Below are 63,545 nucleotides of genomic sequence, written 5' to 3'. Positions count from 1 at the left end.
AATACTGCCCATGGTAAACCACGCGGTTTGTTTACATCTAACTCCCCCTGAATATGAAGACGTTTAAAATTTTTTTCCTGCTTTCTCGTCCCTGTATCAACTGTCCCTCCGATTCTGAGCGCTATTTCTATAATTTCGGTTCATTTACTTCTGATATTGAAGCCGCATAAATTTAAAATCCAGCCGTAAAGTGGTTAGATTCAAATAACGCGCCAGCGACTGGAGGGGAAAGGCGGCGAAAACGCTTCGCTTGCGCAGAAGCGTGCGCGTACGAAGTATACAAGTTTGAGCGTCGCAAGTATGGTAGTTCGCGCGTTCGAAGTATAAATGTTTGCGAGTGTCAAGTATGATAGTTCGCGCGTACGAAGTATAAACGTTTGCGAGTGTCAAGTATGATAGTTCGCGCGTACGAAGTATAAACGTTTGCGAGTGTCAAGTATGATAGTTCGCGCGTACGAAGTATAAACGTTTGCGAGTGTCAAGTATGATAGTTCGCGCGTTAGAAGTATAAACGTTTGCGAGTGTCAAGTATGATAGTTCGCGCGTACGAAGTATAAACGTTGGCGAGTGTCAAGTATGATAGTTCGCGCGTTAGAAGTATAAACGTTTGCGAGTGTCAAGTATGATAGTTCGCGCGTACGAAGTATAAAGGTTTGCGAGTGTCAAGTATGATAGTTCGCGCGTTAGAAGTATAAACGTTTGCGAGTGTCAAGTATGATAGTTCGCGCGTACGAAGTATAAACGTTTGCGAGTGTCAAGTATGATAGTTCGCGCGTTAGAAGTATAAACGTTTGCGAGTGTCAAGTATGATAGTTCGCGGGTACAAAGTATGCTCGTTTGCGTAAAGTATGCTAGGTTGTGAGACAAAAGTATGATATATAGTAGAAAAGTATACAATAGTGTGAAGTAAGAATTTTGTCCGGTTTGGCGTGCCATACACGACTGCGTAGCCGGTGGGGCCAACTACTAGCCAGTCCGGCCCTGGCTACTCACAGTACATAGGAATCGTTTTGTATAACTAAACTGTACCTATTATCTAGATACAGATATTTTTACCTTTAGATAAAATATCCGATACGCGAATATAACTCTCGAATACGTATGAGAAGATAAACAATATAGCACGTTTAGATAATTATAGCTGAACTAGATAAAAGTATCTTTCCACTAACAATCAACAGATACGCTAGATACTTTAACCTTAGGTACAAATATCTTTTACCTAGTATCTTTTATCTTTTACCTAGATACCAAATCGCCAAGTGAGGCGTTTTAGAACGTATGTCTACGAGCGAGTAAGTCAAAGAGAGATAATTGCGCCAGGCGATAGACCAAATACAGGCTAACGTTTCTTGTATTGTAGTCTAACTCTTGTATTGTAGTCTACTACACTATGGTGAGACTAGCTCTCAGTACAACTTACCCGGATAAGATTCGTTATTAACTTATAATACCTACATAGAGCCTTGTAGGAAAACGAAAATTTTAGGTAGGGCCAAGGGCTTTAATTTTTTTTATCGCGAATTTCTAGGTAGGGCCAAACCAATTCTAGGCAGGGCCGGGCCCTACCACCCCCCCCCCCTGGTGATGGCCCTGATGAACTTCTACGTATTTCGTGACGAATGAGCTACAGGAAAACAAGTTCAGCAATCGTAGCTTATTTTAAAGAAATGCCTATTTGTTGAGCAGCCGTTGAGAATCGTGATGTCAATAACCGGAGTACAAAAAGTCGTCCGACAAATTTCAACGGTTCAACGCCGACTCCTTTGACTCCGTATTTATAACCCTGACACCGTTGACCAGTTACTGAACGTACCCACTGTTAAGACGATTTTTAACGTCCCTCCCAATAACCCGCATGCTCGAGAAGTAACAACCTTCCCCTTAAAACAAATCAAATCAGATCGGCATCTCATTGGTTTCAGTAGGCCAAAACTATTCGCTCACTTTGGGACGAAAAGAGTACACCTTTTACCCCAAACTACCAACTTCTTCCATACAATAACACCCAAACTGTATTTTGAAGTTGCTCGCTGTTTCCTAAAAATTACTCCAAAACTAGCGAATAGTTTTCGCCTAGTGTGATTGAAGCGCACGCTGATGACGTATTTCCTTATCCAATTTGTTAATTTTGCTCTCTTTTAGTCACCTTAAAGGGGCTCCAAAGTTCGGTGGCAAAATGTGTAAAGTGCGAAATTTACGGTTGACTCTACCCGCCTCAGCCAAGGCCGAGTGAGGGGTTGGGGGGAAGGAAAAGCATGCTTAATTTTCTTTTTTTTTGCCATCGAACTTTGGAGCCCCTTTAAGGCAAAAAGCACACAACCTTCTGGCGCGCTTTTTGGATTTTGATAAAAAACTGCAACTTTCATCACTGTTATCATTAATTATCAAATTGTATCAGGAAACTATATAGGTAAACACTTGGAATGTCTAAGGAAGATTTTTACGGCCGTGATGAAGCTCTTAGAAATGGGCGTGTCTTAAAGCGGGAAAACTCACGAGAAAAACTCCGAAAAACTCTCGCGACTCGCTACCCTAATTCGATGAAAACTCGTCATTAAGCCTAGTCATGGTTATTATATTATTAGCTTACCTGATTATCTCTTTTATAACCATAAAAATACCTGAAATTAAAATTAAATATTAAGTATACGATAACAAATTGAGGTTTTCAAATCCGTAATTTTATAAGCCTTTTTTGCGCGGGAAGATCTCCTATTTGTTACCATGACGTCAAACCTCGAGCCAATGAATTAGAAATGTCGTGTTATGTCCACAGATATAGGAAATTAATATAAAGGTCTAGATAAAATATTTCAAAGGGAGTGAATACGGAGGTGACAGCTAGCAGAAACGCGTAATTTCTGCAGGCTATCCTTATAAGGCGCTATCTATCGGTAAGAAAGCTCGTGCTATCGTCACGAGAGCCATTGTCTCCTGCTTTAAAATTATACTAAAAGTCACCAACAGATGGTGTCTAAAGACTACGGCCTGCGGAAAGGTCAAGCACTTAGTACTAAAATGCTAAGAGAGCTCGCGCTCTTGGTCACGTGCCTTCCTCGGTGTCTGCTAGGTGTCAATTCCGTATTTTATGTTAGGCTTAGACGCCCAGAAAGTTATCTAGAGCTTTATATACATTTCTTATATCTATGGTTATGTCTTACACTTGACGTAGTTAAGCCCCGCCTTTTTCTCGACGCGCTTTCGTATCACCGTCCCAATGGACCCTTAGACATTCCAAGTGTATACTTCTATAGTTTCCTGATTGTATATAATTATTCTATTCGCGACTGAAACCAGTCTAGGTAGCGTAACGGCGCTAGCTTCACCGAGGTAGCACCCTATTATCTAGCGTCTGCTACCTAGGAGCAACAAACACCGCACACAAGGAGAACGCAACCCGTTAAAAGTCGTGGATTTTCTTGTGTACATTTTTCATTGGTTAGAGGCTATAGCGCCTGCTGCCGTCGGAAGGGGAAAATTCCACCCCGCCCGTAAAACGTTCTGTGGAAAGGTTCGTCCAATGAAATTTGTACACAACACTGCGTTAGCGTTTTTAAAGGCTAGCTGCGTTCTCCTTGTGTTTGTTGCTCCTATATAGCTGCTACAGACAAATTAAAAAGTCATAAGAACGTTTTTTCTTTAACAATCTTATCAAATTATAAGCAAACGATGCAAAAATTATATTATAATGCAAGTATCATTATTTATTCGAAAATTACCGTACGTTATTGTAAAATCAAACAGACGAATAATTATTCAATGCATAAGTCAAGCTGAATTATAGAAAATACTGTACAATATGTATTTATAATACAGAGAGCCAGGACATACTTGTAAAAGCGATATATTTCAAAGCGCGCGTAGCTTAATATTTTGATATAGAAAGGCTCGTTCAATATCGCACGCGCCTCCCGAAAGAAAAAATGCGCGCGCGCTATCAAATAAAATAACATAAACACTTGACTATTTTATTCAGTGACTCGCGCGCATGCGCATAGGGATGGGGAAGAAAAAGAGAGCGGCATTTATTGAAATGCCTATTCTACGCCGAAGCCCAAGGCGGCCGCGGGTTTCCATAATAACGATAGATAAACCTTTCAAGACTAAGTTTACTCGTCGGGACGTTATAATCTCCAATCTGAACTGGCTAACATGTAAAACCTGTCCCGTTATAATCTCCAATCTGAACTGGCTAACATGTAAAACCTGTAACCGTTGGGAACTTTTTGAAAATTCCCCTCTTTTGGAACAAAGCAATTTGAAGATGTCACTGATGCTGCCCCTTTCACCTGTAAATTCTGTGATTTTCTCGCTACTCAGGACAAACTCGCTGTTGATCTTACAGCCCTACGAAATGAAACATTATCGCTTCTTAAAACTGACTCTGAAATCGCTTGATACTCTTGAAGTTACACTTTCATCTAATGCAGCAAGTATCAAATGTGCTCTTGATTCCCAATTTAACATATTTGCGAATAAACTCTCTGCTGATACAATCAGTATCAAAGCTGATCTTGATTCACAATTAAATATCCTTGCTAAAAGCCTCAAATCTGACCTTGATTCTCAACTTCAAGCATTCTCTCAAAAACTCGACGATCAAGCTTCCACTATTGCGAAGACGGTTTTTGAAAATCTCGACCCTGTCCGTCAACCAAGATAACTGAACTATTTTAATAAGAAGAATCCTTTTGCTCCTCTGCTAAAGTTGAAGAACTTCTCTCTGCAACCAAATCTTCTATTACCGCCAATATTGAGACTGCCTGTGCAGAATCTCTCTCAACTATCTCTCGGCGTAAAAATGTACTATACAATTTGGACTTGAAGAATCTTCTACCAAGGATGACCATAAAGCTGTTTCATCACTTCTTTCTGCAAATAGCATTCTCAGCTTCGTTCGAATCTTTGGGCACAGTTTTACCTCCTGGTGGTGCTAGCCCACGTCCCATAAAAATCGTACTGGAATTTCCCCATCACAAATCAAAAAATTTCAACTTTATCCGGCAACAACGCCTCATAGATCACGACTTTCCCTACTCTGCACGTGATGACTTCACTACTCCACTATATGGTATGAATGAGGTTCCAATGCTCTTGAGATTATTACAGCTGGCAGCCACAAGCGGTGATCGTCCTGTAATATACAGCTTCGCCGGGAGAAAAGGTAGGAGGTATTGGGTAGTAAGTTTTTGATTGCGCCTGTGCCATCATGCTTTGGCGTTCTTGTAACGCGTCTTGAATATGACGGATCGGGTACTGAGGTTTAAAAGTTGCTCGGGAAGAATAGTATTTTGAGTTCGAAGGTGTCACCCCATGAGCATCTGTGCAGGAGTCGGAAGGTTCTCCGATTGGGGTGTTTCGGTACTCCATCAGAACGTAGTGGAGGCTTTTTCATTCTTGACGTGCTTTTACCAGTAGGTTATTTAGTGTCTGTATGAATCGTTCTGCCATTCCGTTCGACCTGGGATAGTGTGGGCTGCTTGTAATATGCGTGACGCACCATCTTCGAGGGTACTCTTTGAATCGGGTAGAGTTGAAGGGAGAGCCTTTGTCCGAAATAAGCCGTTGTGGAGCGCCGTACCGTGCAAATTGAGGCTCTAGATATCCTATAATTTCTTCAGTATCAGTGTTGCGAAGTTCTTTATCCACAATGAACTTCGAGAAGTAATCTACCAGGAGTACCAGTTTCTTGTTGTGCACCTGGAAAAGTCTCCCATGGTAGTTCCGGAACTTGGTACTAAACTTTCTCACAAATGATCTCATCATCCTGCCCCCATCCGCTCACGCCTTCTTCATATCGACCCTGTCCACCTTCGTCATCGCGTTCACAACCTCTGCTTACTCTATGATTTTTTCCACAACAATTTAACCTTTAACTTTTCAAATTTTTTCTCCACCAATAACTAATCTACTCGTGGTCACTCCCTAAAATTAGCTAAACCAAGGGTCTCCTCTGCCCAGCGCCAAAACCACTTTACTTTCGGGAGTCATTAACAACTGGAATTCTCTACCACAGGACATATTTCGCCGTCATGTATCGAATTATCTACGTAGCAAATGTCCCCCCAAATTTGCTTTTCACTTATTTTTTTCTCTCTTAGACCACTTCCCTTATGACTATAGTCATAAGATTTTTTTTCTCAAATTCTACTTAATCATAATACTCGAATTATATTCTTTATTCTCTCATTGTATTGAAAACATAACCAATCACCACACACCTCAGCGTCATGTCTTGAGAGGACCCCAGAGAGGGAAGATATTCGATATCGTGGATTAGTAGTGGATCTGTTGACAGTAGTAAATCCAGAGTGCTAACACCCGTCTTAGAGAGACGGGTTGGTTCGGAGACAAATTGGAGGAGCCCATGTGGGGAAAGTGAAGATAGAAAGTTGGTTTCTCCGTCCACCGTTGTTTGGGGATGGGAAAAGTATGTCCAGTTTATTGAGGGTAATTGAAATCTCCAACGAGGAGGGGGAAAAGATTTTTCACTGAGGCATAATGGTCAATGAGCCGAAGAATATGAAGGTGGTCAAGCTTGTTCTTATAAGAGCCCGAGCGATAAATGCACACGACCAAAAGAGGTATGTTATACAGCTCGATAGCAGTGTGGTCCAGGCCATTATAAGGCAATCGCAGTTCTGAAGTAGAAGAACGTCGGAGGCGGGGGTGAAGCGAAACTATTTATGAGTAGCAGCTAGTAGGGAAAGCTCGTCACGTCTTTCTTGAGAGTGGAGACTGCGGGAGTTCAGTAGTAGACAGTTTGTTGAGTTGAGCGATGGAGGGGGTGCATGTTGAACATTTAGTGTAGATTTACCAGGAAAGTAGGGAGCGGAAGTTGATTGTCGGGTTGGAAGGTCAGTAGCTGAAGGATGGCTGTCCTAGGGGTATGAGGGTAGGAGATGAATTCCAATAGTTTGTGTGGTGGGGAATGTACGATGCGGGGTAATGCATCACTGCTTGAGATGGGCGATGCGGGTTCCAGTGTTGTGTTTGAGGAAAATGATTTGCAAAGTACTGCTTGGCTAAAGTATTGTCTGCAGGACTGAGGTCGGCGGGTTGAGGGTAGTGAACGTAAATCTGCCATTGAGAGTGTGAGAGAACTGGTCAGCATTGTTTTTCCGGTGAGAGGGATGGGCCGCCCTATTTAGTTGCTGCAGGCCAGGCACGTTAGTTGACGGGAGAGATGGGTTACGAGTGGACGCAGAAAATATTTCGTAGTTTCTAATGACTAGTTTGGTTTCACCGTTCTGCATACGTCACAGCCGCTTGATATGGTTCTTGCTGTATTTTGGTCCTATCCGGCCTAGTTTGTAGCACAAAATCCCGATCTTGGCGGCGATATGAGATAAATGGGATAAATTTGGATTATTTGATCTTGTAAGGTCTTGTTGAAGACGCACTGTAGGCAGAGGAGGGAAGGTCACGGGGTAGCCTGAAAAATTTAATGTGAGGGTGTAAGTTACATGCACGAAGCAGTTCTGAGTTCGGGCTAAAACTCCATTCGAAGAATAAGGGTCTTCGGGAACGTTATGTAATGCGAAATATAGTAATTATTTAATTTCAACTGAACATTAAAACTTTAATAGTGGGCAATCTAACTTTATTCGAATTTAGCCAAAACTTAAAATTTAAACTTTAACAAATATAAAGCTTTTTCTTTAAAAATATTCGCAGAATGAATATTCTGTATATTAGGCATACAGTATTGTTAGTTTGGTTCCAGGAATTTCCCGGTGAGGGGAATGGCCCGTCCCTTCCTCGTGAGCTCCCGATCATTGGTACTCGTTTCCCGCGATGGGTTAGCCAGGTGTTACTCCAGCTATAGTCCACGCTTCCATCTTCCCTTATTCTTAAACAGGAAAGTATTCAGCCGAATAAGAGATTGCCAAGATATTTTGACAAATGGTTTATATTCCATTCTATAGTTTCTTGTTGCAGGAGCAAAGGTTTTAAGTTGAGCCAGGACATCAGAAGTGATGGTGTGTAACGGATTTGTAAGTCAAATAAATAAAAGTATTTTTTGGGAGAGCAAACGATATTTTTTATTATCAACTGAAACTCTGTTGCGGCTCTGCACTTTGTGGCCCTGCACTTTGCGGTAATTTTATCCAGAGCTGTCTTATGAGACTCACGACAGTAGGTGGTTGAAGCTTTCAGTTGAGTGAGTTCAGCGTGAAGAGTGTGATGCAGTGTGGTGATGTCACAGAGCCGGCAGATAAAAATCTGTGTTTTCGTCTATAGCTTCAAACGTTATCGAGCCATAGAGGGGTGTATTATCAAGTACAAGTATTTGCAAGTTCTCTCCCCACTGGTTTAAGGGGTTTTCCCCCGAATTCTTCGGTTTCCCCTTCCATAAAAACTAGTCGAGGTTAACGGTAATAGTTAGTGTAGGGAGCTGTTGGCTCGATCTCGTGGCATGAAGGGCTTGCCACCATGCACCCTCCTACGCATTGTAACCCGGCCACCTGAATTAATGGCTTCAAAAGTCGCTTGATGACTTAGGCCTAAGGTGGTGCCTTAGGTATTAGCCTAGCTGATTATGATTATGATTATAGTTACCATCGTTCACATGTTTTTCAGGCAACCCAATCGACATTTGAATCAATATTGTCAGGTCGGGAATGTTTACATTTAGAGTTTGAGTCACGATTTAGGTCGCCTGACTTCGCTTTTTTACAGTCTTTGGTCATTATAAGAGTGCACGTAGTACCTAGGCTTAGCACAGTACGGAACAAAAAGTTTAAAAATTTACCGTTAGCTTGACAAACCATGAAAGTTATTTAATGATTTCTTTGTTTACGCTCGTTGAATTTAAGTACTTAGGGCAAAGGGTCACAATACAGCACTGGGCAGGGCCCAAAGTGGGATTTGTGGAGCCCTTTGGGTAATCTCGTTTCAATCATATATAACATGTTGCTTCTTAACGCAAACCGTGTTTCTGGGAAGGCAACGATGGGTTGTTAATGGTCTCCTAGAAAGCTAAGTAAATATTATCCACACTGTTTATTAATTTGTAACATTAAAATTGCCACTTAAGCTAGAAAAAGCTTATTGTAACCTACAGATATTATGCAACGGAAATTAATGTAACAGGAAATATGTAAATTGGAAAAATGAACGGTAAAAGGAATAATGAGAAGGAAATAATATTAAATATTAAAAATTAAAAGTAGTACAAGTATAGAAATGGGGGAGGGTAAAGCCTAAGTGTTTAGACGTAGGTAGTCACGCACACATCGTCGGATCATACCACGAGTACTGTAATTAAATATCTCCTCCGGCAAAGAGTTCCAGTTATAGTGCGATAGGTGAAGTGCCACTGCCTGACCCTAGTTTTAACTCCATGCTCAAAAATCTTGGCACAATGACATCTTGCTTTCTGGAGTGCAGACGACAGAATGTTTCCGATCAGAAATTAAGTTAGTGAGCTAAGTAAGGGATTTATCCATAATGCCAGCCCTCTTGTACCGCAGTGAGCGTAAGCTGTGGGATAGTGCAAAACACCTTACTAAAGTTTAGATAGATAACGTCGACGGGCCTACCCTCGTCCAACCATATGTTGTCCAGTCATTCGTTGCCGCGAGTAGGTTGGTGGTACATGATCGTTTCTATCAACCCATGTTCTGAGAGGTGCAGAAATTTGGTTTTCATCTAAGAAGGTCCTTATAGGTGCGTCTGCTAGGTGCACCGCCACACGGGCAACATGGATAGTTTTAACTATAGGGCGCTAATGAGAAGGTTTGGAGCGTACCCCAGCTTTATGGATTGATGTGATAGTAACGTACTTCTAGGAATGTGGCACAGCTCCACTGGTAAAGCTCTTGTTAATAATAAGAGAAACAGGAAAAGCAAGGACTCGTGCTAGTATTTTCAACATTTAAGGGTGGAAACCATAAGGATTAGCGGACTGGTTTTGTTTGAGTGATAGCAACTGTTTAAAGACCAAGTCAGGAGTGCAGGAAAAGTCAGTGAGTTCCTGTTCCTGGTCCACCCTGCCACCGTAATGATAGATGGGTCCAATTCTTGGTGTAAAGTGTTGATTAAGGATGACGGCCATCTTTCTAGGGTCGGAGGTCAAGGCACCATTCGTAGCTTTCATTTCAGAGATAGTGAAGGATGTTTTACGTAAACGATTGACATAGCTGCAGAAGAATTTCGGGTTGGTAGCTATCTGGTAGGTTAGGTGATGTAGCCAGAATCAAAACTAATTTGTGAGTTAGTAATTTTTTAAGCAAGAGCGCGCGATTAGAAAGGAACCGAGTTTAATAGAGGAAAATAAAATAAGGAAGTATCTCAGATAGCTATGGACAAAGATGGGGTTCACTTATTTTTAGCCAATCGCAAATCATAACCTTAAAATGAAAATTTCGTAATTATATGCTTATTTATTTAAAGTTTAACTTCCGGGAAAACACTTGAGGCTTATTATCGGGTTCCAATACAAAAGAGATGTACTGGACCTTTAGCAATACACTCTTTTATACGAGCGTATCCCCCCCCCCCTTTACAATACAATCTCCCATGTGGAGGCCGCCACGGTCGTACTACCATGAGTGTATTATATTGTTACATAAGTGTGACACTTCCTATTCTTTACATGAAAAGGTTTTACACAAGACAGACTGCATTACGGGCTTCGTCGCCGTTTTGCGTCCGCTTGCTAACGCGTCACATGTAGCCTTTGATAGCGCCTCGCTAAGAGGAGATTTTCTTCTTGTGATGACGTCACTCCGTTACTAGCTCTCAGTAAAATATTCCCCAAAGTTAAAACTTATAGAATAATATTAAGACTTATGCCTCCACTCTTGAAATTTCTTTCCCCTAACGGATCCCCTCCCCAGGTAGTCCAGGTATGGATTCCCCCACGTACTTCCGAGTGCCAGGATTTGCAAGTTACTGTTTATTTGGTGCTTGTTGAAATAATGGAACCTTTTCCCCAGTACAGTATGCAACAATAGGGACTTGGCAGTGCTACGTCACAGTTTTTTTTCAATAGTTTTTATCCTGGGGAGAAAAAGTATACCAGAATGGGGGCCATGGCCAAAGGTACGGCGTGACGTCATGCTGCCAAGTCCTTATTAAGTGTTTCCTTTTAAACAGGTAGCTTTTTTTGACATATTAAGGCTTAGCAAAAACACGAAATTCTGTTCACAGGTGAAACGTTTCCATTATTTCCACAAGCAACAAATAAACAGTGACATGCAGGTCCTGGCTCTCAGATATATTACTTCTTGGCGATTTCTTTGAAGAAGTTTTATTGAAACGCCTATTTTTACAATGTATTCGCGACCGAAAACTATCATAACGCCCCCTTTGGTTCGCCACCGAAACCTAGATAGGTAGCATCTATAGCAGACGCTATTAGTTTTTCCTCTCGTCGATAAGGATAAGTTTGTTTATGAAAACACTTTCTAAAGACTTTTTTTTTGACATCCACACATCGGTGTCGACCCAAGGCCTTAGACACCAGCACACAATAACTGATTAATAACGGGGGATACGTGGGGACAGGGGTGGGGACACCCGTGGCGGAAGTATTCCGACCACCCGTTGGGGGATTGGTGGTCGTCCTCACACGGCCATCCACAAACTCTGCCTCCCGGACGCCTGGGATTACAGGAGTGAGCCACTACTCCCGGCCTCTTTCTTAAGACTTTTTAATTTGTCTGTAGCAGACGCTAGATCATAGGGTGCTACCTCGGTGAAGCTAGCGCCGTTACGCCACCTAGATAGGTTTCAGTCGCGAATACAATTTGATAATTAATTCTGATAACAGTGATGAAAGTTGCAGTTGTTTATCAAAATTCAAAAAGCGCGCCAAAAGGTTGTGTGCTTGTTGCCTTAAGGTGACGAAAAGAGAGCAAAATTAACAAATTTGAGCAAAAACCAATTTTTGGCTAAAATAGGAAATAGACCAAAATCCGTTGTTACGGATTTCGATTTCTGTGATTTTTTCCCGATCATTGTTGCTCATTTATTTGGTTTTTCTGTTCAACTTTTGGCTAAAAGAGTACGGCGGCCAGCACTGTAACCAAAAATTCCTCGTCGCGGCCATTTTCGGCTCATGGGAATTATCTTCACTTTTATGGTTCGTTTCTGTTAAAATAACTACCGTGTCATTTTACTGTAATAATATTAAAATTACGTACAGAATAATTTAAGATTAAATTATTAAAAAAAAGCTTAACTGAAACTAATTTTACTAAGACGGTGAAGCTTGCAGATATATTCGAATCTTTGTTTGGCCTTGGCTCTCACGTTTCGTTCAATCGTTTATAAACCACGCCTTTGTAAATATCGAAAATTGATGAAAATGCTTACTGATTACGGAAATACGACGTTGAATGTAAATAGCTATTAGCTGCGTTCTGTAAATACGAAAAGTTTGGAGCGATTTCAATGATGGATCCCCAGGATGAGGAAAGCAGCGCGTGTGATACTCTTCTCAATATGGGATTCTCCAATGTTTCAAAAATCAAAAGAGCCCTTCGTTCAAGCAGAAATGATATTAATGATGCAATTTCCATTTTAACAAGAGAGTCTCCCACCCATGATTATTTGGACGAAAAGAATTTAGATGTCAATATGACAATTGGTCCTAAGTTAAACAATTCTCCAATGTTGCCACCTCCGTCATATAAAAAAAATACAGAGGATGAGGGGATTGCTAATATAACTGATTCTAATCAAACATTAGAATTTCCAGCTGAGAATTTGTATGAGCTAGCAGCTAGAGTTTACCCCGATAATTGGTCCATTCCCTATAAGAAAGAAGAATCATTGGGAAAGTGCCTTATTTCAGCAACACTCTTGGCTAATGAAGGTACCAAGTGTGATTTTGATGAATTTTCTTTATTTCTTGCTTATTTTATGTTATGTTGAAAGGATTGTGTGAAGCTGATGAAAATTGTAAAAAGTTTATGGAGGGATGTATGCCGGAAGCATTTAAAAAAGTAAAATTATGCTTTTTTGTTAATTTTTGATTAATTAATATTATATTTAACACAGCTGTTAACAACTGGTGCTGTCAGGTCATGGGGCATGGATGTACAAGAAGGAGTGTACAACATGTTAAATCTGTTAATTGATTTAGTAGTTGCCAGATTGAAATATGAACCAGTTCCTGAGCATCTTCTGTCCAATGTTCTTTCCATGGTATTGCTACATAACTTTTAATAGAAAATATTTAGCTATAACATAATATTTAAATCCTTTAGGCTTTTGACCCAGAGACAGAGTTCCATATAAAAAATAAAATTAGGAGGCTTTCTACTTTACACATAATTGGGAATTTTGATCCCGACAAAGTGTACGCTGCTTGTTGCTCTACTTCTTCGACTGTAATTACTTACTACTTGTTTTACGAAGAGTTTCGCAAGTTAAGGTTTTTAAAATTTTTACAGGAATTACACGTGTGGCTCGTAAATTTGATTAACAAGGTATATTTTATAATTGTCTTTGGTCTTAACAATCTTACTACAACCATAATTATTTTGCTTGGTTAGTTTGGTTTTGCTGGTGGTTTTGATGAAGTTCACAAGCATTTTCTGAATGAGAGCTTAAGTGGGAGTGTATGTTTCAAGATTTTCAACATAATACCTGTTAAAATACATTTTGAATATTGTGTTATTTTTTAGGCGATGCTCGCATTATTATCTCCATTTAGTAAATGCGTGGATTTTTTAGTTCCGGAAACTGTGTCGCCCATTTTATCACCTTGTTTACATAGAGTTGTATTATATGGTAAAAGTTTAACTGATGAGGATTTAAAGAACAAGGTACTTGATTGAACTAAGCTTTTCCATTAGAGCTAGTCATTAATTTTTTTTTAATAAATTGCAGAATATAGTGACTGTAACGGAACTCTTAAAAGTTTTGAAGATTTTATCTTCACATTTGTGTCCGAGTGAAGAGCCAGGCATGAATTCATTAAGACTGGAAGTGATATTAAGAATGTTGAAGTGCGCTCATTTTAATTCGCGAATGAATGGATTGAAAGAAGTGGTACGGTTGATAGAAGATTGCAATAGCATACGGTCTTCCAGACTAGCGGTTGAGGGAGACAAACTTCTAGATTGGCTCTCGGATAATAAAGTTTTATCTATTGCTTTAGAAGGTAAAAATTTCAATATTTTAATGGGATAGTTACAAAGGTTTAAAAAAAATCTATCACCCTTCTGCAGGTAACATAGACCAAGTGCAGTATGCAGAAAAAATTAAAGGAATTATAGAATTTTTGGGACCAAAGCTTTCCATTGATGAGCTGACAAAAATATGGAGCATGCAAGATGATCAGAATTGTCAAATAATTGATAACATTCATTCGGTTATGGCTGCGGCTTCAGCAAAATTTAACAACCAACAATTTGATCATTTACTTTCCTTAATTCAGAAGGTAAATAAGTTGCATTTCCTTTACAAACTTTTTCGTAGCTAAATTCTTTCTTGCTTCTAGAGTTGGGAAGAAGGCAACGAACAGACTTGGAGGAGGCTTCTAACATTCACTGGGAGAATTGGAAAGGAAACTACTCAGGGAAAGACAACGACCAAAGTTCTTGATCTCTTATGGGAGATGGCCCATTTGCAGTATTTATCACCACCATTAGTTGAGCATGCTGTAGAGGAACTACTTTGTATTTTGGCTGAGGTTTCTCACAAAGATCAAACCAAGAAAAATTTTCTTCTGAAAAGTGTTGAAGATATAAAAAAGGTAACGCTATTCCAATTTGGCAAATTGAACTTTATATTTATATTAATTTTGACTCCAGGAAACTTGGGTTTTACCTTCTTTAAAATTTCTCCATAACCTTGGCTCGCAACTAGTAAAGTCTGGTTTATACAAACAAGACAAAGCCGCTATTCATGATCTGAATAAAGCACATGATATAGTGAAATTGGTAATCATTAGTATCATGAAATACCACAAATACGCCTTATCTACAGTAGCTGCGGAAAATAAGCCTCTTTTACCTGGAACTGTGATTGATTTTCGTTATTGCCACGAAGAGGTATCAGTTTGATTTTATTAAATTAGTCATTGCAACAATCTGGTTATTAACGTTCTAATTTTTTATATCAACAGTACGTAGTTGCTCATCTTGAATTTCTACAATTCTTGTTGCAAGAAGGCTCGCAATATTTACCATGGAGCCGTACTAAAGAGCTGTGGGATACGTTAGTCGCGAATCCCGACTCTTGTGAATGTGATCGTGAAGTAATTATTAATAATTTTTCCGATAAATGGATATTCCATTAAAGCTCGTGTTTGTTTAGTATTGCTTTGAATGGTTTAAAAGATGTATGGTTGATTTGGAAATGGAAACTCAAATGCAGTTGTTTCAACATAAGCTTTTAAAATTGGACCCAGCAACTATATCGTACAATGGTATGAAATTTTATTGTTACACATAATAAGGCTATTCTCAAATTATGTAAAGTGATAAATGGGTTTATATTTGTTACATAAGTTAGGGGATGAGTTCTATTTTCAATTGTTACTCTGTTATGAGAGGGATGTCTAAAATAAGTTTTTTTTTGCATTACGTAATTTATTAATGGCCTTTATAAGTGAAAATTTGTCAATGACATTTGCCCAATTTCTAGGATTTGAGTGTTTCCAACAATATTTTGATAGTATTAATGCTCATGAAAATAAACTAAGGAGGTCAGGTCAATACACAGTGAGTTTTAAGATCTTTTAAGAATTTAAAGAAGTTTTAGACAATTAGAATCTATATCCCAACTTTTTAGACAATAGAAAAGCTTGATCTAACTGGAGTAGATTTTATTTGGATGGTAGCCTTGTCTTCCCAACAAGAAGATATTGCAAATTCTGCAACAGACATTATTTTGAGGATATCTTACCACGGGCTTTCTAGTAAATTAAAAGCAGATCCAATATCTTTACATAACAGATTTATAGCAGAGTGTTATAAAAGGCTTGAGGTATTAAATATTTATTTTAAGTTAATTGTGTTAAATAATTTTGACACATAGTTCTTGTAATTTAAGTTTTTTGTTGTGGGACTTGGAGTCTCAGATGTATCCACTGCTGTGTCTAATGCCACTAAAACATTAACTGCCATAACAGTAGCAGAAGTGGCTGCTATTCATCCTCCAAATAGGTAAAGTTAGGTTAAGTGCATATTATCTGGTTTTTTTTTAAATGCATTGTATTTTGCACATAAAGGGCAGCTCAGCTCTTAAGTGTACGGAGAATATTATTGATAGCTGAGAGGTACATTTCGACCATAGAAGAGCTTCACACTGCGCCTCGAACTATTTTACCACACGGAGCTTCGTATTTGGGTACACCCATCGAATTGAGGATATTTTACGAGACCATAAATAGTAGAGAAGAAATGTTTATTATGGTAAAGTTCTTTTACGCATCACCAAAAATGTTTTCATCTAATTTGTTGTAATTACTTTTCAACCACAGAGTCACAGTAATGAGTGCTTAAGGACAGTCAGGCAAAGGATAGCTCATTACTTTTTAGTTTCCATTGATCAGCTTCAACTTTGTCTTAATGACTCTGTAGTAATACACTTATTTATTTTTTCACAAAGTTATATTTTTAAAATATTCCTTTTTTTCTGTTTAGCTTTTAATTTCCAAGGATCAAAAACTCATTAAAGACTCTGATCTTCCTAATAATAATCAAATTAATTTGAAGATATTGCCGCGGTCCTTACCAGTTGTCATTAGTAGTCAGAATGATTCATCACCTGGAGATTCTTCAAGCTCAAGTTCTAGTTCTCTTCAACATCTTCCAGCTTCTAGTCATCAGTCTTTTTTGTTGGAACAAGAGAAACTTCTTCCTGGTGTTGTTATGTCTAATGGAGAAAACGTTTTTGATATGCTTTACAAATTAACGGTTTATGACGACCCCCGGTATTCACTTCTAGTAATAATGACTATTTTGTGTATGGTTATATTATATCATCCTTTAAATAATTTATAGAATTACTTCTCGTGTCAGATGTTTATTACAATTGATTCCAACTGACCCTTCAGTTCTTAATGCTTTAGAATCTGTCGCTTTAAAAGTAAGATTAGACAAATAGGTACCTGAATAGTTAAAATTTAATCTTTACTTTCTGCTTCAGACTCCTCAGGAAAGTCAGGCAGCTCAAGAAACGCAACCTAAAACTTCTAGGAACAGCCCAAAAAGGAGCGTTTTCTTTGTGCCAAGAGATAAACCAGATGGCCCTAAGGAAGTTCTGAAAAAACTATTTGACGTTACTCTCCCAGACAAACCAACACCCTTTAGGCTTCTCTACAATTTAGAAGTATTAAGCGGCAAACTTATACCCACTATGCAAGATGCCGCTACAATTCAGAGTACTCAAGCTTTTTGCGAAGATTTTTTGTCTTGCGGAGGTCTCAAACTTATTCTGGGTATCCTACAAAGAGATTCTCTTCCACAAGATACAGAGTATAGGATACGGCATGGTTGCTATTATGTCGCTATGCAAATTGCCAGGTTTGGAATATTGTTACCTGTTTTTGAATATAAAAAACATTTTAGTAATCCATTATTTATAGTTACCTTCTGAGTGGTCTTCCAGTCACATCTTATTTCAAGCCCCATATGTTTCATACTTCATTTAGAGCTAAAGAAATACCAATGTTGTCTGAATTTGTTAGAAAACCAGCAATTAAGGTATTTTGTAGTGGAGTATTGAGAGGTGATTTTTTTTATGTCTGATATCAATTGCCTTGTTCATTAGTTGATGACTAGTGGAGAGGTTATGGATGTTGTGCAAAGTTTGGTTAGGGTCACTTGGGCAGCAGCGGCCGGTCATTTGCAACTGGCCAACTCTAGCTTGCCTTCCAAAGAGAGTTTAGCTTCTGGTCATATATCCTTAACCGGCAGGCGAAGTCGCCAAAGTAGTACAGGTGAAATTATACAAGCATCATTAGTATGTATTTAATCTATAGTTCTTATTCAATTATAGGAAGTACAGCCAGTAGCAGTAGTGATGGTGAAAATCAAGGTCTTCATAGTGGTGTGTGTGGCCAACAGGATTATGTCAGTGTCTTGGATTGCCAGTTAGCTCAGGAAATGCTTGTTTTCCTTACCACCTGTGTCGAACTTCGAGAAGATACTTTTGGTCTATTTACAACTATTCCATGCATTGGAGATTTTATAATTGAAGTTTTAGTTGGATCAAGTAGCGAATATATTCGCCAAACTGCTTTGACCCAGTTCATTAGGTTGAGCAATGTCAGTGTCCATAGTAGACTGTCAAACAGTCAACCACTCTTGATTCCGCGCCATTTTTTACTACAATCTCTTCTGAGAGCTCCTTTACCCTTGTGGGTAACATCAAGTTCCACCAGAGGTGGAAATCAGAGACTATTGAGTCAATGCAAAGAGTACTTTGAACTGGTCTGCCATTTATTGAATGAACTAACAACTGAGGAACAGGAACTTCTTCGAATTAATCCGAGGGTTATGATTGAAGATGAGATGGCTTGGATACAGGGTTTTTCTCCTTCAAATAGTCTTGTTTTGCAACCTGCGGATAATGCCCTTTTGACTGGTCACTTTAGTTTAATTAAAACTCTACTTACTTGTGAAGGAGTTGAGAAAATACATGTTGGTAAGTTATTTTAAAATGGAATTAGACTTAAGTACAAAATGTTTACCATCACATTTTTTTTAATTGCAGGGAACACTTTAATTCCTTTTGTGTTGACTCAGTTTTTATTTCCTGCTTCCCACTTGATAAATGAAGGAATTGGCCACAAAACGGACGCTATTATGCAACGTTTATCTAATCGTAATGTAGGACAAGAATCATTTATCGCAGCTTTCCAAGTTTTAGTAGAATTGGCCACAAACAGCATTGAAAATATGGAAATCATTGTAAATAAGTTAATCAGTATGCATCATTCGCCAAAAGCTTTCTTGGCAAAAGAATATGAATATGAGCCTTTGGTAGCAGAAAGAGCTCCCTGTGGTTTTGTTGGGCTAAAAAATGCTGGAGCTACATGCTACATGAATTCTGTAATTCAACAACTCTATCATCAACCGGGAATCAGGGAAGCTATATTGGCTATCGATGAGAATGATCTGGATGAAGAAAGTCTCTTCTATCAATTTCAACTTACATTCGGTCACTTGTTTGAGTCACATCTTCAATATCACATCCCTGAAAAGTTTTGGAAGTGTTTTCGTCTTTGGGGTCAACCAATCAATGTCAGAGAGCAGCAAGATGCATTTGAGTTCTTCACTCACTTGGTTGATCAAATTGACGAGTATTTGAAGTCAATAAACCGTGAACCCCTGTTTCAGTACAAGTATGGAGGTGTATTTTCGGATCAGAAGCTCTGTAATGGATGCCAACATAGGTCTAATGAATTTTTCAGTTCTTGTAGGCAAAATTAATATCTATATTATAATCCCATGCGGAGAATTAAGTGTATAGAGTTAAAAATTGTGGAGATTGGCAATGCCATGAGAGTCGGTGTCGTTCTCTACCCGCGAGTCGGTGTCGTTCTCTACCCGCGAGTCGGTGTCGTTCTCTACCTGCGAGTCGGTGTCGTTCTCTACCCGCGAGTCGGTGTCGTTCTCTACCCGCGAGTCGGTGTCGTTCTCTACCCGCGAGTCGGTGTCGTTCTCTACCCGCGAGTCGGTGTCGTTCTCTACCCGCGAGTCGGTGTCGTTCTCTACCCGCGAGTCGGTGTCGTTCTCTACCCGCGAGTCGGTGTCGTTCTCTACCCGCGAGTCGGTGTCGTTCTCTACCCGCGAGTCGGTGTCGTTCTCTACCCGCGAGTCGGTGTCGTTCTCTACCCGCGAGTCGGTGTCGTTCTCTACCCGCGAGTCGGTGTCGTTCTCTACCCGCGAGTCGGTGTCGTTCTCTACCCGCGAGTCGGTGTCGTTCTCTACCCGCGAGTCGGTGTCGCGCTCTACCCGCGAGTCGGTGTCGCGCTCTACCCGCGAGTCGGTGTCGCGCTCTACCCGCGAGTCGGTGTCGCGCTCTACCCGCGAGTCGGTGTCGCGCTCTACCCGCGAGTCGGTGTCGCGCTCTACCCCCCAGTCGGTTTTAATTTTGTATCATTTGGCATGCCATAATTATATGTAGTTTGTTTAATTAATTTTTCAGTTCTTGTATTCATAATTAATATCTATATTATAGTCCCATGCGGAGAATTAAGTATGTAGAGTTCAAAATTGTGGAGATTGGCAATGCCATGCGAGTCTGTTTCGTTCTCCATATGAGACAGTTCATTAATTTTGTATCATTTGGCATGCCATAATTATATGTAGTTTGTTTACATTTACCTTCACCTGTCCAGATATGAAAGGGAGGAGCTTTTTATTGCACTCAATTTGCCAGTGAAGTCTCATGATTTGAAGGAGAGCCTGAAACAATTTGTTCAGGGTGAACTTTTGGAGAATGATAATGCTTATTTTTGCGAAAAGTGTGGAATTAAAGTATAGTTTTGTATAACTTTTCCTAATCTTTCTGCATACAATAAATTATGTTTTTTTTTAGAGGAATACGGTAAAAAGAACTTGCATTAAAACTTTACCACCAGTTTTGGTAATGCAGCTGAAACGATTTGATTATGATTGGGAAGCCAATAGAGCTTTGAAGTTTGATGATTATTTTAAAGTTAGTTTTTTTCCTTCCCCCCTTATCTCAATGTATTTTTAAAATAAATTATGCGTAATTTCTTGATCAGTTCCCGTGGGTTTTGGACATGAGCCCTTATACATCTGAAGGCTGTCAAGAAAGTGAATTAAGGAATTCTAATGGAGCTGGTGAAAGTTCAAGCTCTCCTTGTCAAAATACAAACAAATCTGCCCAGTATGAACTTGTTGGTATGGTGGTTCACAGTGGACAAGCTAGTGCAGGCCACTATTACTCATACATTAAAGAAAGAAGAGTAGAACCCGAAGGAAATAAAGGAAAATGGTTCAAATTCAATGACACAACTGTTGAAGAAGTTGAAATGTCTGAAGGGATGCTTGAGGCAGAATGTTTTGGTGGAACATACAAAGCAAAATCAGATTCGAATAGTTCCTACCCTGAAATGAGGCAAAGGTATTGGAATGCCTATATGCTATTTTATGAAAGTTTGGAAGAGCCAAAGACACCTAGAACACCCAGAAAAACACCTAACAAACTTAATTTTAGAAGAACAGAGAGTGGAAGGTACCTTGTCATTTATTATCAATTTTAGCCTAAACTATTAAAATGTTTCTTTATCCTTTGCGTTAGAACTCCAAAGAAAAGTGTTAGTGGTGGAACTAGTAAACAGAGGGACAGTTTGAGTCAGTTAACACAGTTGGTTGATAGGGGAGAAAAGCACGGTCTTTTTGTTGATAAAATGCCTAGTCGAATACAACGTTCGGTACAAGAGGAAAACCTCAGATTTATGAATAATAGAGATGTTTATAATGATAATTATTTTGCGTTCATACATAATTTGGTGGCATCCAATACTGTAAGTGTTGCTCATTGAATTATGGTATTTGCGAAGTAGACTTTTTAACCATTTTAATGCTTCTCTTTTTCAAGGACAAGCAAAATTGTAGAGATTACCCAAAGCTGTTGGTTGAAAGTCTAAAGCTCAGTGTAAATTTTCTTTTTAACACCTATTTAAGGTACAAAAGGAAGTCCAGGTATATAAAAAGTGCCTTTTATTATTAAATAACTATACCATTCTTGTAACCAATATTATAATTTCAGTACCACTTTGGTAGAATGGGTAGATACCATTGAATCTATCCTTAGCAACTGTAAAGAAGCAGCCCTTTGGCTCATGAATTATTTATCTAGTGAAGAAGGACTTCTGCTTCTCAAGTAGGTTATTTTTATATTTTTTTTAAATAAAAATGTCTAATAATTTTGTTTTACAGACCATTTCTACTTGAATGCCCAAATCAAGAAGTCCGAAAAATGTTTGCTTCTATTCTTGAAAAAACTATTATAAATTTCTTTTACCACGGAGGAAATCCTGTATGTTTCTCAATTACGTATTCATTATTTAAACCCATATTTTAATGTTCCTTTGTATTTAGTCTTCTGGTAGTTGTGATCTTATAATAGATCGATTGATAGACATGTTAGATTCTGAAGTTGCCAATCACTGCCGAAGTTGTGGCCAATATTTTGAACTCTTAAGTGCCTATTCTCAAGTGGTAAATATTTTTGAACACGCAGTTGAGGCTGATTCAGTTTTTAAGTAATTTTTTTCTTTCTATTTTAGAGCATCAACACCTGCGAACATCTCATTAACAAATGTACCTTCACCAAACTTTTAGTCTACTTGCTAGGTTCAGCAGCTGCTGATATGAACTCCAATGTGTGTAGAATGTTCAAATAATCTCCGGTGTTTTAAATAAAAATCACCAATTTTTCTTTCATTGAATAACAGGAAGTTTTCCCTTGTCGTTGGAGGCCTGGGCAAAGCCGCGATATGGTTCATGTTCACAAAACAATGGCAATGCTCATACTTTGCTGTGATATGGAGCCTCACAGGACTTGTGGTAGGGAACTCAACAGGAATACAACCATATATATACTAATGTATTTACCACATGCCATTCTAAATTTAGATCCTGAAGGTTATGATGTCAGAATTTCAAAGTGGGCTCCAGGGTCTGAATTCATTTCAATGCCCGAAGAAATTAGGGCCGCCTTGTATGGCTTAGGTTCATTTAGGTACATTCAGGAAGTAGTCAACGCTTGCAGAGAAGCTCTGGCCCCTGGTTCTATATTTGTCGATATGCTAATTCAGTGTAGTTTTTGTAACGAGCATTTTTCATCCATATTGATAAAGCAAGTTATGGTAAGTGGGCCAAAATACAATAATTTTTTGTAGAGGGTGTCTACTAAAAACCACGCGTAACAAATTTTTTTTCTAAGAGTTTAAAATTTTTAGTTATTGTAGGTCGTGCTGGGTTCATAAGATAACCCTAAAGTTATTGCTTAAGTTGAGGGAGATGGTTCTATTTAGAAAAGTTATGATCTTTACATATTTTAAATATACTCACCTAATTTAAGCAATTAAGAGAATTGCCTAGAAACCATTAGTTAATTGAAAGTGGCTTGCCCTCATATTTCAAAGGAAAATTTCCAAAAGTTACGTTAGAAATGCTATCAAAAATAAATAAACAACCAAGACCTTGGTAACCATACACCGGACCTCATTTGTGCCTAGTGTCAAATAAGGCATGAAAGGTTTTTAGTACTAATGATAGAGACAAATGAATGAATTAACATTATAGATATTATTTTTACTGCCTTTCTAACAATTTTTTGTCATGGAGCAATCAACCAGTTGATCTGAATTTAATATAAATTCTACTAAAATGTCTATGCAAAACAAATTTCAATTGGAACCAAAAAATTTAAAATTTTTAGCAGAAACATTTCAAAATATTAGCCCTCAATTGGTTTTAGTTAAAACAATTTATAGTTCTCCAATAAGTACCTCATTTTGGCACTTTTTAGCTTCAATACTCTTCAGTGCCTTCAAATGAACTTAAAAATCTCTCTCATTTGCTACTGGAGTTGTTGGTGTGTATATTAATTAGTACCCGAATTTTTTTTTTTAATATTTAGAAATAACACTTCATATTCTTGTAGTTCTTGAAAGATCCATTGCAAGAAATGAGATTGAAATATGTAATTATGGGCTTTTCCGATGAAAATGAAACACCAATTGAAGGACTCTTCAGTAATATTTATTGGCAATTAATTGTACTATGTTCATTCTGCTTACTTATGTTTGATTACCATTAAAAGCATGCATCAATGAAAATCAACATAATGATAGTAGGAGATCTTATCAAGGAGTAAAATTTTTAGTAACATTGTCACATAAATGCAATTTGGCTAAAGAAATTTTAATGCAACAAACTGCAAGTTGGCAATGGGCTGTGGACTGGTTAAAAAAAGAAATGTCACCTACATTTTATATGAGTAACCCAGCCGCGTCAATGTCCAATGAAGATAGCAACACCAAAACGTTCCAAAGGACTGTTAGTGCGCAGGTATGCCTACCTTGGACTAGTAATCTGTTTACAAATATTTTTATTTACATTTTTTTTATTCATGCAGGAAACACTAACAGAAGCTACTGCGTTGTTGACAGAGCTGGAATCTCCCGAAGCTGTAGAGGCCATGGAGATGGATCCGGATGAATCTACAAAAGAAATGGAGGAACAGAATCCTTCAATGGCAGATGAATAAGGGTGAGACTATCAATTATGAAAATTTTTTGGGTAATAACTGCTGACTATGTCCAGTTCAGCATTCTAGTTCCTATGTGCGATGGTTTCAAAGTTCTTTGTTTGGTGCGCGATTTGAGACAATGTGACATACACAACTTTGTAAATACTTCATAGATTTATTTGCGCTGTTTTCCTTGATCGCAGAGTTTATATTTTGACTGTTTAGTATTGAAAGGGTTTTGTTTTTAGGACTATTTTCCTTTTTCTATAAAAGTATTTTTTTTTTTACATTGGAAGCGGAAGAGTGAAAGCTTTAATTTATAAAGGAAATGTTATTTTTTTGTGAAATAGCATTTTGTAAGCTACATATATAATTTTTATATGAACTAGCGATTTAAGTTTACTTTTAATCAGATACATGAAAACAAAGGTAATATTGCCAATGTTTAGGCTTCACAAACTCGTGGTTTCTTATTAAAATAAAAAACCTTCCACCTCAATCTGACTATGTTTGAAAAGTCATTACTGTACTTACATAAGAGACTTTCTTAGGCCAGTAAAATAGAAATCTATCCATTCATTATTTTGTACGTGTGTTTTGGAAGACTAGAATTAAAAAAAAATTCTTTAGGAGTTTAAAAAAGTAATTAAATACTGGCAGTTGTTAGAAATGGTGGGAGTTTTACTCTTCAGATATATAGAAAGTCATGTACCCTACAATGCTCGTGTTTTAAAATATTAGGGTATACTTTTGATATGAATTTTTTTATTAAATTAAGGTAATTAATTGTTAATTCTAATTAAATTTTATACAATTTTGGTCATGTTTCTATCTGGAATGCCAGGTTAAACAGTTCTATCAAAGGTCTATGCTTCTAATCTCGCTTGTATAAAATTATGAAGGCTACTCGTAATTTGCCCGGAAGATTATGAATGTCAAAAAAAGTTTTAAACAGGTGCCTTAAAACTATTCAAAAGTAATTTTGATTCATTTAGTATAGAGTTAATAATGTGGAACATTTTAAAATGGCTTATAAAAAGTATGCCAAAGTGATGAAATTTATGCATTAAAAAAATTCTCGACAGTTCTATTTTGATATGATACTCAGATTGCTTCAACATGCGTAGATAAAGCTCAATGGTTTTACATTTCATTTCTGTAATTAACTTTTAAAAATGAAATTATGCTGTGTAAATGAGTTGGATGGTTAAACAAAGAATAAATTGTTAATGTAATCTAGTCAATCTAGAGAAGAAATCTATTAAATTGAACTTGGATAGAACCTGATAGAACTCGAGTCTCCCTACCATATTAATATATCTCACTTAAATCAATGACAGTTTCTCAGGGAATTAATTTTAAAAAAAAAACAAAATTTGAAAAATTTGCTTTTGCTTGTTCCAAGCAATAACATAGCTATTGTAGTTTGTTAATTTTTTGAGAAATACTGGCCTGGTTTTAGTTTTGATCTTGCCATAATACTGTAAATATAGTTTTGATTTTTTATTATTGTTGAAAGAAAGTATGCCAACCTTTTTTGGCTTGTACATTGTTGTAAAAATTAAAATATGCAAAGTGACGTCAACCTGTTTTTTACTTACACATGCTTTGAAGTATTTTTAGATTTATTAAAAATTTTTTGTAGTATCATGTCACGTGATATATAGGAACTTCCGCCAAACTCCCTCACCAAATAATCCTGCTCGCACTTTCTATGCGATCCGGAAAAATGAGCTGACAGAAGCTATTGGCAATGACATTTAATTGGTCAACGCGATAAGCAACTGACAAGTGCGATATCTTGAAAACCACCTTGTCCGCGACCGTTTATAGTCTCACGCTGAGGCGTACTCTTTCTTCACGTTTATAGAATCCTTGGTTTTAGCATCCCGTGGACCACCCCTTTTGGTTTAACGAAATATTTGTCCCAGACATAGCAAACTCTACTCAAACCGAGCTAATGCTGCCGAGTGTCATTGACTAATTCGATCATCGGACTGGTCGTACGTGTTACTTTGAAGCTGCAGTAGCCAACTTCAAACACAATAAGCGAACCTTCTATCAAATGCAAAACCAAGAACTCTTAAGTTACTGATCTTTGAAAGGACTCGCTGGTCAACTTTTCGTCAGCAAACTAGGCTAATCAACCAAGCCTGCTTGGAGATAATACTCCCATGGGTTTATCTGTCCTTGGAGGACATCACCTCTGGAGTTTTACAGGGGCAGTCATTGAAAAAAAGTAAAAAGATTTGCAAGTACGACTATTTGTTTAGGGTGAGGGGGCATGTGTCCAATGGCGGACTGGGTCTAATATTTTGGGCTGCCAGAAGACAAAGGGCCCCAGCTTTAACAACTATAACGCTATCATGTTTGAGGGGCCCACTTCATGAACGGTCCGTGGGGCCCTCCAGGGGTCTATCCTTTAGAGTGTACGTCAGTTACATTGGCAATGGAGTGGTATCACGGCTTTCTATTTATGCTGACGACGTCGCTCTGTCTCGGGAAATATGCTTTTCGAGTGATCATGTCAGATGATGTCACTCTCCAGGCTGATTTGGATCACATTACATATGGGGGCTCTCGCTGAAATCTTCAACCAAACTCGAAGAAATGTAAAGTCCTCTGCTTGTCCCGTCCGGGTACCGTACCCTCGACTGCAGGAGCTGACCCTGAACACAAAACTGATTTCCTGTATCTTGGGGTTACTCTCACTGCTTTCCTGTCCTGGGACGTAGATTGTTTCTCAAGCCCCCAGAGCATTAAGATAAATACGTCGGCGTCTTCACGGCTGTTCTTTCGCAAAGTCATCGGCCATTAAACCTGGGATTTAATCAATCCAGGAGTATTACTCCTCGGTCTGGTCTTCGCGCACGGAAGTAGACAAGCACAAACTGGAAATGGTTCAGAGGAAAGCCGTCCGCTTCGCTATCTCTATTAAATGTTCGTGGCCCTTCGTGGGACTTGAATATCACGCGAGTTCTCAAAAATGTCATCTGTCAATTTCGTCTTAGATGAGATATTCCCGTTAGAAACGAGGTGCTTCTATCGTCCATCAGTTGATGAAGACCAACTTAGAGCAAAAGGTATTTGTCCCCTCAGTCCGCGACGGGAATCCACTACCAGATCATCTCCCGAACCGCGAAAAATTAACAGGAATTAATCAACATCTCGGCCAGCTCTAATATAGCTACATCATAGAGGAATTTAGCCCTGGAGTGGTATTGATAGTTCTGATTGGGCTAAGCACTGACATTCCTCTTCAGAAATCGCGTAAAGGGGGATGTAGAAACGGGGGGGTATGTCGAGGTAGGCTTTTACCTATTCATACATTCCAACAAAGGTAGCGCGATCTACTGGTTAGGGTTTTAATTCTTTAAAAAGTCTAACTCCACTTCCCCCCCCTTTTCCCCCCACCTCAAACTGGCACTACGCTGTCGGATTTAGCGCCTTCTTTCCTTTCCCCTCCTCTACTATTCCTCCATGGCTACATGTAGTCCCAAACTTTTCGTCACGCACAAGGACCATAAAGAGTAGCTTGCACTTCCAGGCTCTATGTATTATTATTTCCTTACGAATCGCTGAATGGATTTTATTGAAGGGTCTACTGATCTAACTCCTATCGAGTATCGAGAAAGAAATGGAACATGTTTCGAAGAGTTTTATTCATCTGCCGAAAAGAACAAGGAGAAAAAATGCGTATATACCATAGACCATCATATTTCCACGTTTAAATATTCTCTTCAACAATGTACATCGAATTATATAATAATAATAATCAGCTTGGCTAATACCCAAGGCAGCACCCTAGGCCTAAGTCATCAAGCGACTTTTAAAGCCATTAATTCAGGTGACCTGGTTACAATGGGTAGGAGGGTGGTGGAAGCCCCTACACTAACTATTACCGTTAACCCCAACAAGTTTTTATGAAGGGGAAACCGAATACCCTTTAAGCCAGTGGTGAGAGATTGTTGTTGATTGTTCCGAGTTTTCACACAGTGCCACAAGCTAGGATCGAACCCGGCTCATCTTGCTGCGAGGTGAAAGCACTAACCACTCCGCCACCCCTTTCTACCATCTGCAGATAGGATGGGTGGTGCTTTTCTGCGTCTTACCAAAGATAATCTAGAGCCTTCGAGGTAGACCGGCCAGTCGTTTTTAGGACGGGCGAATAGAGACTTGCCACTCCGTAGCTTTGGCCATGGCCGCCATTGTGGTCATATTTTTCTCCCCACGATAAAACTATTGAAGAAAAAAAACTGTGACGTAGCACTGCCAAGTCCCTATAGTAAAAACTGTCGCACTTTGTTTTTAAACAAATGTTTCTTGTCGAGTAGCGGGCCGGTTTTATTATATTTGCACATTGGTACATTGGTGCATTGGTTGGTGCTGACTTGCTTGAGTTCAAGGAGTGTAGGAGTAGCTTTTTCTTTTTCAATATTAAAGTGTGGGCGCTGACTGAACCTTCCACTCAGTGGTGGCCAAGCTTTGCTAGTTCACCACATTATATGCCTTTACACGTTTACCGTCCGGTGGTGTAGCCTTGGTGGCCTTCCACAGTGTGTTTTGGTATCGGCAACTCGTTACAGTTAACTGCCGAGACCGCCCGGGGGTGCAGCCTTCACAGCTCACAGTCCTGTTCCAAACAGTTGTTTTGGGACCGACGTGTTAACCCTACTCAAGCATACCAAACATCTAAAAAGGTCAATCGGAATATCGCCTAATGTCAGGCGTTAGCGCTATATCTTATTATTTTAATCAATTTGCATTTTAATAATATAATCGCTTTGTCTTTTTTTTTATTTTATTTTATTATGCTTGGAAGATAGTTTTTTTAGAATACAGTGATACATAAAAATATTGCACAACAGAACCTCCCCCTACCTAAGCCATATACTGACTATTTTTAATTGGGTTAATAATGTAAATTATTAATCCAAGATTTTTACGATACTTGTACCTAAGCAGTGCCTTGTATTCAGGGAGGTGTTTTAAGATTCTTTAGTCAGTTGCGCGATTTATAAATTCAATTACTTATGTTACAAAGAAATTGTTGAAGAGATTAACAAATCAGGGGAATCAAGAAACAAAAAGTGTTGAGTTATTTTTTACCAGTGTTTTTAGCTGAATTTTAAAGGGATCCATCACTCACAACAGGGGTAACATAAAATCCAGACTTGCAGTGTGCTTCAAAACCAGCTTTTTTGTGACCCCTATGCCTGCTCCTGTTGTGAGTGAGGGATCCCTTTAAATCATTGAAACGATTTTTCAGTTTTCAATTCTAAAGGTAGGAAATTGAACCATTTTGGTCCGAGATATAGTAGACTTCTCCGAGTAATTGTAAAGTTTGCACATTATGGTTATCGAGAAACCGGGTTAAATAATTTTCTTTATTAGATTCAGTAATATTGCGGTATACAAACTATGCAGACACTACTTTGATAGTAAAATTTTGGTACTTGTATGTTTCAACAGGTTTAATTTAATGTTTCAACTAGCACCTATCGAAAAAATAAAAAAATGAAAACCGTGAAAACCTATCCGATTTTTCTGAAATTTACAAAATAACGCCTTCTCTCCGTAAAAAGTAAATCCTGGAAATTTCAGTTTTCTATAGTAAATGGGTTTTGAGAAAAATGCCCGAATCGCGCAACCCTGAATATATCTCTTACGAGATAAGTTTCCACCTGCCTATAGTGCAAATGTTATTATCTTGAAACATGTGCCTTCGAAGGCTCCCATTGATTTTTCTGGGTCCTAAAAAGTGCTCCTTCTCAGTTCCAAAATGTCGTCCACCTGGAAAGGACTGATTGCTAACAATTATCCAAATGGGATTTAAATTCGTGCTTACAAAATAAGCGTTGAAACCCAGATGGATTTATTTATTTATACACAAACAAAGACAACTAAGCCACAAGCAGCTTATATGTATTCCGAAAAGGGGGGTCAAATAACGAACAGATAAATATATATAAAACACAAACCAAAACATAGTATAAAACAAACATCTAAGCAGATAAACAACATATAATTTTGAGAGTAATTAAGTTGAACGGAATTATTGTGATCAATTTTGAAAATACATTTTGTATAAATTGCTTTTCTAAAGGCCGTTTTAGAAAGCGCCAGCTGTACAGCATTCCAATCGTTAATCACTCTACGTGCTAAATGTTGTTGATGAACTGAGCTTTTAATTAGAGGTTTAGCAGGGTGACGCCTAGTATAGGTATTGGATGACAATACGAATATTTCACGAAAAGGATCAAGGGATGCGAATATAAATCGAACACGTAGACCAGATCATTCATGCGATGTCGAGTTCTCGGCTCAACAATTCTAAGGGCATTATTTGGTTTTACGTAATTTGTTGACGTGACTATAGAAAGCCTTTCGATTAGAAGAAATTTGTTCCACGAGTCCGTTCTCTATTTTCATTTTCATTTTACTCGAAGCATTTGTAAGCGAATTCCGAGCTTGTTTGTATTTCTCATACGCTGCATCAACGACAATGGGGCTAGCGCGACATCTTTAAAAACGCGCCAAACTCTTCCATTGTTTACATTTATAAGCACTTGATCCGGAAAGACAGGAGTCGACGCTCTGGGTAAAGGAATATGGAAGTTGGCGAAATGGAACGAATAGTGAAATTCCCATGTTTAAAATATCTATAAAATCAGTGCGCATGGTATCAATGTCGGTTGCTTTTAGGATTTGGCAACATTGAATAACATTTAAGTATATATTTAAGTTTCAACATGATTATTGAAAGTGGGTGAGCGATAAATAACGCAGATAAGTATGGATTGTGTTGAATTAGAACAAAGCGTTATAAGGTACTCCAATCCGAGAGTTGAAGACCACAAATTAGAGATAATGTCGGGAATGAGAGATAGTACACTAGATTGAAGAAGGTTCGAAACGTAGAGAGCAACGCCACCTCGGCCCAAAGGGGGACAACGACCACGTCGATAAATGGTTAAATGATTTAATGATAATTCACTATCTAAAATATCACATTGAAGTCATGATTCGGTTAGTAGGCCAGGCGATATGTATTTTTAAGCTGAAAAAAATGTTGGAGAATATTTTTTTTTCAAAAACTTTATTAGGTTTGACTTAGTAGAAATCCAAGTTTGCCCTCTCCCCCGACGCGAGCTTCGCCCCCCACGAGGACACAATGGGGCCACAAACGGGTTTTTGGCTCATCCTACAGAAAAACATTCAATACACATATTAACGCTAGGAGTATTCTCTACAACATTGGTCTGATACATGTTTGGCTTCAGACTAATACTTCGCCCTCTATCGGCCATTTAAATTAATTATTTTTTGTAAAAAAACCGTAAAATGCCCGATAGAGGGTTAAATGTTAGTTTTAGGTACAGTAAGTACTAGAGTATTCGTGTGGCAAATTTAATTATCTTTTAATTTTTATATTAAATGTTTCTTTAGCATAAAGGTAAAACGAAGTATGTGCAGATAATCGTTTTCTGCAAAATTCCGGCTTCGGTTTGTTATTTTTCCCTCCGAGAGAGGGTGACGTTGTCTCGGACTGCGCATGCGTGTCGATCCCACGTGACGGCTGCGAGCTGGTGTTTCTACAGAAACTAAAACAAAAACAAAGTTTACGATCGCACGGTTCGCGTTGGAGTGTGACTCATATTCAGTAGCGCCGCCAGGATTTTTTCCCCAGTAGGCACCGATGAATTTAGAGGCTCCCCCTCTACGCAATAGTTTCAATCGAAAATTTCACGTTTTTTTCTTTTAACTAAAGTCTCCGCTTTGAAAGCGTTCACCGTGTTTATTATTGCAAAATTATGTGAAGCTAAAATAAAATTATTTTTTTCACTTGTCCCCCAGTTTAACCAACATTTAGATATAATATCCCCAATTCCAATAATCCCTTATTTTAAATATTAAAGTCGTTTTACTCAATGAATGACACTCTGCGATTAGAGCTCTTCCCAAATTCATCAACCACTAACATCGGATGTTCTTTTAAATGATTCGATAAATCTCGATTAATGGATAATGTGGCCAGGTTGGAAAGTCTATCCTCTCGCATTGTTGTCCGTAGACGCGTTTCAATTCTATTCAGGAACTGAAACTCCTTTCAGAAATAGTATTGGCCACGGGAATACACGGAACAACTTTATAGTACTGAACTAAGTCGGGAAAGCCACCTTCCATCGTCATTAGATAGTGATAAGTCGGTTACGCTTGTCAAATTTTTGATTTTATTAAATTTCTGGCTATTTAAATTTGACCTTTTAATGAATCTAGGTCGAAATTAAAGCGAGTGTATATTTGGCAGTGTCCTAGGACGTCATTTTCTACGAGAAAGTTTTCCGAGTCGGGGTCAGACGCAGTTATTCCTTTAATTAGGCTATTATTTTCTAAAAATCGGTTTTTCATTTCTGAAATAAATTTTATCGATTATTTGGTAGTAAGTTGATCTCAACTGTTCATTTAAGGTCTTTGCTTCAGTGTCTCGGTTTCATGTTGTACACGTTACCACGTACACTACGCTTTAGTCTTTGATTAGGGATTATTTTTCATTTTCTTAAAGCTAAAGGTGCAGTGTCGCGATCGGGAACCGTGATAAAAACGGATTCTGCTAACTTAGAAGCTTCGTCCCAAATTAAGTCGAATTTTTCGGGGTTCCTTACTTCCTCTAAGGTAGTTATGGTAGCTTTGCAAATAGCGATAGCTTCAGTTAGAACGACTCTCTAACTTTGTAAATATTCCGACAAGGAGTTGGTAATACCTAATATTTCATCTAAAGCCGTTAGTGAAGTTTTGTAATTGCAATATGTACCCTCGACACTCGGCAGCTTCTTCGGGCTTACCATTTTCTACCAAGTTCTTCAATGCTAATAGAACAGAATCAAATCTACTTCTGAAGTAATAAAGACATTTTTTTTGCTCCACCACCTAGTGTCGCAGCTTTACGGCATTTTAAGAGCTATTTCGTAGCCCAGCTCTTTTTGAGAATTATTAAAACATTCACTCCTAATAACTGAATTGCTTTGGAATCGCTTGAACTAGTCCGAGTAATTCCCTAACCGCGACTATATTGGAGCAGCATTCAACCAAAACTAAATTTAAACGATGGGCATAGAAATGGACGTACGGACAATTTCCACCTACTGCCTTCTCTATTTGAACCCTCACCCCTTTTACGTGCCCACTCATTACACTGGCCCCATCATAAGTCTGAGCAACGCAATTTTCAATTTTCAGTCCATTCTCCGTCAAAAGGGTAATTATAGCCAAGCTGATGCTTTCAGAGTCGAACTTATGCAAATCTATGTATGCTAAAAATCGCTCTACTACGATAATTTCCTTTCTAGTATACCTAATGCAAACACTCAGCTGTTCTACTCGCGCATTATCTCTAGTCTCATCGGCAATTACGGAAAAGAAACCACCTGATTCATTAACCTCCTTTACCATCATTCGCCTAACAAAATTTCCACTAAGGTTAATCAGCTCATTTTGGACAGTGCTATGTATGTATTTAGCATTATTTGGCTTTTAAGTCGGGTCAATTTCTCTTTAATAAATCTAAAATTTCTACGAAATTGCCCCTGTTCCCATTTTCATCGTCCGACCTATGCCCCCGAAGACCGAGATCTTGTTGGGCGCGCAGTACTATTATCTGCACGTGAGCAGCTAAGACATCTCTATTTTTAGCAACGTCTGTTTTATGATGCTGATAAACCTGACATACTATTGAGCCTCGAGATTTCGATTCCAAATAATCTGAATATTTTTTATAAGACTGTTGGTGTAAAGATTTAGTCGAAGTAAAGTGTTCTTCGAACTTTTTGGCCATATTTTTCCAGTCCGAAAACCCCTCAATAAATCCCGTATTTCTGCCACCTAAAAAATGCCGACAACAAAAACCACAAACTTTATCATTTGCTACAGAATATTCGAGCATTTGGTATTTGGTGTACCAAGAAGAATTGAAGCCTCGGTTTTTACCACCCTTTAGGGTTTCGGGAAAAGACGCGAGGTTAGGTTGAACGGGCAGACAATCCTTATCTAAACTAATATCTAAAGCAATTAATCGTCTTACGTTTGATTTGTCTATCTTTACACTCGAGGCTCTATTAGAGGATTCAACCAAAATTTCCGATAACTCAGAATTTAGAACTACCTCCTTAGCCGGACTGACATCGACTTTGGGTAAAACGTCAACAAATTTTTTTTTTACGGTTTTCAGTCTCTGTAAAGGCTAGTTCCCACTTGGCGAATTTTGGAGACGAATAAAATTTTCGCGCAACGAAAAAAGACGCGTTTTTTCGGTCGCTGGAGAAGCGGTTCTCACTTCAGCGCGAAAATTTAAAAACGCTGAAAACAACTTGTGCGGGTTTTTAGTAATGTTTTAGGCCTAACATAAATCATCAGTTCAAAATGAACCAAATGGATGTTCCTGTTGATAAACGATTCTATTCGTGAGATAATTACCTTTACTTCAGTATCTTGGTCAAGTTGGCTGGTACGCAGTCGAATAACCGTTTTAGCAGTTTAAAGGTTGGCAAAACCACCGTGTGACGATAAGCGTTAACGGCTAAATTTGCGATTACGTTGCGTTTGGTTGCATTTGTTTTTCGTTAATTCTCATTCACCGGATGGACACAAAGCTGTTGCTTGGCTCCCACATTCATCCTTCTCTTTCACCCGCTCCTTTCCCCCATTGCTTTCCTCCCTTCTTAATCACCAGATTCTCTCTCGTTCACCAGATGATTTCCCCCGTTGTTACCCTGATTCACTGGTCCCATTCACCGGAAGTACATAAAACTCTTTTCCCCCATTCACTGGTTCCGTCCACCCTCCTTTCACTGGCTCCTTTCCCCCTTCCAAAGTTCCAACCCTCCCCATTCTCCAAAATTAGTTTTGCTCGTGCAGATATCTGGAGATTAGATTTTTACCCGTTTGCTTATCGCTTCCGAACCCTTTTAATTTCTAGGATATAAGCAATAATAATAACAAGTTATTTTCAATTTAATTAATTTTTTATTTTATTTTAGAACTTTGTTTACATGTTAGTAGGTACTATCAGATATTCCATTAGATGGTTATCTTGTACATTACACAATGAAAACAAATTAAAGTAGCTAAGTTTACAGGTTAATTGATAATCTACGAGTAAATTAGTAAAATCTTGTAGTACTTCCGAGGGTGATTTAAAACAGCCAAAATAAGATTTTACTTGATGGTACGAATTAAATTGATCTGGGTACAAAAATAAACCCTCGAAAGGTTTACCATATAATAATTCGTGAATTTTTTTAAGGTTTTTAACAACAGCTAAGTACATGCATTCGATAACATTTTTATGTTCGTTTAAAAGATTTATTTGAAACCGAATAAAATCAATTTTATTTTGGAACTCACCGATTTCACGAGCTCCCAGATCCAGAACATGACCGTAGGCTGAGTTCAATTTGATGTTGTTGGTCGTGGCGACGACGGATACGTTGTTGCCGTGATAGTCGATGATGTTGTGGGTTAGAGACGATGCTCCGGTTTGCGTAGCGGCGAAAAGCTCCCCCCAAAGAGAGAGTAGATTGGTGAAAGCTTCGGAGGTCAGGAACAGAATATTTTCGTTCGATTTTTTGAAGAAGAGAACTTGTAATTTTGATCCGTCGAAACCAAAAGAAATGTAGACTGATCCTCCTAACGTGATTTTTATGTTGATACGTCTTTCTTGGGTCCTGCGTTTGGATACGGTATGCGTCTCGGCTATAGAAAATGAAAATGTTAAGCCTTTGTCTATTGAAATAGTAATAGTATTAATAAAGTAATGCTTACCAATAGATCGTTTTTCCATGTTTACGGTAGATGACGGGAGCAAAGCGGATGCACTTCTTTTCAGTTCAGCGTCTCGAAGAGAAATGACGCGTGGGAGATTAATCAGTTCCTATCTTGTTGAGATTAATTCATCACGTGGTCTAAACTTCAAATAACCCTCAAATTCTATCGGCTGTCTCTCTGAGATAACAGTTCTAGACACTCGAAATTAAACCGTCTCGTGCTCGAAACTGCATCTAATTATTCCCATTGACGTCACATATTAATCCACTTGAAAAAAAAACCCCATTGTAGTTTCTCTCGAGAGCTTGCGATGCAATCATATCCTAGAAAACAATACAATTAATAGAAATTAACATAAAATTAGTATACTTTTAATACCATTTTGTGAACTACAGTGAAAAAAGTTACAATTTTACGGTAGAAACGTTTTCAAAATACCACAAAATGAACTCAAATAAGAAAATTGTAATTAAAATAATCACTACGGCTATAATTTTAGAAGGTTGTTTCAGGACGGCGTTTATGGCTGATGTTTGTACTTCAGTGTCCATATCGGAAATGAAGTTAAATGGAATATTTTGCGTAAATAAGTATAAATTTTAGCATAACCCTAATATATTATCGAGAACTGAACAAGTTCTTTTGGGAATAAGAGATAAGCTTACTATCTTCCCCCCGGTCCTATATAAGGGGGGTGCCTGAACCGGGGGAACGTCACTCTGTTGTTGTTCTTTGTGCGTCTAGTACCAGGATTTTTGAAGCGCGCTCTCTCTCTACGTAAGTTTATTTTGATTTTTTTTATCGTAATTTTTGGAATTAGGTTTCATTTTCAAAGTAAATTGGCATTAAAATGAAAGGTGTACAATACCCAGAAATTAATTTAGTTGATACCCCGGAAATGATTATAATCGACTCCCCTGAATTGATTGATATAACTGATACGCAAAATAAGATTGGTGAAAAAAAAAACATTGCCTTAGATTATTTAACTGAAATTTAGTTAGCTTTGGGCCTTGTAATGATAAAAAAGATTGAAATTTGACTCAGCCATTTTATTTAATAATATAAACTCATGTACGCGAAAAAACAATTTTAAACAATTTTTCCTATATAACTTTTTTCACTCTTAATAAATACTTTAAAATGTAACAAAAAAGACTTTATTGAAAATCACTTACCCCTTTTTTCCAGAATTTCGTTAAGTCAACCAGTCCTCTGCAAGAACGTACTACAATGCGGACTCTTATCTGTAAATTTGTTAGACTTAGCACGAACCTAAACCATCTTCTCGTGACGTACGCTAAGAGGAAGATGGTGGAAATCCCCAGTCTCGCGAAATTAATTATCTACGAACACTATTTAACCCATGGAAAAATTTACCGACTTTACCCACACTCTCTAACTTAGATTTCATCAAGGGAAAGAAGTAGATAGGCTATAGGGGCTAGGAATTGGTGGGGAGGGAGAAAGGTATAAAAACGGGTGGTAAAAAATTAGAACAAATTATTCTGACCTTTTTTCGAACCGGATCAGCACCAATTAAAAGAAAACAAGATGCGGTAAATATTATTTTAACATTTAAATAACTTTTGGGACAAAAAAATTTAAGATTTGAATTTTCTTCGTGTAGAATTGAAGAGATAAATAGGGTTTTATGGGCAATTAGGGATGATGATTCTATAAAATTTGAGCTTAGAATAAGGTAATAAATTAAATTTCACGAATTATTTATGCTGTACTAAAGTTAAAATTTTATGTATTGTTCTGTTAGCATTGAGGAGAGAGAGGACGCCGCTGGAAATCGGATGTTCCTACAATTTGTAGAACACCAGTTATACTGGGACGATAGGACCTCGATCCGTGCATAGTAGTAGGATTCTACTCTCCATCCCAATTATTATGGAATAAAAAAATTAACTTTTATCACGATTCTTTTATTTTCCTATCCTACAATAATCATTTCAGTATATATCAACCATTACAACAACCAGGATTATATGCAATTGCTAAAATAGTGTATTCTGCCTAGTTAATAGTCTCTAAGATTTCCTCCAGCGGGAGCCCCGAAACAGGATTAATTTTTATCAAAGTTGTATCAGAAGTAAATTAGAGGCGAAGTAAGCGCAATGTATTTTCAGCTATTCTAATTTGCCTAATTTAACACGTGACGAATTTTTTATTGCCAACCAATGAGCAGTAACCTCTATTTTTGGTTATATTTTACAATCTCCCGTTTCAGCCAATGATAAATCAGGATTTACTTGTAGTTTCGAGTGTTATTTGATCTCTAGATATACGACTCAGCGTTCTTTTAGTTCCTGGACCTCCTCGAGAAGAGACACGTAGATTTTTGCGCTCCGTACGCCGACCTCTCGACTCTATTTACAGGCAGAGGCTTAAGGATTTCCGTAAAAGTAAGTGACTTTATTATTTTACTGTAGAGGGAAATTAGGCCTTGTTTAAATTTAAGTAAATAGACTTAGATTCTAACCAAATAGTCTTAGAGTCTAACCAAAATAAATAGAAAAACATTTATTGAAATTTAGGCTTAACCAATTAGGCTTAAGAATGTTGACAATAGATTATAGAAACTATCAGTTTACAGTATGGACATCGAAGCGTATCGACTTGAAACTTATCGTCACTGGAGAAATCCACACGTCACTAAGGAACAACTAGCGAAGGCTGGATTCTACTATATTCAGCGGGGCGATGAAGTACGATGTTACAAGTGCCATGGAATCTTAGAACACTGGGAATCAGGAGACGTACCAGAATGGGAACATGCTAGATTCTTTCCACACTGTCCGTCGAGGGATAATTCACCATCGGAAAAAAAGTACCTTTCGCAAGAATGGGAGATCCCGGCACCACCAAGGTCAGCGGCACTGGAGGATGACGATTTCATATCTATTCCGGTCAGACGTGGTGAGGTAGAACTTTTAATAAAATTATTTATACAAACTGCACTTGCAGAAGGTAGTTCGTTTCAACCCATTAAATGAAATTGTACATATTCCTTACGAAGATCGAGTTAATTTTTTTTAAATTGATAAAATACGATTTAAACGCGTTATTTATATTGTCGGTCTAATATTAGAACCTGTTTTACGCAATCATGTAATTAAAAGTAAAATAAAATTGGAAATGTATATTTCTTGTTTTTATTGCCTAGAGATTAGAAATTAAGGGGTTCGGAAGCGATAGTGGAAATTATGGTTAACGAGGGAGGGGTAAAATCCATCCTTCAGAAAATCTGCACGAGCAAAACAAATTCTGGAGAATGGGGATGGGGGAAAGCAACTGGTGAACGAGAGAGATAAAGTATTTAGCGAATGGGGATGGGGGAAAGCAGCTGGTGAACGAGAGAGAATCTGGTGATTAGAAATTCTGGTGATTAAGAAGGGAGGAAAGCAATAGGGGAAAGGAGCGGGTGAACGAGAGAGAGAGAATCTGGTGATTAGAAATTCTGGTGATTAAGAAGGGAGGAAAGCAATGGGGGAAAGGAGCGGGTGAACGAGAAGGATGAATGTGGGAGCCAAGCAACAGCTTTGTGTCCATCCGGTGAATGAGAAATTCTCATTCACCGGATAGTCACCCCCTTTCTCTTACTGCAAATAAGACACTTATCGTAACCATAATAGTTAATAAAGTCTTGAATTTTTTTACGAATTAAATTTTGAAGGCCTAATCTTTTTTTTTAAAGATTTTTTCTTCTATTATTTGACGTTTTATTTTTGCTTTTGTATATTTGTTTTATCTTTTATTCTTTTAAAATTATTTACTTCCGCGAAATGGTTCATTTTTTGGAGGAACCTTTTCGTCACTTATTTTTGGTCTATTAATGTTTTGAGAACATTTACGTTTTCGGAAGGGATCATTTTTGATGGAACCTTCAAAGTGTATACGTCGTATTTTCAAGCCCCGCGGTTTGATTATAACTGGGTCGAAAGTTCGTAATTTATTAATGCGTATTATTATCGACTTAAAATTTTGCGGTGGTGTTGGTTTGGCGTTTAATATTTAAAATTCAGTTAAGTGCCTTTTCGGTTCTTTGTCAAAGGTAAGGTGTTTGGCTTTTTGCTATTAATTTTTCTATTGGTGTTGGTGTTTGGATTGATTCTCTGAAGCCCGATCTATAGGGACTTGGCAGTGCTACTGCACAGTTTTTTTTCAATAGTTTTTATCGTGGGGAGAAAAATATGACCACAATGGCGGCCATGGCCAAAGCTACGGAGTGCCAAGTCTCTATTGGATTATTATTATTATTTTTCTATTTGTTATTCTGGTTCTGAAGCCTGATCGATTGGGTTATTATTATATATTTTTCCATTTGTTATTTTGGCTCTGAAGCCTGATTGATTGGGTTTATTATATATTTTTATTTTGCCTTTTTTGGCTGTGAAGCCTGAACGATTGTGTTATTATTAAATATTTTTCTATTGCATATTTAGGTTCTGAAGTCTGATTGATTGGCTTATTATTATTTATTTTTCTATTGCATATTTTGGTTTTGAAGTCTGATCGATTGGCTTGTTATTATTTATTTTTCTATTGCATATTTTGGTTTTAAAGTCTGATCTATTGGCTTATTATTTATTTTTCTATTGCATATTTTGGTTTTGAAGCCTGATCGATTGGGTTATAACTATATATGTTTCTATTCGTTATTTTGCCCCTGGAGCTTGATCGATTGGGTTATAACTATATATTTCTCTATTCGATATTTTGCCTCTGGAGCTTGATCGATTGGGTTTTTATTATATTTCTCTCTTCGATATTTTGCCTCTGGAGCTTGATCGATTGGGTTTTTATTATACTTCTCTCTTCGATATTTTGACTCTGGAGCTTGATCGATTGGGTTTTTATTATATATTTCTCTATTCGATATTTTGCCTCTGGAGCTTGATCGATTGGGTTTTTATTATATTTCTCTATTCGATATTTTGCCTCTGGAGCTTGATCGATTGGGTTTTTATTATATTTCTCTATTCGATATTTTGCCTCTGGAGCTTGATCGATTGGGTTTTTATTATATTTCTCTATTCGATATTTTGCCTCTGGAGCTTGATCGATTGGGTTTTTATTATATTTCTCTATTCGATATTTTGCCTCTGGAGCTTGATCGATTGGGTTTTTATTATATTTCTCTATTCGATATTTTGTCTCTGAAGCTTGATCGATTGGGTTTTTATTATATTTTTCTATTCGATTGGGTTTTTATTATATATTTTTCTATTCGTTCTTTTGCCTTTAACGCCTGATCGATTGGGTTATTTTATATTTTTCTATTCGTTATTTTGCCTCTGAAGCCTAATCGATTAGGTTATTATTATATTTTTTAACTCTCCGAGGGGTTATACAATCACCGTGTCTGTCTGTCTGTGTGCAAAGGTTAATCATTGCGTTCGCAGTTTCTCGAAGGGTTGGCAAAACCACCGTATGACGGATTGATTTGCGGTTGGGTTTGGTTTGGATTGTCTTTTTTTCGTCAACGCTCACCGTCGCGACAGTTTGCATTCAGTTTGATTGCAAATTTGGTTATTGTAATGTTTATGTGTAGGTTGAGTTCGTGTTGTGAATGTTGTGGGTGTGGAGTTGGTTGTGTTTGTGTTATGGTGGTTGAGTCTGTTGTGTTTGTATGGGCGTTTGGTCTCCAACTTCTTCTTAATGACTTTGGGACGGACTGAGTACTGAGTGTTATGCAACCTCTCAACGTCCAATGGCAGTGTTTCCACCAATTGTACACGGTATTCGTCTTAGTATCAATTTGCGATTTTTTGGTGTAGGCCGGGAATCGAACCCGGGTCTGCCTCGTGCAAGAGATGTACTCTAAGCACTCAGCCACCAACGCTTGCTAATATACGGTGTTTTTCTAAAAAACAGCTTTGGCGAATGTCCTTTACAAAGTTATAACGTTAGTTACTATAATTTATTCTTTATCATTTTAAATATTTATAAACTAAATTAATCTTATATTTAATTAAATATTTATAGATTATATTAATCTTATATTTAATTAAATATTTATAGATTATATTAATCTTATATTTAATTAAATATTTAGAGATTATATTAATCTTATATTTAATTAAATATTTAGAGATTATATTAATCTTATATTTAATTAAATATTTAGAGATTATATTAATCTTATATTTAATTAAATATTTTAGTATTTTAATGTAAAATTTGATCGTGGTCAGGAATTGAACTCGGGTCGCATTGTAACAATGGGGATAGTTCACCGCCGAGCCTTGACTTTAGTCAAATCTCGACGGGCCAAAAAACACCAAATAGAGGTATATAAGGCCGTTGCCATCAATTTAGAAGATTTAGTCTTTCTTAGTTCTTGGCTGTCAGACGAACTACTACAGGACGGGGTCCTGGTGACGGTCAAAAGTTATGAGGTAACTTTGCGGTTTTAATTAGGATGTTCGGTCTTCGGTCAAGAAAAGAGTTAAATTGTGTTTCGCGTTTGGTACATGAGTGAATGGACTTATGTGTATGAACAGTGCGTGTTTAAGACTGAAAGTGTTAAAGTAATTGTGAACTAACTCAATGCAGCTGTAAGATAAAATTGATTGTTATTATTTTTTGAATTGGAATAACCAAATTATACCCTTGAAATTATCAACTCAACCTGTGAGGCTAATTAAGTAGATTGGAAGTAATTAGTAGCGAACAGCTCTCAGCTGTTAATTAAGACAGAGTTTATAGTTAGTTTGAATTGAGTTAAAATTACTCAGTATAATATATGATATTTACTTAAGTGTAAGTGTGTTTTGGTTTATTTTTCAATCACCATGAACTAAGACAAATATAGTCTTAGACACTTGAGTACCAGTTCTGTACAATTATTATTATTATTATTGATGAAAGTTAAATAGAGAACGTTCCATAGACTGTTCTGAATAAAAATAAACATTTATAATTTTGCATAATTCTGGTTGCCATTTTATTTTCTAATCACTCGCCCACAACATTACAGTTCTGGCAATCCCGAATCAAATAAATTTTCGATATAACGGCGACGGGAAATTATTATTATTATCGCGCGGCCTTAGGGAATATTCTTTTAACAAAATTTCGATAAACTATCGTTTAATTAAAATCGACCCGATTCCGTTAAAATTATAAACCAAAACGCGAATGGTCGTTATAATCCCCTTGTAGATATTTCTTTCATTAAAATTTGCTTTGTACTATATTCAACTGATAAACTTGTACTGTAAAAAGGGTTTAATTCAATTGTGCATTGTTATAGTACGTCTAACTCAATGTTGTAACTACTTAACTTATGATATTCTGAATAAATTAAAATTGGTCGTTTCGTCTCAATTATTATAATTAAAATTTTGTACCGGGCGGGATAGAACTGGGATAACATTTTTAGAAAATAACTCTGAATTGCGGAGATATATCTTTAAGCGTTATCTCGAAAAATTAATACCACTAGGGACAATTCTTCCGAGGAGAGGTATATTTTGGCTTGCCAACTTGTTAGGCTTTACGATAACGTGTGCGGCTTATGGAATCAGCTGTTTTTTCCCCGAATTACAATGATCCCCCTTTACAAATAAACTCGGAATGTTAACACCGCTTAACCCATGCTTAACCTACCCTTTTTAGGCTGCAGGGGGCCCCTGAGGGGGCTTGTTTTCTAAAGTGGAAAGTAAAGATTACCGGCCGTTCAGGAATAAAAAAAACTGGTAGTCAACTAGTCATCTTTTCAATGAATTTTAGGCCCCAAGAAGGCACCTTTTTCGTAAATTGGAGGCCTAAAGTAGGCACCTTTTCTTAAATTGGAGGCCCCAACTAGGCCTATAGTTCTTAAAATGGAGGCCCCCTAAGTAGGCCCAAAATTGTTCAACGTAGGCACGTGCCTACTTGTGCCTACCGCTGGCGGCGCTACTGCTCATAGGCCTACCGCTTGGATATTAGCAGAAGAAAATAGGGGAAGTACGTATCTGTAGCTTTGAGCCGTAGAAGTCGTCGTGTGACCCACGAAAACGCCTTTTTACGCATAATAAATTGATTCAACACGGCTATAAACGACGAAAGCAAATACGCCTTAGCTCAATTAGCAGAGAATGAGAACGACAATATGTTACAATTGTTCAATTTAAGAAAAATTGATTTTTTAAACGATGTATTCATCCGCGATTACCCGCCAAACCGTTTTGGCGCAAAAATTTGTGAAAAGTGACGCCTTTCCAAAGCTGACTAGAAGCGTACTTCCCCCTATTTTCTTCTGATATTAGGTGAAAAAAAGCTAGTTTTTCGATGTAAAATGGCAGAAACAAATGTATGTTTTATTTGCAATGAAACGTTAAGTGACGGTGAAATTCGGGAAATAAAAGAGAGAAGGTTGTAAATTCTCAGAGAGTCTAGTATTCGAAGGAAAGAAAGACAATAAAGTAGAAGCTTTCGAGGATGTTAATTCTGTGACCACGCATATGTTAAGTTCTATAAAGACTACATTAAAGAAAGGTGTATCGTGGCTGCAGCTAAAGAAGAAACAGGTAAGTATTTTTAAATTTGAAAATTATTATTAAGTAAACAGAACGAATGTGTACTTTAGGTGAATTAAGTCAAGGATATGGATGCCGTTGCGGTTGAAGGTGCATAATGTTATACATGTTTACTGCATATTGTTGAAAATAACCTTTATTATTGTAGTAAGCTTTAATCTAACTATGTTGATACTATTTTTTTAGCAAGATATCATGACTTGTGCTTGAAAAAATTATTTTCTTCAATACTAATTTGTTTTTATTCTATTTTGGACAAAATATAAGATTTGAAAACACTTAATTTTATAATCTTAATTATACGAGCTCGTCAATATCTTCAGTCGCAGGGTGTTCTAAAACCAGATCAATTTGGTCATCGTAATCTATGGTGTCTCCGTGAATGTCCACATTTGAGCAAGATTGGCCGAAGCAGTTTCCACATATTGGCGAACAATGAAGTCCAGCCGAAAGCGGCTTTACAGCCCTTTGTTCATTTGCAAGAGATCGTCTTTAAAAGATCTCGCGGAGCAGCCTCTTTCAAAGTAGTAATTGGTGTCAATCCATTTGGTACAGTCTTCCAACCCCAGTTTAATGGGTTCTTGCTGTTCCCGTACCATAGTTGGATTTGGTGATAGCTTCTCAAGGAATGCTGTCGGGCAGCTGCTTCCGTTGGTGGCAATGATGCCAGGTTGCACGCGCTTTTAGCAACTAATTTTGAGAAATGTTTAAATCACCCGTGATTTAACGACATTTTTTTCCAGTCACTCCGTAAAGAGCTTTTGATGACCGATATCCCGGCACTCTCAATTAAATCTGCGGTCGAATCAGCATCTTTAAAGATTTCCACTGTGTTTCGTAAATCTTGATTTTTCTGTAATAATTTAATGAGCTTTTGTTTCCCTTGCCGAAAAAACCCCGATGTTGTATCATATCCACTAAAAGCGTGAAGAAACAGTACGTGATCCGCAACTTCTGCGTATTTAAAGCTGTTGGCTGCATAAATTCTTTGTAGGATTTTGGCTTTACTGGGTTTCATGAAATATACATTTTTCGAAGAACGATTTAAGGCTGTTAATAATATTAAGAGGTCAATATCTACAACGACCACAGAGTCATATCCAAGTGATAAATCAAGTGCAGTGTTGATAATAAGAGTGTCGGCGTCTTCAGCGGCTTGCTTTACAAAAAACCCCGCTTTTTCAAGTTTTACGTCGAGCATGTAGATCAGACGACTCTTGTTTTTAGTCGTTGGTGATAAATTTTTCTTGTGACATGGTTGCTGGCATTGACTCATCAAAAATTACACTAGCTGCACGTTGCCTTCGCATTCTACGGAGACGTTACGCGCATTTGGTGCTTTTATTTTGGATTTCTTCTGGATAGCCGTCAAACACTATCACAGTATTTCCATTACAATGATAGTATTTTTGAACGTATTCTTAATACTTTAGCAGGATATTGGTGAATGTCTCGTGTTGCCGCCAAACATTACACACTCAAAACTTACCGTTGAAAAAACAGCAAATACGGTTTATAATTTACAGCAAGGTGCAGTTGAAGTGGGTTAACAGCAGTTTGTCGTAAAATTTACAGCTTTCTGCTGTATTTGGAAGAAAACAGTAGCGACTGTAAAAATTCATATTCGTATTGTTTTTAAAATGACAGTTATATTAAAATAAACAATATGAAACCGTGGTTGACGTTTTACTTCAAAAATGCGTAAAATTTACCACACGTTGCTGTTTTTTCTGTTATAAACGGCAAGCGCTAGTATATAAAACAACTAATTATTATTTAGTTGTCAAAACATTTTTTAAAATCGCACAAGTTTTAAATATAATAATATCTGATAAAAATATTTTTATATATTCTTTTGTATAAGTAGCATCCCACGCAAAATGCTATATTAATTACAACCCTTGTTCATCGCGTGCTTAATAATTTGAAACAAAGTTAATAGTTTACTTTCCTTTGGTTTTCCCTATAACTCTAAAGTACAAAGGCTCGAGCTAAACATGATCAACTAGAGTTGTAGTCAGTTTTGATATTATGGATTAAATTTTTCTCTTGGATATGACAATATTTTGACAAACTTATTGTTATAATAATTATAATAATTGATAGTCCTTTAAACATTTCTATCATGAATTAATTATTATAATATGTGTAAATTTTTAAATTTAACCAATCTGATAATGGTTTGATCCGTAAAATTATGGATGAAATTTTAAGGTTATGAGTAGGTTCTGTATTAAATACGTTTGATAACTAAAACTACTGCAAACACTGGAATTTTACAAACATTGGATTTTACTGTAAAAACTGCATGCATTTACCGTATTAAATACGTCTGGAATGAAGGTTAAATAAACCGCAATACTCTGTAAATATAACTTTATCTTGCTGTATTTTTAAACAGCAGAGTGTCCAGTAAATTTAACAAGAAGCATGACAATAAAAAAACCAGTCAGAGTTGGTTGTGAAATTAACAGCATTCTGCTGGTATCTATGCTGACCGCAGCTTACTGTAAAATTTACAATTATATTTTTCTGTGTGTATGATTAATGAGAAATCCACCATATATCACGTATAACCAGAAATACATGAACCTAAATTATCAGCGAGTGCTCTTTCTTTGGAGTCATTTTGCCATAGAGACCGGGGAGGGTGAAAACGAGAAAGGAAAAGAAAAACCCGAGGTATCACGGGTAGATTCGTTTGCCATCTAGTGAGGGACAAAGCGATATGTTAAACGGTCTCCAAAGTTCGGTTTCAAAAAAAAAAGAAAATTGAGCATGCTTTTCCTTACCCCCAGCCCCTCACTCGGCCTTGGCAGAGGAGGGCAGAGTCAACCGTAAATTTCGCACTTTACTGACTTAACACACATTTTGCCACCGAACTTTGGAGCCCCTTTAAAAATCCAAATCGCGTGAAACGTCGTCTGCAAACTGAGGCTTACTATACCATAACCGAAGAAATGGACTTGGCCGGCTGATTGTAGCTTATGTTGTAAATAATTAGATAGCACTGACGAGGAGACTACCCGAGGTGATAATCACCGATTTTGTTGAAACCAAGGAAAAAGTTGCAATGGGCATTAGTTTTGCCATGGCAACCGAAAAGGTTTTTGACAACACAGTATACTTTCCCATTGAAAATGACATGGGAATCTGATCACTTCTAAAAAAATAATTATAATTAAAATTATTAATTTTGATCAAATTCAAACAACTAAATTATATTTTATTAATTTTGATCAAATTCAAACAACTAAATTATATTTTATTAATTTTGATCAAATTCAAACAACTAAATTATATTTTATTAATTTTGATCAAATTCAAACAACTAAATAAAATTTTATTAATTTTGATCAAATTCAAACAACTAAATAAAATTTTATTAATTTTGATCAAATTCAAACAACTGAATTATATTTTATTAATTTTGATCAAATTCAAACAACTGAATTATATTTTATTGATTTTGATCAAATTCATTTATTACCGTCGATTTGGAGATTGGTTGGCAAATACAACTTTTTATTTTTATATTTCGCTTTTCTCCATTTTTACCGATTCTGATCAATTTTTACATATTTTGATCAAATTGACCAAAATTCATCAAAATATCATAAAATTAATTTCATTTGCCAATTTTGATATTTTTTTTTGGTTTTGAAAATTTTCACCGGGGTGACCCTTAGAAGCTCTCAGATTCCCATGCTATTTTCAATGGGAAAATTGACATACTGTGTTGTCAAAAACATTTTCGGTTGCCATGGCAAAACTAATGCCCATTGCAACTTTTCCCTTGGTGAAATTTCATGTTACCATAAGGTCTAAATACCCACCTAGTTTCAACAAAATCGGTGATTATCAACTAGGGTAGTCTCCTCGTGAGTGGCCACTGTGCTTTTTTTCCAAGGTTTAACAGGTATTGGCAATATTGTCAATTCCTTTGGCTTTTCTTGTGTTTTTAACGAGGTTTTAACTAATTTACTTCACACCGATTTATGTTTTGGTGTGGTCTTGTTCATTAGAAACATATTAAACTGCGTAAATAACTGTGTTTGCGACACGGACTGTAAAAGATACGTTCCGAAGTAAATTTCTTAGTCCGTGTTTATTAACCGGTTCAACTGTCACAACTGTGGGAGTAAAAGAATCATATAGAGCTGATTTCTTCGTCTTACGCATTCCTGCTTCGTCAAAAAGGGAAGTGGATAGGGAGCTAATTCAAATTTGAAATAGTTTTGCATATATTTGTCGGATTTTTTACTTATTGCAATTCTTTGTAAATTTAAGAAGGGGTTAACTGGGACAGTTTCATCGTTAATTTGGATAGGCGAATTTACCGCACGAAGTGGAATCACCCTTTTTTTCTTTGGAGTTTTACGTCTCCAAAGTTACCACCGCGGCAAGGGTTTTCATTGAGACTAGAGGAATTTCAAGCGCGTTGTAGCAGTCAATTTTATTATCTCCCTGTACACCTGTGCTAATCGACATAATTTCACTTCGGTTTGAGAAAGGGTTGTGAGATGTTAGCCAAGTCACTAATTTTTCTCACATCCTCTGTATCTCTTAAAATTCTTGATGACCTTGCATCTACATGCTGTTCCGTAGTGGCGAAGGACAAGTTGCACAGTTTTTTAATCTGGTCAGACACTTCCGCAATAACTGACATTGTATGAATCCACTTCATCAAAACACTATCGGTTATTCCTCTACCGTGTGTTAAACCACCAGTTGATTTTATAGACCTCATGAGAGTCTGTTCTATGGTCATGTCGGATTGTAAAATATCCGTCAGTTACAAAGCGTTGGTATTCCAAAGGGGTCATTTTGGCTTCTAAATATAGCATGTCTTGCAGATAAAGTTGAGCGGACTTGGTGTATAATAAATGGCCGCTTGCATGGAAATATGGTAACATGCATGCGTTGCACAGTCTTCAGGTGCAAGTCCCAGTTCCCTGTCCTTTCGGCCTGAATGCACTGTTTTTATCAAGGTCAGCATTTGAAAGTATTGCACCCATAGTTTGGCTGTAAGTCCACTTTTTTCGAGCTTGTTTAGCATTTCGGTGAATTTTTCAAGAGCGTTTCATAAGTGTAGCCCGTCAATCATATTAAAAAAATTTCATTTCGTTCTTCTGCAGAAAAAATAACTTAAGATATGTGATCATTTTAGTGAGAGCTGTTTGAGCCATTATATGCGATCTCAGAGCCCTAGCATAAGCGTGCCCAGCTAACATTTTATCTGTAGATGAAGCTGCATAAACAACATTAAACAGATCTTGCAATCCACTACCATCCATGATATAGCCGATTGAACCCATGAACGACATCAAAAGGTGAAATCCACCAAGTATAACTGTGACTGATGCTAGATTGGATTGCGCATCAACAGAAGAAATTATATCGCAGGCCTTAAAATAGAGCGGCTGGTCGAAAGTGACGAAACAACTGCTTTGTTATAAAGCCTTGCATTTTTCGGCAGCGATAACAAGGGTGGTGTAAATAGTATCATAATTACTCGGGGGTGCATTGATGAACGGCAGATACAGTATGCGAGACTTCGCAAACGACACGTCTGAAGTTACTTGTTCCATGAAGCCACTCCAGTCGGGAATATTGGAAATATTAGTCAACTTTCCATAAAGCCAGAGAAATTCACTAGCTAAAATTATTGCGTTATGAGGAATGGGATTCATTTCTTTCAAGTCTTTGATACTTATATTTGATAGCCGGCCACCACTACCACTCTTTTGGTATGTTTTCAGGGCAAAGTTACCGAATTGTCCGACGGTGTGGGCTGAAAGCTTTGACACCCTCGTAATTGCTACATCTGAAGTAACTGAAACTGACGGAGTAACACACTGAATTCCTCCCATTGAATGGAAAGTATTAAAAACAATCAATAGTATTAATATTCACATCGGCATTACCGAATACAAATTGCGAAAATGGGTCATTCGTGGTTGATTTCTGAGGATGAAATAAAGCTGATGTTTCGAACGAAGCGCTCATTCCCAAAGCGGAGAGTACTTGCAAGAGATCTCTGGAACCGTACTTTCTGCTCAAAAGGCTCCTAGGCCAATTTGGTCCGTCGCCACAGTGGGGCAAACTGAGCCCAAACCTGGTCAAAATTAATATTTCAAAAACCGTTTCCTGTACTAATAAAATTTTTGTGACACTTAACACGTGTTGGGGGACAATTAAAAATGATAACATCGATGGCCTTGAACCATGTCTTCAAGGTCATTGAAAAATCATCTCGAGAATCGTTAGATTTAGAAACTTCGTTCCAATTAGAAAGTTGTTCCTCATCATATTTAATGTCTGAAGAACTTAAGCCCGAATTCATTTGATCAATTGAAAGCCGGAAAACAAGTTGGTCATCATGTAAACAATGCTAAACTGTTTAAAATACAAATTTAATAAATCCAAAAATTACGTAAAAGAAATTCTCCCATTGATTTAGCATAGTTGAATCGACGAACTGTAAAGAAAATAATTTTTCGATTACTTGGCTTTCTTTTTTACAAATTGAATCATATCAAAGCCCATTTAGCATAAAATGTGGCGAAGAACACTTTTCTAATTAGATTTTTTTTTGAATATCCATTATGGTTCTCAACATAAATTTGAATAAATAGAATATTCGTGAACATAACATATGTTATGTCCGATTCATAATAACTTTCCTGTAGCCAGTTTAGCATTATTTACTTGATGACCAACTGGTTTTAAGTGTGAAATTTTTCGGCTTTCAATTGATCAAATGAATTCGGGCTAAAGTTATTCAGACATTAAATATGATGAGGAACACCTTTCTAATTTTAACGAAGTTTCTAAATGTTATCATTTTTAATTGTTCCCCAACACGTGTTAAGTGCCACAAAAATTTGAAATTAGTACAGGAAATGGTTTTGATGTTATCGCCATGGATCGTTTTTAAATTGGACACCCTTTTTAATTTCATATATCTATTGAAAATCTGTACAAAAATAGAAAATAGGCAAATATCGGCAAACTTTTTAATCAATATTGTGATAAATAATGAACATTCATGAACTTAAATCAAAAATTGTAATTTAATCTACCTAAATTCATAACTAAAAGTCACAATAATTCTAAAAGGACTATATTATTTAAAGACCTCTAACGTCGTTTTCCAGAATTCCCCCTATTTGAACTACGTGGCTTTGTATAATAGTTTCATAACTCTAAAATATCGATATCTACTTGGTATTGATATTTCCAAAACCAAAGACTGCAAAAAATATCTTTACCTTTTAAATCAAGCCTGAATGTATACCAAACACTATGCAAAAACTCCTACTTAAAATTTAAAAAAAAAATCTACTACTTCTAAGGAGCCTGGTGGACGAGCGCTGGTGGAGAATAAAATTTTGCAGTCAAAAATCAAACACCGGTAAATTGTGCGGTGGTTTATAAACAAATATTATAAATTTAAATAAAATACATACGCATGATTTTTTTTTTTAACTTTTGGCCAGGTTTGGGCTCAGTTTGCCCCACTGTGTCGATAAGAACGATTTAGGTCTAGCTGCCGATAGCTGCCGCTATAATCGCATGTGCAATAGCTATGATCTTTGTGTTCCATTTACTCTGATTTCCGCGTTTGTTCTTGTTAATAATAACTCCAAGAAGAGCTTTCAGAGTGTCCGGAATATCATGTTCAATATTTGCCAGAAATGAGTCCGATGCTGGATATTGCGCTTTATTAAATTTAAAATTTTATTAAATTAAATTTATTAAACAAACAATTTCAGTACTTTTAAAGGGGAACGCGGCCAAGCTTTGCCAAATATGGCCTTATTTCCGTATCAAAAGATTAACAAGACGTACCTTTTTTTGGTCTTGAAAAAATAGCTTTTGACCCAAAAAGTTGAAACGAAAAATAACGCCAGGTGTTTGGGTTTGAATTTTCACCGCCAGCACCACTAACCCCGTATGAGCGATTTGCGAACTATACCAAACTTTTAAAATCGCGCAATTTAGGCTTAGGTCTCTTATAACTGGAACGCGCCGCGCGTGCAAAACATATTTTTTGCGTCTTCAGCAGCGCGCGCTCATAGAGATAGAAAATTACGAAGTTACGAGTTAAGTAAGCAAAACAAAACAAGAAGCAAAAACCTTACCATTAACAAAGCACAGAAAGCCACTTGACTAAACGACAGCTCGTATATCAATAAACGTTAAACCAACGCCACCATGTTAATACAACTATATCTAAGTCGATAATAAACCCCGTAAATACATTACAAACAAGTTGGCAAGCCAAAATATACCTCTAATCGGAAGAATGGTCCCTAGTGGTATTAATTTCTCGAGACGACCCTTAAAGATATCTCCGCAATTCAGAGTTATTTACTAAAAACGTAATCTCGGTTCAATCTATGCCCGGTATAAAATTTTAATTTTAATTTAAATAGTTGAGACGAAACAACCGAGTTTAATTTAATCAGAATATTATAAATTAAGTAATTACAACAGCGAGTTAGACTTACTAAAACAATGCACAATTTAATTTAACCCTATTTACAGAACAAGTTTATCAGTAAATAATACGAAGCAAATTTTAATGAAAGAAATATCTACAGAGGGTATTTGTATTTTTCTCGCTTACGAAATACTTGCCGCATCTTTAACGCTCGCCCTTGATGAAGATGGTAGTGGACGACTCGTAGACTTCCTGTTGACGTTGTGGCACATACCGCATGAAAAAGACCAATACCATCCAATTTCCAATATCATATAATGACTCGCACACCCAGGAAATCAATGACTGCATTAGGAATCATAGATGTCCAAATATCCACACCAATAAAAAATGTATTAACAAGAAGCGGAAAACTTACCTTCACAAAGCACAGGTAGCCACTTGACTAAACCACAGCTCGTATATCAATAAATGACCGTAGACGGAATAGTTAGTGCGACACCTTACCATTAACAAACAGGAATTTTCGACGTTATTATCATGAAACCGGATAAGCTAAACAACACTATAAAGTCTCCTCCAAAACTGGACGTTTTCGTGGATACAAAATAATCTCAAAAAACCAAAGATAAAAATATAAGATCAAAGAATAGACAAAAAACAACATTATCTCGATCAGTAAAAATAACATACGACCCTTCCTTTGCCTAAAACCCAAATACATATTATATTAAAATAATTTAAATCTTACACGAAATCTTGTTCTATTTCAATTAAACCAAAATTTCATACTCTATTAAATACGCTTCCGATAAAGCTGAAGGTCTAATTTTCAATAAAGCGTAATAAGCGTCGGTGTTTCTGTGGTAGAACGTCCGCCTGCCAAGCCGAACGGCCTGGGTTTGAAACCTGGGTGGCGCATTGGTTTTTAATCAATAGAGAAAACGCTAAATTAGAATTTCTTCGATGCAATAATTTAAATCTTACACGAAATCTTGCTCTATTTCAATTAAACCAAAATTTCATACTCTATTAAATACGCTTCCGATAAAGCTGAAGGTCTAATTTTCAATGAAGCGTAATAAGCGTCGGTGTTTCTGTGGTAGAACGTCCGCCTGCCAAGCCGAACGGCCTGGGTTTGAAACCTGGGTGGTGCATTGGTTTTTAATCAATAGAGAAAACGGTAAATTAGAATTTCTTCGATGCAATAATTTAAATTTTACACGAAATCTTGCTCTATTTCAATTAAACCAAAATTTCATACTCTATTAAATACGCTTCCGATAAAGCTGAAGGTCTACTTTTCAATGAAGCGTAATAAGCGTCGGTGTTTCTGTGGTAGAGCGCTCGACTGCCAAGCCGAACGGCCTGGGTTTGAAACCTGGGTGGCGCATTGGTTTTTAATCAATAGAGAAAACGCTAAATTAGAATTTCTTCGATGCAATAATTTAAATCTTACACGAAATCTTGCTCTATTTCAATTAAACCAAAATTTCATACTCTATTAAATACGCTTCCGATAAAGCTGAAGGTCTAATTTTCAATGAAGCGTAATAAGCGTCGGTGTTTCTGTGGTAGAACGTCCGCCTGCCAAGCCGAACGGCCTGGGTTTGAAACCTGGGTGGTGCATTGGTTTTTAATCAATAGAGAAAACGGTAAATTAGAATTTCTTCGATGCAATAATTTAAATTTTACACGAAATCTTGCTCTATTTCAATTAAACCAAAATTTCATACTCTATTAAATACGCTTCCGATAAAGCTGAAGGTCTACTTTTCAATGAAGCGTAATAAGCGTCGGTGTTTCTGTGGTAGAACGTCCGCCTGCCAAGCCGAACGGCCTGGGTTTGAAACCTGGGTGGCGCATTGGTTTTTAATCAATAGAGAAAACGCTAAATTAGAATTTCTTCGATGCAATAATTTAAATCTTACACGAAATCTTGCTCTATTACAATTAAACCAAAACTTCATACTCTATTAAATACGCTTCCGATAAAGCTGAAGGTCTAATTTTCAATGAAGCGTAATAAGCGTCGGTGTTTCTGTGGTAGAGCGCTCGACTGCCAAGCCGAACGGCCTGGGTTTGAAACCTGGGTGGCGCATTGGTTTTTAATCAATAGAGAAAACGCTAAATTAGAATTTCTTCGATGCAATAATTTAAATCTTACACGAAATCTTGCTCTATTTCAATTAAACCAAAATTTCATACTCTATTAAATACGCTTCCGATAAAGCTGAAGGTCTACTTTTCAATGAAGCGTAATAAGCGTCGGTGTTTCTGTGGTAGAGCGCTCGACTGCCAAGCCGAACGGCCTGGGTTTGAAACCTGGGTGGCGCATTGGTTTTTAATCAATAGAGAAAACGCTAAATTAGAATTTCTTCGATGCAATAATTTAAATCTTACACGAAATCTTGCTCTATTTCAATTAAACCAAAATTTCATACTCTATTAAATACGCTTCCGATAAAGCTGAAGGTCTAATTTTCAATGAAGCGTAATAAGCGTCGGTGTTTCTGTGGTAGAACGTCCGCCTGCCAAGCCGAACGGCCTGGGTTTGAAACCTGGGTGGTGCATTGGTTTTTAATCAATAGAGAAAACGCTAAATTAGAATTTCTTCGATGCAATAATTTAAATTTTACACGAAATCTTGCTCTATTTCAATTAAACCAAAATTTCATACTCTATTAAATACGCTTCCGATAAAGCTGAAGGTCTAATTTTCAATAAAGCGTAATAAGCGTCGGTGTTTCTGTGGTAGAACGTCCGCCTGCCAAGCCGAACGGCCTGGGTTTGAAACCTGGGTGGCGCATTGGTTTTTAATCAATAGAGAAAACGCTAAATTAGAATTTCTTCGATGCAATAATTTAAATCTTACACGAAATCTTGCTCTATTTCAATTAAACCAAAATTTCATACTCTATTAAATACGCTTCCGATAAAGCTGAAGGTCTAATTTTCAATGAAGCGTAATAAGCGTCGGTGTTTCTGTGGTAGAGCGCTCGACTGCCAAGCCGAACGGCCTGGGTTTGAAACCTGGGTGGCGCATTGGTTTTTAATCAATAGAGAAAACGCTAAATTAGAATTTCTTCGATGCAATAATTTAAATCTTACACGAAATCTTGCTCTATTTCAATTAAACCAAAATTTCATACTCTATTAAATACGCTTCCGATAAAGCTGAAGGTCTACTTTTCAATGAAGCGTAATAAGCGTCGGTGTTTCTGTGGTAGAACGTCCGCCTGTCAACCAGGCGGTCTCGCAAATTGATACTAAGACGAATACCGTGAACAATTGGTGGAAACCCTGCCATTTGGACGTTGAGACGTTTATCGTAACCCTCAGCACTCGGTCCGTCCCAAAAGTCAATAAGAAGAAGCTGCAGAGAAAACACCCATACAAACAAACTCATCACCCACAACCGCCATAACACAAACTCAACATTCCCACACTACACATAAACATTACAATAACAAACTTTCCAATAAAACTCGCGTCGTTGAGCGTTAACGAAAAAACAACGCTCACCGTCACACGGTGGTTTTATCTCCCTTTAAAATGCAAAACGGTTTTTGACTTTGCCCGGTAACGCGTTCGCAGTACACACACAGACAGACACGGTGATCGTAAAACCCCTCCTAGGGTACCTAGTCCCCTCGGAGAAGTAATTATATAATTTTATACAAAATAAATTTTACAGTACAAAAAAAAATGAGAAAAAATACATTTCGCGACAGACAATCAGTATATTAATTGTTTTAAAAAAATAAGAGAACAGCATCTTAGTTATTGTTCAAGTTTTTTTAAGAAATCTCTGGCGATTTTTTTAAACATGTTTAACGTCAACCCAGAAGAGGCATTAAGTCTATTGAAAATTTTTATTCCTTTATAAAAGATTGAGTTTAATTTTTAACTATTCTTAGCGTTTGGTAATTTCAGTGTGTTTCAGGGGTTTTACAATCACCGTGTTTGTCGGTCTGTCTGTCTGGGCTGCGAACGCGTTCGCATTTTCGGAGCAAAGTGTAATCGCTACGTACGCAGTTTCTTAGAATTAGGGAAAAGGTTTTTTAAAAAGCACCCTCTTTTTTTCATTGGGTGCATTATAATTTTCTTTTGCGAATTGTGATTGTACGTGAAGAATCTTCGACGTTTGGGACAGACCGAGTGCTGAGGGTTACGGTAAACGTCTCAACTTCCACATGGCAGGGTTTCCACCAAATGTTCACGGTATACGTCATAGTATCATTTTGCGATCGCATCGGGCGGGTTTCGACCCGAGCCCTCATGCATGACAGGCGAGTGTTCTACCACAGAACCACCGATACATGTTACAGTTCATTGAAAATTATAAGCTCAGCTTAAAGGCCGACTACATAAATCTTCGGTGTACTCTGTCTTTCACTGGAAGTAGGCTTACTGCAATACACGTGTGCCATGCAGTCAGCCTACTTCCAGTGAAAGACAGAGTAAACCGAAGATTTATGTAGTCGGCCTTTAAGCGGAAGAGTATATTAATAGTTTTTAAAGTCTACATTTTTTACGTATGAAATTTTAAAGGTCAAATCTTGTTTTAGCGAAGTCAGAAGAGATAAGAGGGTTAAAGGGTAGAACCCGTGGGTGGTCCACTTAGTTAGTTTTTTGTCTATCGGTACTTTTGAACCGTCAAGGGTCATTTATGAATACAATTTCAAGTGGTATACAACGCGCTTTTTTCGTTTTGCTTACTTTACTCCTAACTTCGTAATTTATTTGACGTATTTTCTTATCGGCTTTAAATGTGTGATACATTTTCATTAATGTGGTTACATTGGTTTTATATTTTGAGATAGGCGCTGTTGTTTAGTTAAGGTTTTTTTTTGTGTGCGTTATAAGCCGGGAATTGTTAACGGCAAGGTGTTTTTGGTCTTATCTAGTACAATTTTCATTACCGTGGGTATATGGATTGACATTTTCTGGATTTTAAGTATTTGAATTACCTTGTTGTTTGATTGGATTATTATTATAATTTTTAATGCATATTTCTGTTAATACAATGTTTATTACTGTGGGTATTTAGATTGAATTTTTCTTGATTCATAAGTAATCTAATTAACTTGTTACTTAGTTGGGTTATTATTATATATTTTTCTATTGATAATGTGGGGGATAATTCATGTCTACGATTTTTTACTTGCATTGATTTTTATCGGCTACGTTGGGTTGTAGTCATGAGCCTACGCAGTTTTTTTAGTGCTTTTACTTATAGTTTTGGTTTTCGCTTTAATTTTTGTTTTTTTTTTCATATAAATTTGATTGTTTAAGACCTATAATACAATGGGTTGGATTTTCTCTATAAAATAGTTTCTTGCCCGTATATTTTACGTTTTGTGAGCGTTCCAATAATTTTAAATTTTGTATTTTCTATTTCTAATTTTGTTGCTTTGGTAATTTAATAACGTTTTGGGTCTAACATTTGTAATATTTATAATTAAAATAGAAAATAATCTACTGGTTGGGATAGCACCGGAATAACATTTTTTTGGAGGACGCTTTTGATGGCGAAATATCATTGAGTACCGTATCCAGTAGTTAATACACCGAGGAGAGATATATTTTGGCAATTTTGGCAAACTTGCCAACTTGTATTTTTGTGTAATTATGTTTTTCAATTTCGATTTTCAGGCACTATCATTGTATAAATATCAATAGTTTCTTTTGTATCGCGAATAAGGGCCCAATAAGTGTAGAGCTTTTTTATCCTGAATTAAATCAATTATTATTACCCTCTATCTCGGAGAGAAAAATAAAAAACCGAAGCCGTCATTTTGCCGAAACCGATTATCTACACATACCTCGTTTTACCATTATGCTAAAGACACATTTACCAATTGAAAGATTAATAAATTTGCTACACGAATGCTCTAGTACTTAATGTACCTATAACTAACATTTTACCCTCTATCGGGCATTTTACGGTTTTTTTACAAAAATAATTAATTTAAACGGCCGATAGAGGGCGAAGTATTAGTCTGAGGCCAAACATGTAGCAGACCAATGCTGTAGAGAATACTCCTAGCGTTAATATGCGTATTGAACGTTTTTCTGTAGGATGAGCCAAGAACGTGTTATGTGCCAAAAACCCGTATTTTCGGGGTAAGTCCTATTTTGCGGAAGTAATAATTTGCATACTTTTGCAAAACTAGTGCAAACTGGCCATTTTCAAGACCTATTTGGCGGAAAGAATATTTTGCATACTTTGGCAAAACTAGTGCGAACTGGCAATTTTCAAGAATAGCGCCCCCTCCTATATATTTGTTTTGATTGTGCTATAATCGAGGGGCTGACTACTATCCGTAATCGGTGTACAAGCCCGTAGCTTTGACTGTACTAAAGTGATTACGTAATCCATTACGGATTTAGCACAACCAAAGGATGAACTGGCTGTAATCGGTGTACAAAATTAAGCTATAAATACTAATTCAGCTATAATATAGTATTTTTCGCAAGGAATCTATTGCCGTTAAAAAATTTCGGAAATGAATACTTAAAGGGGTTCCAAAGTTCGGTGGCGAAATGTGTGTAAAGTCAGTAAAGTGCGAAATTTACGGTTGACTCTCACCGCCTCTGCCAAGGCCGAGTGAGGGGTTGGGGGGAAAGAAAAGCATGCTCAATTTTCTTCTTTTTTTGCCACCGAACTTTGGAGTCCCTTTAAAGGCGGGCGGGATAGCATTTCCAAGGGAAACGGTGTGACAAACTCTTGGGAGCAGGCGCGGGATTTCGAAAATAACGGTTTGAAATTTAGTTGGCGTAAATAATAAAAGGTTATTTCCTGAGTATAGAACAAAATGAGGTTTCTTAACAGAGGAATAATAGAATTGGAAGGGTTTCTTTTGGAGGTGGGATTGTTCTCTATCTTCGCGTTTGGGATTCCCAATACCTCATAAGTGTCCTAACAATTCATTATAGTAACATATTATTAATCCAAGCCTAAACGAAATTTTATTTATCTTCCTCACAATGGCATTTAAATATTCCTTATAATAAGAAAATATGAAAACAAAACTAAAAGTTCAAAAAATCTTACCACTATTATTAAATAAAAATCTGAAAACGTTGAAGTGGTTCATGTGAAAAAATTCCAGCAAAAACCTATGGGAATTCTCCGAGCTTGGATCGGATGGATCCTGTAAGAATCGTCTGAGCTTTTACTATTTTTAACCGCCATGTTACGGCGCTAGCGGCTTGCCGTAGTCAATGAATGGCCGCTGATTGGCTGAAGCTTAAGCAAAGACTATATAATCATTAGTCGTTGCTACAAAATGACCTGGCGTCAGGTTCTCCCGTAGACCGGAGCATTCTAGGTAGGAGTATAAGATTTCTATGACTTTAGCCCTACGCTGTATGCCCCGGAAAAACGAATAATTTTCACCTATTGTAAATAATGATATTGACTTGCCAGATTGCGATGTTGTCCCCACCTCCATTCTGAACCCATTGGCTATGTCCTTTATGCCAGCTAGGACTAGGAGCAACAGCACAGCATCTAATACAAGGAGAACGCAACCCGTCAAAAGTCGTGCATTTTCTTGTGTACAGTTTTCATGGGTTAAACGCTTAAGCGCCGGCTGCCGTCGGAAGGGAATATTCGGAACTTGTCTCCCCCCCCCCCTGCCCGTAAAACGTTCAGCGAAAAGGTTCGTCGAATGAAATTTGTACACAACACTGCGTTAGCGTGTTTAAAGGCTAGCTGCGTTCACCTTGTGTCTGTTGCTCCTAGATTCCAGCCCCTCCTAGATTCCAGCCCCTCCTAGTGTCTCATGTGAAGTCATCTCTACCTTCAACCCACTGGTTACTTCGTATGCACCAGCCGAATATGGGACCTGCACAGTCTTTTGATGTGATTAATGTGCTATATACCAATGCCTGTACGCTCACCAATCACCACAGTCTATAAACTAGCAGAACTCGCATCCATAATCCGTACTACACAGACTGACATTTGCCATTTCCGAAACATGCCTCATGCCAGACATCCTGTAACGCCATTTATTAGGCTTATTTTAATTTAGCAATTTTTAATTTTCAAACGGGTAAAATTATTTTAATTGCACACTTTACCTCCCGAGTAAAAATATAGAAAGGGTAGTTTTTGTGAAAGAGTTCTTTTAAACCTGTCAAAGTAACCCTCTTTTTGGGTGATGTACGAGGTTCTGCGCTTTGGATCCACGCGCGGTGCCTCTATTGACCCCCAGTCATCCTATTGGGGGGAGCGAGAGCAATTTACCTGCTGGTCAGGGTTTTCTCTCGTTAACCCTTCGGCGGGGATGACCATGATCAACCAGGAGAACGTCGCCCGCTCGCTAAACGCGACGGCGGGTCTAGCTTTTGTCAAAGGCTTTGATCTTACAGCTCTCTCTTACTCTTTCTATGGAAAGATAGTTTTTCCCCTCTTCTGCCCCAGGTTCCCTTCATTTTATAAAAATAAATGAGTTGCCAATTACCCAGTAGCTATTTTTACCACGAAAGATTTATTTGCTTATTGTCGGTATATATATATTTTTCTTTTCGCGAATGTATTTTCTCTTCTTGGAAACTTTTATGACCACTTTGACGAGGGTCCTCTGTATAATTGGGATTTCCCAATGTGCGCGTCGTTTTTCTCACAGAGTGTGGGAACCAGAACTTAGTTAAAGGGTTGGGCTTGGCTATTGGCCTTCCCAATGAACCCACCAATCCTAAGTGTAAGGGGTCACGTCATGTCCATCGTGACCTATTTTAATCAGTGCCCCTGGAACCTGATTGGTAACCACGTTGGTACCCGCGCCAAAAACTGATTCAACAAGAAATATAAAAACAACGAACGTTTCAAGAAAAAGAGAGAGAGAGATGAAAATTTCCAATCTATCGTGCAAGACATAATCAGTCCCACTCCCGAATAGAAACTCGACTATGTTCTGAAAACTTAATGTTTCGAACTTGCGCGTCCAGTAAAAGTTCGGACTCTAAAATATTTGCGCGTCCAGCAATACAGTTTGAAAAAGAGGCGAATAGCCCATTCGGTAACTCGCTGCGCGGCGCCTACGGAGTCTCCGACGCACGGAACACCGTTTCATCACGAAACCAACGACGAGATGTCAACATGGACTCGAAAAACTGTTTCGTAATTATTTTATATTATATTGCTTCCATTCATCATTAATTCTTATGAATTAATGATTAAAATGTTAAGTCCTTACTTGGACAATATTTAAATTGATTGGGGAATATTCCCCCTATAATATAAACTCCTTATTTGGAGTCTGTCCTTATTTGGACATGTTAAAATTAGTTTCTTTAACATCAAACGTTTGATTAATTAAATCCTTATTTGGATAATTTTAAGTACTAAGCTTAAAACTACTATGCATGTTTATTTTATTTTATTGTGTATTATTAGTGCATGTTCTTTTTATTTTGTTTATTGTTATTTGTGGTTTTGTTACCCGATAGTAATTAGTATTAAAATATGGTAAATTGGCAACTCATTTCAGCCCTTTTCTTTAACTTAAGCCTATTTCAAAGATCAAACCCCTAGACAATCAACGTGCCTCATTTAAGGTATTTCCATTCGTTTACTAACGCCTCCTCGCTCAACCCAATAGTGAAATTGACGCGAGCCACCCGGACCTAATTAGTTAACCTAAGAGTCTTTTAAAAAGGTCACAAATTGGGGGATCCGTCCGGGATCCATTTTATTTTATTTTTGACGTTACCCATATCGATATTATCGATATCGATAATTTCAATTTCTTTCTTTGACTAAAAATTTTGGTACTTCATTTAACTGTTCCAGTGAGCTCAATTTATTTGATTTATGAGTAACATTTATAGTCGTTTTGACAATCAGGACATTGCCTTTTGTAGAAGTTCTCGTGCTGAGCGGTACCTCCGCAGAAACAATATGGGTTTAAATCGTACGCCACGGGGTTCTAGGAGCCCGTCGCCAAATCAAAACCCACCTATTCCAAACGACCCAAATGCCCAGGGTAGCCCAACTCTTGTTAGCAACCTAAATACTCAGAATCCACCGGGGAATCAAGTTCCGTCGGGCAATCAAATTCCGCCGGGGCCTATTTCGTTAGTAAATAACCCACCCAATGCTAGTAGCAGTGTAACTATACCTGCCACCTTGTTGCAAAATTTAATGGATCAGTTAGCTCAGGTTACGCAACAGCAACAACAAATGCAATTAGTTTTATCTCAGATGTCGGCTAACCTGTTTCAAAATAATTCTACGGTAAACCCAAATATAAGTGTGCCCCTTGTGCCTGCCCAATCCTCTAATGTCAATGCAGTTCAGAACAATCATGCAAATAACCCCCCAGGGCTTCCCACTTCTCTTCCTCCCGCCACGGGTAACAATCAGGCTTTGAATTCTTTTTCAAATTTGCCGCCGCCAGCCGTAAATAATACAACCGTGTCAGGCAACCCCAATCCGTCAAACACTAGCGGAGTTTCTTCTGTTGTGGGAAATGTCCCTCTCAGTTCTTTCCCCTCATCTAACGCCAGTATAGTTAGCC

The 63,545-nt window shown here is 37.4% G+C and overlaps 1 protein-coding gene and 1 long non-coding RNA gene across 2 annotated transcripts; both read left to right on the top strand.

Moving 5' to 3' along the window:
- The first annotated feature begins 12,010 nt into the window (after nt 1-12,010).
- On the top strand, nt 12,011-25,789 carry LOC149941163 (ubiquitin carboxyl-terminal hydrolase 24-like). Its single transcript, XM_090180104.1, has 41 exons — nt 12,011-12,829; nt 12,892-12,959; nt 13,015-13,161; nt 13,224-13,346; nt 13,410-13,445; nt 13,512-13,577; nt 13,644-13,784; nt 13,849-14,122; nt 14,190-14,401; nt 14,462-14,716; nt 14,775-15,014; nt 15,089-15,220; nt 15,280-15,391; nt 15,610-15,686; nt 15,757-15,951; nt 16,018-16,130; nt 16,196-16,379; nt 16,448-16,546; nt 16,611-16,900; nt 16,971-17,055; nt 17,116-17,492; nt 17,555-17,672; nt 17,740-17,908; nt 17,968-18,615; nt 18,685-19,366; nt 20,315-20,453; nt 20,515-20,634; nt 20,705-21,177; nt 21,244-21,469; nt 21,544-21,647; nt 21,715-21,828; nt 21,885-21,984; nt 22,047-22,166; nt 22,235-22,330; nt 22,403-22,514; nt 22,584-22,816; nt 23,482-23,547; nt 23,617-23,707; nt 23,776-24,023; nt 24,091-24,224; nt 24,279-25,789. The coding sequence occupies exons 1-40, from the start codon at nt 12,406-12,408 to the stop codon at nt 24,220-24,222; spliced, it is 7,641 nt and encodes a 2,546-aa protein (XP_090036230.1). The 5' UTR covers nt 12,011-12,405; the 3' UTR covers nt 24,223-24,224; nt 24,279-25,789.
- Nucleotides 25,790-36,748: 10,959 nt separating this feature from the next.
- Nucleotides 36,749-39,114, top strand: LOC149941162 (uncharacterized). The gene is made up of 5 exons (XR_016481283.1): nt 36,749-36,804; nt 37,219-37,586; nt 37,658-37,729; nt 37,799-38,441; nt 38,626-39,114. It is a non-coding gene; the product is annotated as an uncharacterized LOC149941162 (long non-coding RNA).
- The last annotated feature ends 24,431 nt before the right edge of the window (nt 39,115-63,545 follow it).

Source organism: Leiobunum rupestre, chromosome 6 (genome assembly GCF_980474605.1).
Source record: "Leiobunum rupestre chromosome 6, qqLeiRupe1.1.hap1, whole genome shotgun sequence".
Lineage (NCBI taxonomy): Eukaryota > Metazoa > Arthropoda > Arachnida > Opiliones > Sclerosomatidae > Leiobunum > Leiobunum rupestre.
The sequence above is the reverse complement of the archived record's forward strand: the minus strand, read 5'-3'. Positions and strand labels throughout refer to the sequence as shown.

What these genes read in the sequence shown, in the direction of transcription:
- LOC149941163 (XM_090180104.1), top strand. Translation starts at nt 12,406, where the DNA reads ATGATGGATCCCCAGGATGAGGAAAGCAGCGCGTGTGATACTCTTCTC. An exon ending in GGAGGTCAGGTCAATACACA is followed by an intron (nt 15,687 to 15,756) that starts GTGAGTTTTAAG and finishes CCAACTTTTTAG; the next exon opens with ACAATAGAAAAGCTTGATCT. An exon ending in TGTAATGGATGCCAACATAG is followed by an intron (nt 19,367 to 20,314) that starts GTCTAATGAATT and finishes TCACCTGTCCAG; the next exon opens with ATATGAAAGGGAGGAGCTTT.